The sequence below is a fragment of the Fistularia commersonii genome, chromosome 31 (assembly GCF_037954325.1).
Source record: "Fistularia commersonii isolate RoL2024-O1a breed Wild chromosome 31, RoL_Fcom_v1.0, whole genome shotgun sequence".
In the NCBI taxonomy this organism is placed as follows: Eukaryota; Metazoa; Chordata; class Actinopteri; order Syngnathiformes; family Fistulariidae; genus Fistularia; species Fistularia commersonii.
In genome coordinates, this window is record NC_141314.1 from 3,440,631 (window position 1) to 3,512,719 (window position 72,089).

At 40.7% G+C, this 72,089-nt stretch overlaps 1 protein-coding gene across 3 annotated transcripts; it reads right to left on the reverse strand.

Moving 5' to 3' along the window:
- Positions 1-7,419: 7,419 nt before the first annotated feature.
- Positions 7,420-34,830, reverse strand: slc7a11 (solute carrier family 7 member 11). 3 transcript variants are annotated; one of them, XR_015109243.1, is made up of 13 exons: positions 34,704-34,830; positions 34,178-34,552; positions 30,915-31,041; positions 24,530-24,645; positions 24,083-24,208; positions 22,270-22,369; positions 20,640-20,684; positions 18,658-18,781; positions 11,223-11,326; positions 9,450-9,546; positions 9,068-9,217; positions 8,787-8,894; positions 7,420-7,858 (listed from the first exon to the last, which is right to left on the reverse strand). XR_015109243.1 is itself a non-coding variant. In XM_086178883.1 (13 exons), exons 1-13 carry the CDS (start codon positions 34,744-34,746, stop codon positions 7,803-7,805), a joined length of 1,641 nt encoding a protein of 546 aa, XP_086035009.1. In that variant the 5' UTR covers positions 34,747-34,826; the 3' UTR covers positions 7,428-7,802. The 3 variants fall into 3 exon arrangements, 2 of the variants coding, with proteins under 2 accessions (XP_086035010.1, XP_086035009.1); XM_086178883.1 differs by having other exon boundaries at positions 7,428-7,858; positions 8,787-8,964; positions 34,704-34,826; XM_086178884.1 differs by lacking the exon at positions 24,083-24,208 and having other exon boundaries at positions 7,426-7,858; positions 8,787-8,964; positions 34,704-34,827.
- Positions 34,831-72,089: the final 37,259 nt, after the last annotated feature.

Below are 72,089 nucleotides of genomic sequence, written 5' to 3' on the forward strand. Positions count from 1 at the left end.
ATAAGAATCAAATATATGAAATACATCAAAAATCCCCTAGTCAGTCCACTGTAAACAAGTAAAATACACAAAAATTCAAATAAGCCCCTTTGGTGGCATTTCATGAAAAGACCACGTTTGGATGTGATATTTTTCCATATCTTTTTTTTTTGTTGTTGTTGTAAATGCATGACGGCAGCCCGCCTGCCCTTCACAATTCCTCGCAGCGCGATCATATTATAATATGTCTATGTGCTATTTTCAAATATACCGTGAGGCCAGGCTGTATTTGCAGACGTGTTTTCTCTCTCGCATCAACCGAGCCTTGGCTTTCACTCCGGCGGCACTGCCTGACTGCGTGATGAAGCACTTCAGCAGCCCCATGTGGCTCCTCTGAGAACGACATTGCCGTGAAGCGGAGTATGCCTGGATGCCTGGCGTGTATGCACTCCTTGTTACTGTCGTCGGAGAGTTAAAGGTCAGACGGGAAGTCCTGAGACTGGAGGAAAATACTGATTCGATGAGGAGGAGGAGGAAACAACAGGAGGAAGACAGGCGGAGAGAGCGGTCGTAAACGATCGTGCACATCGGCTGGTTTAGAAATGAGTCATAAACAGACACTGAGTCAACGTTGGTGCCCAGTATTCGCTAATCTGATGATATGTTTGGATACCTGGCGGGCTTTTCGGGCCAGATCCCGGCCGGTTCGGAGGGATTCGTCCCACTTTTGGATTGTCATGGCTTCGGATCGATGGCAAAGTTGGACGAGTTTCCGGACGACAGCAGCTCCACCCAGAGTCTGAACCGGGAGACTGAGAGCTGCACGTTTATATTTGCTTCCAAAACACTCGTGCACCAAATGCGCCAACATTAATATGAAAAAAAAAAGGAATAAAAATTAAAATCGCCACCGCAGCAACTGAAAGAAAAAATAGCAGAAAAAATAAATGTGACCTTTGGAGCGCTGTGTTTGTGAACGGTTTAATAACAGACCACGGTATTGATCGAACCCGCCTGACTGAAAACTGTGAAGCGAAGCCGCGTCTTTTTTCGACTCCGGTTTATTGCACAGCCCCGAACCTAAACTCAACTATGTGATATCCTCATGCTTACCCTCTTGCATCCATACTCTGATAATGATTTTATCTGTTTTAACAACTAGACTTGATGCAGACTCTTAGAAGCAAGGCAGGGGTTCAAAGTCCAATTCAGCTAAGTTGTCAATTTCTCCGTATTTACTGGAGATACAGAGAAATCAAGAGGACGTTTCTCTAATGATAATAATAGAGTGCAAATTAACGGTAAAATGCACTGTTACTTTAAAACAGTAAACATTAAACTGTGACGTATAAACTATAAAGTGCACACAGACACAGATTATTTGATGGCATGAGAGTTGCATTAGAGGCTTTTTTTTTTTGTGTGTGTGTGTGTGCAGTTTAGTGCAAACGTCAGTAAGTAGTGCCATAATGGTATATAGTGCAATGATGGCTTTTTCAGTAGCAATAGTAGAGTTGGTGATTTTTAATGTTCTCACGGATGTTGATGGCTACAGCCCGGGCGCTGCTCGCCTCCATGTTGGACTTCGATCAGTGTATACTGTTCATAAACCCGCCCACCGTTTTAATCATACACCCCACTTTCTCCAGGCGCACAATTATCCATCCACTCACAGACACTTGCTTTATCAGACCATTTTTTTTAACAACGTCATTATAGTATGATTCACCGGAAGACAAATATTCAAACATTAGATGTCTGTCAGATGATGTTGTGGCTAGATTTGAGTATATGATTTCATCTTTCCTAAATTTATGCCTTGATAGAACAGGGTGACCTATGTGCCAGATCTAGTTGCTCCTGTATCGAACACTTGGTTGATAGTGCAATAGGTGAACTTTGATGTTATGTTGGATTCTATCAACGCTCCATGGTTCAACTAGGAAACCCCCAAAATGAAGTGTACAACCAAAAAAAAAAAAGAGGGCGGAATTGTTTACCAATTGCTCTCCCCTATTGGTGGAGTATCTTTTAAAAGTCTGGCAAGATAACCTACAAGCATGCAGGAAAGCCCTTTGCAACTCTTGCTCAGCCAACTCCACAGAATCGATTGAGAAGAACAACCCCAGGGTTCTCTACGGCCCTGTAACCAGGCAACCAGGAAGTCAGAACTCCAATTTGCCTTATAAGAAATTACTCTATGGGCTTTAAGCAATAGAATTTTAATATATTGTTGCCAAACTTAATCAAATGCAACCAACACAAGAATATAAGGAACTCCCGCAAAACCCCTAACACCCATGTATACTAGACAGATATCTGGAATGGTTCATTCTTGTTGAACTCAAAAAAGTATCTTCAACAATCTCTTGAGTTAGACTGACTGCAGAATCTTGGGCCCTGTCCAACTACTCATCTCAGTTTTTTTTTTGTCCTTTGGTAGTGTTTTTATCGTGGATATAATAGATTAGTCTCTGCTAACATGCTTTTCACCATAGTAATTTAAGTTTGCCGTAATTAAATGTCTCCTTTTAAAAGCCCACCTCTTGATCCAGAGGTTTTAGCTTATTATACACCTGTTTCTAACCTTCTATTTGTCTCAGAGATTTTTGAGTAAGAGGTAGAAAATTATACAACAATGGGCAATGGGCTACTCCAATGTGTCCAATCAAGCTTTAGAATGCATCTTAGCACTGAGAACGCTTTTGCCAATGTTACAAATAACCGTTGGATCGCATCAGATCCAGACTTATCGCTGTCCTTTTTAGATCTCAGTGCGCATTTGATATATTGGATCCTCACATCTCAGTGAAATAAATGGAATATTTGATGGGCAAATGTATTTTTTTATCCAGAAGATATAGGTTATGTGCTTAGACCACTACTTTTTACGGTACACACTGTATGCTTCCCTTAGGTAAACTACATGAAATTTAATTTCTATGCAGACGACACCCAATTTTACTTTTCATTAAAGACAGATAACAGCAATGGGTTTGCTAAACTCGAGGCGTGTTCTCTTGCAACTCGGGCTGCCCGTCTCGCAGGAATGATAAGTGACGTCTCGACTTGGCCGTCAAATCGGAGTAGCGAAAGTCGTATGCCTCAAGGGGTCATCCTAGACCAGGGGTCGTCTCCAGAGCCGCCTGCAGCTCTTGGATCCCTATGGAGATCTTGTAACATTTAAATAAAACATGCAACACCCTGAATGCAATTTCTTGAACTTTTCGACCCCCAGGTAGGCCAGCTATGGAGAATTCTAAGAAAAGAAAAGTGTCTGAAGAAAACAGAACTTTCAATGTCACATGAGCAGATTCATTTGCTTTCACTGCAAACGATACTGGTTTACCAGTTAAGCTAGCAAACAACAAAAAGTCAAATGTCGAAAGACATTTCCAGAATAAACACACAGCTTTTACTCAAAAGTATCCAGATTTAGAGGAGAAAAAAAAAGCTGATTCGGAACTGATGCGGAAGGTCGATCTGAACAAAAATCACTTCCAGAAGCGGATGAAGTCGGCAAATTCAACTAATCTACTAGTTCTATTGATGTCCAGGGAATGGTCAGGCACGGGAAGCTGGTCACAGACAGAGAATATACTGTATAAAGGAATCTTTCATTGAGATTTCAGAATAACCATCTATTCACAAATTTCAAAATCAAAAGTGAAATTGTGCAGGAAACCCGGGATATGCCCCTCTTTACAAAGATTCTCAAAGACAGAACCAAAAAAATGGCAGAAGACGTCACAAGACTGCAACTTAAAGACATCAATTCAGCCTGTGGTGGATCTAAAGACCAAGGTAATACTGAACAAGTAGCGCTGTTCTGCAGGATGTAAACTCCGCTGGGCCACAAGTAGAACCGATTGAGGTGATACCTCTAAAAGGCCAAAGAGGAAGCAATGAAGTAATGGATGCTGTCATTCAGATTGTCAATAAAATAATGGCAAAAGGTTTAAATCACCGTCAGTTCTGTTTGTTACTGGATGAGCTGGAAAGTACGTATTCTGATCTCCTGCTGCACAACAAAGTCCGGCGGCTGTCCAGAGGCGAGATGCTGAAACGCTGGAAGCGGAAACTAACATTTCCAGAGATGGAACAGCCAGAGAAGCTGGAAAAGCTACACTTCATGGTAAACATGACGGCACACCTGAAAACGCTAAAACGCAGCTCTTCAGAGGAATGCAAGCACAGCCCTGCGCATGTCGGAGGAGGTTTCGGCAATCAATCGCAAGTTGACAGTGCTTGCCGGAGATTTACAGAGAGGTACACCGTAAAACTTCCCCGATTTGAGAGTTCCGAGAAGCTCACATGATAAATTCGGAGGATTTCCGCAATCATCACGATGCCAACGTCATTTGCGAATCGATTCTGTCAGTTCAGAAAGGAAAAAAAAAAACACATTATCCTTCACCGCTGAATATGGCAGAGTTTCCAGGTTGGGTTCACCTGATCTTGAGATGGAACTGGCCGACAAAGACATATGGGTGTCCGAGTTTAAGCGCTTGACAGCAGGCCTTGAAGATGTTTCACATCGGAAGGTCATTCTTGCCCAGAATCACAAACGGCGTGATAGTAAAACCTCCCCAAACTGGACGAACTTCCCGACGTCTATTTGAACTTGAAAAAGTGTGTACATCCACGTATTGATGTGCGCAGATGTTCTCCCACATGAACTTTATTAAAAGCAAACATCGTGCACGCCTCACAAACAACACCCTTCAATCCTGTGTGATGAAGATGCCGACAGACAGCCTCGATATGCAGACACCGTGTACTGAGGTTCAGGAGCAGAAATCGCATTAACCAAGTATGATAAATATTTAAATTCCCTATTATTTAGCATTTATTCATATTTTTATTGTTCAGTAAAATAGACCTTTTATTATTCAGGTTTACAGCTGTCTACAAGTACCAGTAAGAGGATGATCTCACACAGAAAAAGGACGGCATATGGATAATTTAAGTTCTTTATAAATACAGGGAATCAAATAGACATTGATTTTTTTGCTTAAAATAACCTTCAATCCAATGCCTTTTTTTTCGGACTTTTTCGGACTTTTTTTTTCTTTTTTGTCAAATACAACAAATATTTTGTTTAAACAGAGCATAAAGGCAAAAAAAAAAACTTACATGCTGCGTTAAATCATTTCAAATTAAGGGTTGAGCGGCTCCTGGTGTTTTCTTTACCGTGAGGAAACGGGTCCAAACGGCTCTTGGAGCGGTGAAGGTTGGCGACCCAGTCCGAAACTTTCTTTATCCAGCGGCGGGACACGGTCAAGGTGACTGGAGATGGTTGGGGATGCGGTGAAAAGTCACTTGAAAGTTCTTCAGGTGATTATTTTTGTAATTTCACTTCTAAACGCTGGGAATGTCATTTAAAATCTCTCCTAGCATGTTGAAAGGAGCGGTATGTGTCTCGGGATGTGAAAGTAACTTGCTTCAGAAGTTTCAGCCGTGCAGATACATACGCGTCTGGGTGCCTGCAGTGCGGCCACGACTGGGTTTCCTCTCACAAAGGCTTATGCTGGTTGAGTTGAAGCCAGCTTTTTTTATGGCTCAGCGCTAAAATGAAAGCTCCCGGGCATTTTGTCTCCATTTTGCCATCCTCTCATCAGCAGTAAAAGCCCTCCATTTATAGGGCAGAGAGCTGAGAGCGAATGCAGTGTGCCACAGGGCAGTGGTTACATAGACAGATTACCTGCAAATCCCACCCAGAGGGGATGGAGAGGAGCCACATCAGCAGACCACGCATATCACACACACACACACACACACACACGCAGATACGCATATACACTCTCACACACACACATTCACACCCAGTTGAGTACACCTATAACCACAATGGGCCGAGACACTTTACTCCGGATGCAGGCAAGGGAGAGTGATGGAATCTGATTGGCTAATATCTGATTGGCTTATATGAGCACTGAGTGGCCAATCAGGGATGTCAATATAAATCTGCAGAGATGAAAAGATGTTGTACTAATGACTGAAAAAAAATCAAAAAACTAGAAAGTTGTCAAATGTAGTCTTATCAGGGGGAATAGCAGTTTGGAGGCTGAAATAATGTTTCTGAGGGTGAAAATATCAATATATGCCCAGGAATTATAATGTAGGAACATGGAAAAGTATTTCCTAAATACAGTGTTTGTGCATTATTGTATAAAAAAACAATACATTTAATAATCTCAAAGTCAAACCCCCACAAAACTGTTAACAACCATCTATGTTATGGAAAATATTATTAGATCCAAGATTATATTATTATATTATTATTATATTAGATTTTTTATATTATTATATTAGATTTTTTATATTATTATATTATATTTTTTATATTATTATATTATATTATATTATATTATATTATATTATATTATATTATATTATAACCAATACATTTAATAATCTCAAAGTCAAAACCCCCCAAAACTGTTAACAACTGTCTATGTTATGGAAAATAAGGATTGGGCCAAATCAACTTAATTTAACCTCATTTTCATCGTTTGTATTATGCCATTATGGTAAAATATATATATATATTATCATTATTAATATTTATGTGAACAACCTCAGGCTACCGGCAAGCAAAGTTTATTGTCATTTCTATCATATCTAATAATTACTGGGGGGTCGGCGCAGCACAGGAAGTCGAGCAATCAGCTTGGGAACCGAACGTATCTGGTTGGATTCCCGCTTCCTCCTAGTGTGTCGAAGTGAGCAGGACACTGAACCCCTGACTGCTCCCCTGGCCGCTACTGCTCATGGTTCATCCATGACGGCTTCATTGTAGAGAACCGATTTCCCCATGGGGATTAGTTAAGGATTAATTATAAAATATATATTGTATTACTGATACAAAAGTGTTCTGTTCAACAGGTGAGACATGAATAAAGAACAGACCCCATCAACTTTTAATTCAAATGCTCAGATATTTATGGTAACGCAAGTAGCAATTATTTTACTAAGCAAGGTTGATTATTCAGTAACGTCAATCCATTTATTAGATTAAATAAATTGCAAGATAAATGCAAAAAAATATTTAATTACATTACATTACATTTGGCAGACGCTTGCCTCCGAAGCAACTTACAATGGAGGAAAATAGCTGAATAGCAGCTTTAAAAAACAATATCTTCCCTTGTCCCATTTTCTCTTGTGTTTGTAATATTTTAATTAGAAACTAATTCATTTATTAATTTTATCATCATTATTGTAATTTTAATTGTTTTTTATATAAAAAATAAAATATTCAAGTTTTTGCTTCATTCTCTTTCATATTCCAAAATATTTAAAATACTAGAAATTAAATGAAATATTTTAGGTGTGTAGTGACGGCAGCAAACGGAGCATTGTGGAGGTTCGATTCTTGATTAGCTAGACAGTTGAATATGTGTATTTTCACAAGGAAATGAGAAACAAAGCCAAAACACAAATAAAAACATTTACTTTTTATTAATAAAGTATACAGGTTCGTCCATAACCTCCAATGTTAGCCTCTAGTTCAAAAGCTATATTGGTAAAAAAGGAACTGTACTATACAATAAGTCTCAGACTCACTAACTTCAGCACAATACTAGAAAATATAACAATAAAATGACTCAAATGCAACGTGTTTGTCAAGACAGTTTTCGTTTCCACCGGCTCCAGCAGAGGTGCAAAGTTTGGCTGGCTCAGTTGAGGGAGGAACGTAAATCTTCTGACGCGCGAAGAAGAACGGCGACATCGTCTGAAATTCAGCGGTATCGACCTTACGAAATCCATCGTAGGCGTAGCTCATCCGAAGGCCAGCGCCCGACCCAGCCTGTGCGTATTTACTGATCGGGTGGGACCACCTCCATGATGATCTGCAAGGTTCTGTTGAAGGAGTCTGGAGGTAAAGAGAGAGAAAACTGATGATATTGTTTTCCTCCAGGTCTCCCGCCTCTTTTGCCGTGAGAACCCGTCTTCCTCACTCCTCCATGAGAACCTCCACATCTTCATGAATCAAATGTAGCATTCTGATTTTGACCCCTTCTCCACTTTTTTATGACATATAAATTTTTAATGTTATTGTTATTATTATTTGACTTAAATCAGAAGGTGCATTTGTTTCCACTGTTGATGAGTTTTGTTGTAATATCTTTTTTGTGCGATTTTAATTTACATTTTTTTAACATGCATTTTTCAAATGTAGTTTTCAGTCAAACAGCACTTATTTGGACCCCTCCTTCCCTTTTTTTTGATTACATATATATTGTGATATTATTAATATTATTATTACATTTCTTTTATTCTTTTACTTCTACAGACATTATGATAAAACAGAAGATGCATTTGTTTCCACTGTCAATCATTTTGTTGTAATATTTTTTTTATGCTATTTTTAATTTCATTTTCTTCAAATGCCGTGTATTTTCATGGTTAATTTTGACTGTGTGACAAAGACACATGTGTGCCTTTGCGTTTTTTTCAACAGTGACACTACACAACCCGTGTAGGATTTTTTTTTTTCTTTTCACCAATAGCCCTTTCCTTTTCTTTTAAAGTGAAGACATATACAGTATGTATCTCCACATATGTTGGCAAGAAGAAGAAATTAACTCTTTTGTCAATCATTCTGTTGTAATTACTTTTTGGGGAGCTTTTTAAATTCTTTTTTTTTTTTTTTTTTTTAATAATGTGCATCTGTCTGGCTATTTTTGACTGGATGAGGAAGGCACATATCTAAATATATAACTCTTTTTTTTTTTTGTACATATTTTCCAGTGAAACTACACAGCCCATGTAAAAATTTTTTTCTTTTTTTTTGTATTTACCAATAGCCCTTTGGAGCCACTTCGGTCTGTTGTTGAAGTGAATGAAGATGTAGTAAGCAGGGATGCCAGTTAGGGAAATGGCAAATCCGATCCCAGTGTTGATTGGGTCTGAGTACAAAGACCAGAAGACCATGAAGAAACTTGTTAGGCAGAACACCACTGGGATAAAGATGGGTACCTGTTGGCAAGTCAGAGGGGAATGAGTGTTATTATCTACAACAAGAGATTGAAATGAGAAAAAAAAGGAAGATATTCAGTTTGGCTGGTGTGACAAAAGTGACCTTAAAAGGGCGTGGGAGATCGGGTTTGGTGTGTCGGAGGTAGATCAAACCCAGAACTACGATGCCGATGTACAGCCACCGCAGGAAACTCATGAAGTTCAACAGACTGTAGATGTCTCCGACAAACAGCTGCAACATGGTCATTGGGTACTGGACGTGCACACACACACACACACACACACACACACAAGGTCAGTTGTTGGGATGTTCAGTTCACCATTCACATTTTAAAATTAGACATTTTGACGTTTTTCCAATGCCCATGTCTATTTTTAAGTCAAACTGCATTTGAGCCCGATTTCTTTTTTTCTTTTTTTCTTTTATATATTTTTTGTTTGTTTATAAATTTATATATTTATTCATTTATTTAAAATAAACTGACCAGCAGGAGAACAGCAGCCATTGGCGTGTGTCTTCGCACATGGATCATGGAGAATACCTCAGGGAGTTGTCCTTCCCGAGAGGCCACTAAAAACATTCTGTGAAAAACAAAATAAAATAGATTAAAATAAAAAAGATGACAATAATATCCTGTTTCCACTTTCCATTTAACATTTTTTAAATTTATTTATTTTTTTAACCACTGCTAATTTCTTATTTCTTATTAATTGTCTTATTTCACTGTATAGGTAACCGTATCAGAAATATTTTCTACTTTTTTTTCCTCAAATAAAAATAAAATAAAATAGAAAAATATTAATGAATAAAAAAACCTATTTAGAATATATATATATATAATGTAATTGAAATGATCAGAATGAATTTCATCTGAAGAATAATGAGGCATCAGTGATTCACTTTTGTGACTCACTTCAGAAATGTGTAAAATGCATCCAACGTGATACAAGAAAAGAAAATACCTTAATCTTCTGTTGCTGACAACCTATTTGGGACGTAGGAAATGTCTCTTTTTGGGGCAGGGGATTTCAGTTTTCATTGAGATCAGTGGGAGGTAAAAAAAAAAAAACATTGCCATGTCCTTAACAATTGTTGGCAGATTGAAGAAAAGTATTAATCATTGTCTCAATGTCTTTGACAGGCTAATAACTTTTTACCCAATTTCTGTCTGGTCTGGTCCACCACATCAGCGTGGACATTCATCGGATCTCGGGTTTGGCTAAGTGTCGCCTGTTCCAGTGAGTGACATCTGCTCGTCGCCACTTTCCGACTGCTCACCGGTTCTATTTGACATTTTGTTTCCCAATTTATTATGCTCGGGTAAACAAACAAGGACCCGACATATCAGCCCCAATGCCTTGGAAGTTTCAAATTTTGGGCTGCCGGGTGCAATAAAATCTGTTTTTACTCACTGTGTGTTGCCTCACTGAGAAATTGGACAGTCCACCAAAGGGTTGCCTTGGTTCTTTGGCCCTCGCAAAACAAACCAAAGCAAAAAAAAAACTATACGGCCGTAAAAGAAAGCCGTGCTCCTTGGCTGAGGATTTAGTTACCCTTGGGAGGAACCGTAGAAAATTTTAGCCTTGCTTCATGCTCGGATGTCTTTATCAAGCTTGGAGAGACAGATTCAATGGTTGTCACGAGTTAGAATTTATCTGTATTCATTTTCTCATCCGCCTTCTCAGCCTTTAATACTGTAAATTGGTGTGTTTTATTTCAAGTATTTTGAATCATAGACCAAGTTATAGGTACATTGTAGATTTTCTAGCATAACATGGCAGAGTTAAATAATAATGCCATAATGTAGAACTGCCTCCTATACTCATCAATAAAATAAATTAATGGGTGGCGAGCAGGAGTATGGGTTCATGGCTAGAAAGAGTTCTCCTGATTCAGTTTTTGCTTTAAGAATGCTGATAGAGATGTACAGATAAAGTCAGAGAGAGCTGCATTGTCCCTTTGTAGACCAAGAAAGACATACAACAGGGCACAGAGAGAGGAGCCATGGTACTGTATGAGGAAGGCCGGAGTGAGAAGTGTTACACAGGTGCAGGACATGTATGCTGGATGTGAGAAAGTGGCGAAGTGTGGGTGTGACACTGGGAGGAAAACTGGAGAGCTCAGAGGGAACGATAGAAGACGAGCCCGAAAGGTAGTAGCTGACAGGAAAAAAAAAGAGGAAGAATGAAGCGGTAATGGCTGATCGGGCCATGTGAGATGAGTACAGGCAGGGCCATCCCAGTGGAGACGCCTTTACCTGGACAGGGCGAAGAGGCAGCCATTCATGGGGCCGTAGCAGGACAGGGCCACGCATACCGGCACCGCCAGGGAAAACTTCCCCATCAGTTTCTCGGCAAAGGTCTGCGGACACAAAAAAAAAAAAGTTACTGGTCAGGAAAGTAACATAGAAAAAGTACTTGTTTTAGTCCTTTTTTCTTTTCAGAATAAGATCCACCCAAACTAAAATGACAAGGGAAACAAAATTAGCCAACTTAAGACTGTCATGTCAAATGACAGTCTTGTCAAAATCATCCTGTTGTGGCAATTTGAATTTCTTCACTTGAAGACGTTTCACCCTTTCATCCAAGAGGCTTCTTCAGTTCAAACGGCCTGTGGAGAGTTTCCGACTACAACCACCAGGGTTGGGATTTTAAGACGATGTCATGGTTTCCTTCATAGAGAACAAATATCTAAATCAGTAATATAGGCCAATGCCAGGGGCCCCATGGCCTCCGGGGTGCGCGACAAAATTGGAAAAAAAATGCACCTTCGATATAATTGCACTAAAACTAGTAATTACTATTAACTCTTAAAATGGAAACGCTCAGAATGATTCAAATGTCAAGCAATCCCAACTTATGAAACTTCAAATGATAACACCAAATAAGGTGTTTCCCTGCTCTGGGACTCTCCGAAGCCCCTTGTCGCGCTCCATAGAAGCGGTGAAATATTAGTCGGCGGGTTAAATATCCGCGTCGATTTATCTTGCGTGAAAAAAAATCCTTCACATGATCAGAAGAGTCACAGCAAACATCATTTTCCTCTCACAAATGTTTCTGTTTGGTGTTTTTGCGTAGACACTAAATCTTCGGTGTTTGGATGCTGTGTGTTTTCAGCATCTGGCAAAAGTCACCCATGACGAACAACTCAGCCTTGAGCAATCCTTCCATAAGAGATATAAAACACTCCACGCCGAAAAATAATCGTAATAGTCGCAGCTTTTTGCGGCTCTAAAACTATTTTAGGAACCACACATTAAAACTGTGACACTCTTTTCACATCCATCAATCATTACTTCGATAGTAGAGTTTTGTGGCTGGGATCCGTTATGATAGATGTTGTTTAAGGTTGTAAAAGCAAAAAAAAGGTTTCAAAAAGTGTAAAATCCAAGATATTTCAAACTGTAAACTTAACCAGTGTGTTTTGGTCGATCATGTCGAAGACCTCTGAGGGAAACAGATATTTTTCTGAGATGATGAGTCTCTCTCCAGGTTATTATATTATTATTATATTATTATTATATCATATAGTTGTTATAGTTATATTATATAGTTATTATATTATTTTCTAATGTTTGAAGAAAATATTAATACATTGAAATATATTAAAATATTAAAATATATTAAAATATAAATATATATTTTAATGTATATTTATATTTATAAATATATATTTTAAGATAATAGAATATTAATATATTAAAATATTAAGCATTAATAATGCTTTCGTAAATTCAAATTATGAACCTGTTTGTATCCATAGTCTTTATTTTCACCAAGAATTAAAGATGGTATGTTTGCACAGAGATGGATTCTATTCATTGGCTACTATGTCTTATTCATGTGTTATTTTGCTGCGTGTATAAAAGGACGAATCTTCTACCACTTCAGGGAATTCAACCCGCGAGCGCTGCTTACGGTTCGGAGCAAACATTGTCGACAGTCGGACACCCAAAGTGATGCTGCGAAGGTTCCAGCTGCAATAACACGTGCATGAAAACCCATCCTGGAATAAGAAATTAAAATTAATGATCTTAATATCCGATGTGGGCATGTACCTGTTATGGGTCCTCGAAATTACAACCGGTAATTAAAGCGGATCATAAAATACCACCGATTAAATACAGTTACCTTTGTGCATATGAATGGAACTTAGAAAGGACAGGCAGGTTTTCTGCGATAGGAAAAATATACGCGAGGATGCATCCCATCCTCCGTTCTTGGAAATATTAGATTTTTTTTAGTTTTTTTTCCAGTCCACAAATCTGTTATGCACCAACAGTGACAAGCTCTTTTCATCCTGGCCCCCAATATGAAATGCTTATATATCAATGCATTTCTTTTTTTTCTTTTTTTCTCCCAAAACTGTGACAACTGTGACAGATTTTCATAAAAATACATCTGGAAGGGCGAAAAACCGAACTGATGATAGGTTATGAAAGAAAGATCAAGGAACCACATAGTTGTGACATGACTATGATCTGTGAAACCTTCTGAACTGAACCCATTTCGCCCCAAAAATAAATGAGCCACATTATCAAATGCCTTCGATGTACCCGAAAGTCAAACACAGAAAAAAAAAATGTCCTGCTCTACTGCTGATACTAATTCTAATATCAGTTTTGATAAAAAATACTATTTGATTTATAATAAGATGTATATTATTGCAACAATTTGCTAATCATAATCATAATAATCAGTAATGATAACAGTAAGCATTATATTGAATCCAGATAAGTGGGGGAAGATGGATGGATGGATGGATGGATGGATGGATGGATGGATGGATGGATGGATGGATGGATGGATGGATGGATGGATGGATGGATATATTACCAAGACACTAATTCATAAACAAGTAAGTTCTCTTTTTTTCACTTATATCAGAGGGGGATTTATTAATTTATCATCTATTCTCCTTGTCATGCCAACGGGGTCAAGATGGTGCTGATAAGGACAGTGCCCGACATCTTGACTCTCAGTCAAAGTTCTACATTCACGATTTACTCACTCATTATCACCAAAAATAAACGTAACATCTCTTAATCCTTTTCCTTCATTCAAATCAATATGAATAATAATGTGAATTTATTGGTGGTGTGTTGAGCCGCATTTTGTAATAAACTGCCCCAACGCATTTTGTAATAAATTTTGCCGCATTATGTAATAAGTTATTACATTTTGAGAAGATTATTACAAAATGCACTTGCGGCTTTTTTATTCTCTAGGAAATGTAATAACATGGAATTTATAGAATATTCTCTGTTAATGCAACCTTTGAATAGTGTACTGATAGTAATTGCTAAGTACTGCCACTAGGCTAATACAGTGATACTAATAATAGGCCTAGCTTTTACAAATACTTTTAAGTAAAATAAAATGCAATTAACAAACTTATGCTTCAGAATTGTTATGACATAATGCACCATGTTATTACATTTCCTAGAAAATAAAAAAGGTGCAAGTGCATTTTGTAATAATCTTCTCAATATGTAATAACTTATTATATAATGCTGCAAAATTTATTACAAAATGCGTTGGGGCAGTTTATTACAAAATGCGGCTTTATTACAAAATGAAATGAAAAAGTTATTACATTTTGGACGTTTATTACAAAATGCACTGTTATTACAAAATCCGGCTCAACATGGTGTTTGCATGCAAGAATCTACATTCTAGCTTCGTGGAACTGGAAAAATACAAAATATCATGCATTACATGTCAACATGTGATGAAATATCATAAAATTGGCTCCTCTCATAGAAGAATGTAGATATAGCCGTTATGTTTTGGGGCTCAGGTGGTGTGTCGTCTCAGCAAGAACAGCATTTGAAATTTTGTTGACAATAATGGTCATAAAAATAAGTGAATAAAGTGAGGGGAGAAAACAGCGACAGCCTTCCTGAGAATGTTCGGCTGTGGGTTTTTATTTTAAAAGGGAATCCATCAGATTCTGAAATGCTGTTTCTTATTGCATCTCAAGGTCAAGTTTTGAGACACAAAGTTTGAGGTTTACAATGGAGATTGGGATGTAAAACTTTGTTCTTTGTCTGCGAGGAGGGAAGTGTAAATGTTCTATCACTGCCAGACAAATGCACTTAATACCTCTCTTAAGGCGTTCGGTGGGCAGGCCAATAAAACTAACCCCATTAGACGAGACCGGGGATCTTTCAAAGAACGAGCCCTCCACGCCCACAGGCCTGCACCCATGACAGCAGTCCTTAGTCTAACAGGCACCCGTGTTTTGTTATTAAGGAATGTCCGTGATGTGATAAGCCCCCAACATGGGCGAGCTGAAACGATCCCATCGATAGTTGCTGGAAGCCAAGAGATCGAAATGACACGTTAAGTGCAGTAAGACCTGGAACTCCATCCGAGCCATGGAGCAAGAGGAGCAAATGTATCCGTGTAATTCAGTTAGGGAGGAATTGGAGTTCTGTTTGATTTAACCCACTTATAGATGAAACCTTTGGGTTGTTCGAGGGAGTGGTTCTCATTTGACATCCTGTCAAATTAGCTAGCCGCTCATATTTAGTGGGGCTATGAATCATTGCTCCTTTTCATACCGTAAATTCAAATCCCTCCATTTCCATTGGACAATGGAAATTGAGAGCCCCCAAAATCTTCAATTCCATTCACAATTCTTTCCTTTTTAATTCTTGACAATGACATGGTTTGAAAAACCGGTGGCAAGGTAGGGCAGTTTTAATCGCCTGCACACCAAAAAACGACACAAGTTCATTCCTTGCAAGGACTTTTTCTGCATGGATATTTCCCAAACCTCCCCGTGTCTGAATGGGTTTTCACCATGTAACCCTGTTTGTTCCCGCACTCCATTCTGAATGATTCAGTCGATACGGAGGTTCGCAGGCCCAGTCGTACAACTGTGGGGTCGACGATTCATCTTTGACCAAAGGTACTCTGGTACCATTTGCACTTGTGTTTTTTTTTTTACTGAAGTGCAATATCAAGCCACCATTAGGGTATAGATGTTGCAACCAGAAAGAAACATAGGTTGCTCATGTTAGCATTGAAGTCTCCCGGCAGGACTAATGGTCACTCACTCACTCACAAGGAGGGGACCCCCTAGTTGAGTATGGGAAAACACTGGTGTTCAGCCAGGGTTTGTGAGTATCCCCTCACTGGCCTGGTAAATTTCACCTTTAGCAACTCCTGAGAAGCAGATAGGCCAACTGACCGGCTCCAGATCTAATGCTCTGGGTTGAGGAGAGTCCAACCACAGAGGTTACCATTCTTAAAGCTAGTTTACCGCTGGCTGGCAACAAGCCCACACGACTCCACGTTGCCTGAGCGAGCCCAAGAGGCCAAGGTGCAGCCACTGTGACCTGGCCAACAAGCTCTTACCTGGTTCCAAAAGGTAGCCCCGGTCTAATCCAGGCTGGGTACCTTGTTACCTCCTTCTGTTGTCCATCATTAGGGTTTTTCCCTAATCTTTTTTGGCCTGGAGCCTCGCCTCGCACCACTTTGCCTTGGGAGACCCTACCCAGAGTGGATGCCTGGACGACAGAGCTAGCAAGATCACGGGACAGATCCGCTATTTGTTGTCTAATTGTGGGATGTAGCTGTTTCCAAAGCTGATGACCGAGCTACTTGTTGACTGTGATTAATATAAAAAATATGATGCCAGCACATTATTTATGAGAAAGATAAGATGAGGTGGGAGCTTGTGAGGTGTTTGTAGGCGAAGAAAATTAGGAGTCCATACAAAGTGAGATATACTGTAAGTTCATAAGAGAATTATCAATGCATGAGATACTCTGAAACTTTCTTGATGTCATTTTTGTTTGGTCAGAACTTGATGGCAAATTCTGCCACAGATGCAGCTGTGAATTTCTTATCTTCACCTACACAAAAGCTGGCTCCCCGTCGCTTCCCAGAAAAGTCAGCGCTCTGACAGAGGGAAGCTTCGCAAACGCAATTGTTCGTCGCGATCACAAACTGAAATGTGTAATGTAAGTCGTGTCAAAACAGCGGCGGAGTGAGAAATACATCTTTGCTCTCTTCTCCGCCTACGTCTGCGCATTGTGTGGAGGAATAATAGAGGACGGCTGTCTCCCATAATGTAATATACCCTCTTCGGAAGGTTTTTTTTTAATCATCTCATTTTGTGACAGTGCGTCTTGTTCAACATTTGCGACTCCTCGCTCGCTCTTGGAAAACAACAAATCAGAGATTTTCAAGGTAGGGTAATCGACGTGGTCATTTGGTGAACGCTTTAAAACGGTAGCTTGTTGAAGTCACAGTCGAGTCGCACTCCGATTCAAGCGCTTGCAGCCAAAAACCAGGATTTCGCAAAACTCAAACTGTGCACGCTTAAATAGTAACCCAACCGCGCCGACCAATCAAATGATTCTGGTGCACCACTGCAAGCTGCTCATTGGGTGAACCTCAGAAGAGAAAAATATAACATCATATTTTAAATTGTCGGTATTAGCACGGTTCTATAGCGTCAGCCGTTAGCGTAGCAGAGCTGCATCCATGGGTGAGGTAAGAGCTACTATACAGGACTGTCTCAGAAAATTAGAATACTGTGATAAAGTTCTTTATCTTCTGTAATGCAATTACAAAAACAAAAACGTCATAAATTCTGGATTCATTACAAATCAACTGAAATATTGCAAGCCTTTCATTATTTTAATATTGCTGATTATGGCTTACGTCTTCAGAAGACTCAATACTCCCGTCGCAAAATATTAGAATATCATTAAAAAGTCATTTTTGTTTTTTTTAATTGCATTACAGAAGACAAAGATCACAATTTTCTAATTTTCCGAGAAAGTCCTGTACCCCGAAGGATTCACAATAAAAATTGCATCAGCCGCATGTCTGAGTCGGAGTTTCAGGACATTATGCATGTCACATCTTTGTGGACATTACAAGAGGGATTCGAAAGCAAAAAAAACAGGGTTGCATTTTCGCCAGAAGACAACGAGTTTCACTTTGTCAGACATGACTTCTTTTATTTTGCTGTCTTAGAAAGTTTGTAAATTAGCACAGAGGACAGATGCATTGAAAGCAAAGTGTACAGAAAAGCCCTTAGTCACTCTCGCTATCCCTTGAAACACAAGCCAGTTCATCAGATCAGCAACACCAGGCTCTCAGGACTACCAAAGCGCATTAAAGAGACGAGAACGAATACCCTCACCGCTCCGAATGGCCCCTTAAAGCTCAGAGCTCCTCGCGGTGGATCTGCGTGTGAAGGGTATTGCGATGTTGAAAGAATCCCACGACGGTGACAGATTTGGAAGAAACTCACAAGGATGTGTAACAAGATCTCTAAGGTCTGTAAAAGAACTAGTATGCATTGCATGTCGGGGAAATGAAGATAGAATTTGACAGGAAAGAAACTGGAGGAATTCATGGAAAATGTATATATTTTTAAACCTCAAATGCTGCAGCAGTAGCACCATATTAACAATTCAATACTAAGTACTACAATACTAACTCATACTAATTTTAAAAAAATCAAATCATTTTGTCCTCATTTAAAGTAGACGAGTGAATAACGTTGCCATGTCCATAAAAAGTTACCCTGTTTTGGCTCTATTTTTTCACAAAGATAAAACCTTGTCATAATTTTTAACTTTTACAAAAAAGACCAATAGCTATGTATGCCCATCCTATCCCCGTGTTTCCAAAACTGTTGTTTTTGAGAAAATAACCTGTACTTACCACAGCGACCGCCTCTGAGGCCAGGAGTTCCTCGGCGGACATCACTGCGAAGTACGCCACATTGGTGAGCACGTAGCACAACGTCACAATCGCCATGGAGATACAGATAGCCAAGGGCAACGTCCTGGTGAACAACAGCACAGATGCAATTGTCAGTTTTCAAATATGTATTTTTTTTTCTCTTTTTTTCGCTGACGTTAGCTGTAAAGCCAGAGCATTGTCTGGAGTTAGTGTTCTTGACGGTGTCATGAAGATACGTCCTGCACTTTGCATGCTAAGTAAACAAAACATTGTTGCAGTTACCATATTGTTGCCCCTGGATATGCATTTATTTTATTTCTGAAATGGGCAAGCTGCAACATCAAATCAGCTTTTTGTTCCAGACAACATTTGGCAAAATAACATCACATGGTTGTTTAAGCTAAATTGAACGATGTCAAGTTCAGTATTGTTAACTTTTTTTTAGCTGTATTCTGTTAAAGAAAAAAAAAAAAAAAAAAAAAAGATGTCTCTCAGTTCATATATTTGGTACATTCAGGGAATTCCAATAGTTGCTTGTTAAAAAAATAAAAAAAACTTGACTTACATCTGGATCAGCTAAAACATTAATAATGAAAGTCAGATAATTTTAGTTTACTTGATAGTTCTCCTGTTTTCATAGGACATAGGGCTCTGGAGGTATGTATTTGGTCTCTCAGTCCATCTCTCACCACTTCATTTGTTCTGTAAATGTACATTTTTAAAACGCATTGCTGAGTGATTTCCCTTTCTTTCAGGGTAATCTATTACATCTATATGTACTTTTAAGACAGCGGTGGGCAAACTACGGCCCACTGTCCACATCAGGCCCCCAGCAAGGAATGATGTCAATGACAATCCGCTGAGACATCCTTTTTAGGAGTTCACTTTCTCCTGCAATAGTAAATTAATACCACCAGATGGTGCAGATTTTCTTGACCTGAACTCACATGCCGTCCTCCACAACAAAATGAGCAGACTAAATAGCGGAAAAATCTAGCATGAACAGAACCATTTCTACCTGAATAAAAACCCTGTGCGTCTCAAATATCAGGAAAGCATCGCACTAAAGAAGGATAGCATGCTAACTATGCTGGTAACTTGTCATCTGAAGAAAGGGACACTAGTCCTGCAAGGTTAGCTGCTAAATCATGGACTCAACAAACTTTTTTTTTTTTCCTCAGTCACCCACTGTTCAAGACTTAAGCGAAAAAAGCAAGTTGTCTACTGTTATAAGAAATATTTGGCAAACAGATCCTTTTGCGCGTTCCCAAATTCGAGCAACGCTAGAAGAAACACCTCAACATGTCAGGGAATCGGGTGACCTGCTGTGCGAGCTGCACGGAGTTAATCTCTGGTGGATTCTCTGATTTGCTAAATGTGTGTGATGTGACTCCAGCTGGTGTCATATCCTCCATTAGACAAGGCTGCAGAAGCTCCGCAGGAATCGCAACTGATCAGTCTCCAGTCTGGTTCTGTCCCAAAGGAGCAGTTGAACTACTTCAAACTGGATGAGTCCCTGAACAAGAAAACATCTCCAATCTCCGAAAGCTGCCAGGAAGATGCCGGAGTTATCTGCTTCTACCTGTTTGAGAATGTCGACTGGAAGGAACTTGTATGCAAGACGCCACAGAGCCCTGCTCACCGATGACCACTTGAACCGTGCTGAGAAAAGTCGACAATAAAACCACCCGGCAGATTTTGCTACACCAGCGATAGAAGGCTGGTAGCAACACTGTTCCCCCCAAATCCATCAATGGATAGCCCTAAGATACATTTTGTACTTTATGGTTGCTAGTTTTGCACCTCTTGCGCAGCGCAAAACTTCGCCCATCTGTGTTGCAAGATGTCACAAACACATAACTTGCATAGATCTTCATTTTTTGCTTCTCCCTAAACATGTTTTTATTCTTCAAACCGAATCAACAAAGCAACTTACTTGCAGAGAAGTGAACAACACTCACCTTTCAGGATTCTCGATCTCCTCTGTAACAAAGTTGAGGTAGAACCTGAAAAAAAGGGAACGTTTGGATAACTTGTAATACATGTGAACCAATCACCTCTGGTATTTCATAGCCAGTAATGAAAAATATTCTGATGATAAAACATCATCCTTCCAGAGACACTTAGGTGGCGATAGTTTCAGACAGTGGCATTGAGGGAAAGACAGTAGGCAGAATCAGAGGTAGCAGAGATGACAATGTTGAGGTTCTCTTTGGAGGTGACAAGGATGGATAGGATCAGGAATGAGTCTATCGGAGGAACAGCACATGTTAGATGTTTTGGAGATGAAGTCAGAGAGGCCAGATGGGTAGAAGGATGCTGAGGTTGGAACTACCAGCCAGGAGGCCGGGGGAAACCAGAGGATGGGGTTAGATGAAGGGTCGGCTGTGGGGACCCTTGAAGGGAGCAGCCAAGAAGAAAAAGCAAAAAAGCTGTTCATGCGCACGATGAACTTGATAACCCGCACATTACTGGTGTAAAGAACGAAGTATGTTGGGGAGCCAGATGTGGTTTATCTCGAACCCACTGCCCACCTGTGTCTCTTCGATGTATTTTTAGTTATTGTTCGGGTCTTTTCTAAAATAGGAACTGAGGTCACTGACTCTCGTGTGGCAGAGATCACATGTCAATGTATGCTGCTGTAGGCTACCATGCGGCACCATCGTTCTGTAAAGGGCATCATCGGTAAGACATATTGCTTTGCAGCTTCAAGTCGACCAATAAATAATTATTTGGTGCAGAAAATGTAATTTCATTGAGGACTTGTTATTTATTTGAATTATCATCATCCTAGCCTTCGGAGTTTGGTTGAGGAAGCATTTGGTTGGTATAGCTGAGTGTACGTCTGAAAGGGTACTTAGATGCAACAATTTTTACAAATCCACATCAAAAATATAGCACAACACACACGAGTCATCATGGTTCTATTATTATTTTGGATAAAAGTCAGAACCTCCTGTTCAGAGGATATGGTTCTTTCGCAGAAATTGGTAGATTGCCCCCTCTGCCTTGGAAAAATTGCCTCAAGCCGTGCTTTACGTGCAGGTATTGTTCGCAAGTGAGAGTAGAACGGGACATGACAAGGAAAGGCAGATCAGCACGAAAGCTGCATCGACAAGTTTTAGGGAAGTAGGAGCCGAGCTGGCAGGCAAAGCTCGCAATTTGCCATTCCGTCCACATCCCAGCTCCCACCCATGGCCACGACCAAAAGAATGAGGTCTCCGGAGCTGCTGAAACAACTTTCCTCCCTCGGCCGGAGGGGGTCGGATTAGAGCCCACGCTCCTTCGTGTTGAAAGAGGACGCCTCCCAGATGCCTCCTGTTAGAAGTGCTCAGCAGTGCGGGCACAGACACCTGGCAACAGGCACACTGGTCAACCCGGCACAGAATGAAGGGATTATATATTCCAACTGGGCACGGGAATAACTTCAGGGTGCCCTGGGGAAAGCTACTGTCAAGTTGGAGGTGACGAAATGGAGATGAGGTTGAAGATACTTTCACATGGTTTGGCCCCGGCTAGCGTGTGTGTGTTTGTGTTGGTGTTTGTGTGTGTGTGAGAGAGAGAGAGAGAGAGAGAGAGGACCATACCTACCAGCCAGCATAAGCATACATCCCAGAATAGAAGGCGAGTGGCATACCGGACAAGTCAACATTTTGAATTTCGAAGGCATTCTCAAAGTTGTGCGTCTCTCCTGCAATCACACACACACACATTTCCTAAGTATCTTCTTCGATAACACGGGGACTGAAGTTCCGTATCTTTCTTTGCAATATTGTGATCAGTCTCAAACGTAAAAAGCAAACGCTTTTGATGATGTACACAACAATGCGGTGAATTTTCATTGTTCTGATTAAATATACCACAATGCAGATGTATTACAGGTGCAGTCATTAGCTCCAGACTTGAGTACAATTTATATTCTGAGATGATTTTGCACATTGGTCTGATTTAGCCTCTGAAAAACCCTGGTTTTCCAGGCAAAAAGGGAATTTTTAAAGGGGCAAAACAACAACCCAAAAGCATGTTAACATTATATGGTAGGGATGGTCTGGTGTAAAGTATTCAGCTGAGATTTAGAACAGGAGATGTTCTAGAAAGACTGCCCTATCTTGCTATTCCTCAGGCCATGCATTAAGTCATAAGATTGCAATGATCAATATATTTTGAACATTGTTAAGAATAAGAATAAGAATGAGAATAAGAACAACTTTATTTATCCTGAAGGAAATTGTTGTGCCAGTTACAAGAAAAATATGGCAGTAATAAATAATAGTAGAAAAATTGTATAAACAGTAAAAAATAAGAGAAAAAGGGAGAAATAAACTATAAAGTAAACTATAAAGTGTCTTAAGTAACAAGTGAAAGATAAGGAGTGCACAAGAGTATGAAAAATATTTTACATGTAGCTGTTATGAAATATTGCACAGTTATGAACATATATACAGATGAATTATTACAGTTGAAATTATTACAATTTACAGTAAGTGGGTGAGGTTTTTTTTTTTTTTTTTTTTTTTGTTTGTTTTTTTGTTTTTATAGCTTTCTGGGTTTGAACTGAGTTGCTACGAGTTGAGTTCATCTTAATTTTTCCATCCCTTATCCTGGTGCGTGGGTTCACTTCCGACCAAAGAAAGGAGATGGTTCAGAAATATGCAATGTGTGCTTTGTGACTTTAACGTGGCGTTAAAGTTATTTTTTCGGTCCAGCTGAGATTTATTGTTAGATTATCAGATCGGTCTCAAAATGTTTGGATTCACATTAGTACACCAATCAACACGACGATAACTAAACGAAATAAATATATAAATTCCTCATCGTGATGTTTTCATATGATATATGAAATTGAGTTTAATTTGATGGTCAAGGATCACATATGATGAATGGACTGTTGACCAAGTCATGATCTCATAGAACTTTGATTTACTTTTAAAAGAATAATTTGCAGTAATGTCCCATAAAAAAAAACTATTCACATTGTTTTCTCATAAAAAAATTGTACCATTAAAATAAATAATTAGCATTGTTGTCCCATTTTCCATTGTAGTGTTGGAAAATAAATGACCGTCATCTTCAGTATTGTTTTTATTCCCTTCAGCTGGGTTACAAGCAAATGTAATGCAATTATGAGAGGACACGGACATGTGTTCTCTGGGAAAAACATTTTTTGGAATCCAGAATCTGCGACAAACTCAACATTGCAAAACATCCATCATCACACTGGGAACACCTGGCATGTCACATGACACCGCGTGTTGTTGCGAGAGAGCGCGAATCAAGCAAAGGGTACTTGTGAAAATGTAAACGTCTGCTCTGACGAAACGACTAACGTACTCCGGATCGTGTCTGAGACTATTTAATGATAACTGTGTCTGTTTTTGCTTGGTTGGGAGTCTGAGAGTTTTACCTTTGAGGAGCTGGAACATTCCTGGGACGATTATGATGCCGATGGTGAGCAGCTTGCTTAAAGTGAGAAAAGTTTGAATCCTGGCCGACCACGTCACGCTCATGCTGTTCAGGTACATGATAGAAGCTAAAAAAAAAAAAAAAAAAAAAAAAACATACTTTTTTGGGTTTTTTTTTTTTTGGACTTTGTTGTCCCTCACACTGTATAGCATCACATTTTATATTCTATGTATTTTCAGTCATTAAATCATATGTGGTCTCGTAAGGGTGTACCCTGCAGTTATATTACAGAATCAATGTATCCAACTGAGTTTCTTGGCAACTGTGTTCAACTCCGAGATTTGGTTCATTTTATTCCACAAAACCGTGTCTGACTGTCCTGCAATGCAGTTTACAAAAGTCAGTTATCATCCTTGTGTATTTTTGAAGCGATGGCCGAGGTACGTACTGATGCCCATGGAGGTGGCCAGTTTGACGGCCATGGGGGGGATATTGCACGGCATGAACAGAGGCTCCAGGATGTACCGACCAAAGGCCAGGGAAATGACCGCCAGCGCTGCAGGCCTGGGGGTTCAAACACAAAAACAAAGTCATCGCTAGTATACAAAGAATTGTCCATCGTGAAGGTCATAAAATCTGAAACTACATTTTTCTGAAGAAAATAAATGTTGTTGTGAAATAAAAATGGTAAATTTGATCCAGATGGAAACCCAAGAAGACTTAAACTTAAGGTCAAAACAACAACAACAACAATAATAATGAAAGTAACGAAATAATAAAAATGATAATGATAATTATTATAATGTATTTTCTTGGTGTTATTATTTGTATCAGTATTATTAGAATTATTGCTGTTGTTATTGTACATTTATTATAATTAACAATACTGATAATAATGAAACTAATAAAATAACAAAGGTAGTAATAATACCCATCTTAATTGTATTAGTAGCATTATTATTGATATTTTAACAACAATATTTTAACTCCCAATAATATGGGAGTTATGTAACACATTTTACAAGGAACTCCAAGGAAAAACAGTCACAGAATATGCTATTGTGTCACATATCACTCAGAAATAGGTGTTTTTTTTTAGAATAAAAGACTAATAAAACGGTTTTCTTTTCCGTCTCGGCATCAGGATGCAATAATGTCTGTTAGATTGAGTGTTGGTGATTCACTGTGTCGCCGACGGTCCCCTTGAACACCGCGGACGCAGTGAGTGCGGTGAGTGAGGATTTATCCCGAATTGCTTTTGTTTCACCAACCTAAGGGATCAAATCATATACCACGAGACTTAAAATAAATAAATAGCTATAATCTCTCCTGTGCACACAAAGCAAGAAAAAATGCACTTGAGCATGTACTTTGAATGTACCTGATAATTCACAAACTCATCTTTCTAGAGGTAGATCTTTAAGTAACAGTCACCCGGTCAGCCTGTTAGCATTAGCGCACATCAGTTGTGAAAATTGTTCCCATTTAAGTGTGTGTTTTGTATTTACACAGCGGCAGTGTCAGATTGGCGTCAAAGCCTGCGGCTCTTCCTCGGGGCCCGGGTAATACAAGTATATTTGTACGTGTGTGTTTGTGCTCGTGTGTGGAATTTTAGCCATCCGAGATAAAACCGTTTCGTAATTGCACCCTCCGTGCCAGATAGTGGCAGCTTTCTATAGGCTTGACTTCATTAAGATCAAATAAGGCTGGCTGGTCCCACAGCCTCATCTTATGGCTCATCACTATTTCGTTGCTCATTTCCCACACCGGCCACTAAGCCACGGCGGCCGGGGAAATCTCTCTTTGTCTCACTCGTTCTTGTTTTCATTCTCGGCCGCCATCTCTTTTCATTTCCCATGGTTTCCATTGGGTCCTGCTAGCCTCGGGCCAGCGGAAAAAAAAATGGGCAGCTCAGGGTAGTCACTGGACTGTTTATACAGCTTTGCCGTGGCTGTGCACACAGCTGCACACTGAGTATTTTTTCACCTCGCTGCTCTGAACTGCGATCGGTATAGCGCCCGACAAGGTCACCGCCAACAGGACCTTTACTATTCTGTTGGGTTTATGCGACACATCGAACAGAGAACTGTGAATCATAAACAAATCTATGGGGGTGAGTTTTACATACTGACCTGCATCTACTAACAAGGGTTGAACCAGATTTCTGAACTGTTTATGCACTAAGGCAGGGGTCGGCAGCCCTTAACACCCAAAGAGCCATTTGGACCCGGTTTCCTCGGAAAAGAAAACACCGGGAGCCGCAATTACTTTTTGACGTCTAAAATAAAGGTACCACTGTATATATCGCTTTTTATTACCTTTACACGTTGTATAAACAAGTGTGAAGTGTGTTTCTTCAGAAATTCACAAAGCATTACAGAGAAAATTGAATTTTATTTATGTAATGAACTCATTTTGAGATTTGGGCTTTCAGAGCGTGTAGCGGAGCCTTGACCTGAATTTTAAAAATAAATCGGGAAAAAAAATCACTGTGTCAGTAAACAATAAAAAATAAATATTTGCAAAATGTCTTCATAAATATTTATTTTACCTGGTTTAAGGGACTTCTGCTCCTGAACTTCTGCGCACAGCATCTGCAAATCGGGACTTTACCGGCTGGCGGGTATACCGGCTTCCGCGAGTGTGACGTTATTTTGAGCGTTGAAAAATAATAAATATTATTTTATTTAACATTTCAAGATCACAATAATCTTCCAACTTAGAACTAAAAGTTAAAGAAAGGAATTAACTCAAATGAAATACACTTCAATTAAATATTTATAATTTATTTTCCCAAGCCACTCGGAGCCACGCGTTGCCGACCCCTGCACTAAGTGGTCATGCAAGGCTCTGGAATCCACAAAAAAAAACAAAAATAATAATAATTCCAATTCAAAATTTTACACTGTTCAACTAAATAGCTGGTGAGATAGATGGTGCAAAGACATTTTGGAGCTTACTTCACAGACCGAGGAAGTTATCTGCTGAACTGACAGTCACTGCGCTCTGTCAGTGAAGAGGTAAAGCATTTTTCAGTGACCGAAGGGTCAAAGGTGGCTGTTTTCCCTTCACTTTCATGAGCCAGGGTGTGACGCCAGCTTGCGGCTGGATCCCGTCCACACCGCTGTGCCCACGGTCGATGTATCCAGGGTTGTTATCCTCAGATCTCTGACTCGACAGGTGATCTGAGGACTCTCTTTTAACAGAGTCCAGAGTATCTGATATCACGTCGGTATCACTTTGCCTGCAGTACTCCTGTAGGAAGCGGACTGCCATCGACCTCTAATCTTTCCTAGTAACAGTTTCCAGAATGCTAAATCCTGAACAGCTGTTGCTGAATGGATCACACCGAATTATATTCAAATGCTGTTATTTAACAACAAATTACCATTGTGCAGTTAAAGTGATGTTAATAACCAACAAAGGGCAATGACCAACAACGGATGTTCAAGGAATCAGGCCAATTCAAATATTCATTGAAGGATAACGGGTGAGATAACGCGGAGAGACCCTAAATTGCCCAGAAGACTGAATTGTTGTCTCTATAACATGGCTCTGGCAACCGGTCAGAGATTTACTCGCCTCCGGCCTAATGGACCCCAACAAGCAGTGGGCGACATCCCATGCACCTAGTGACCAACAACAAGCACCCATATTTTTTGCTTCATCGGTGCAATGCTCATTTTGTGTTCTTAATATTGACTGAGAGGGGCTTCCAGAATTGGACATACACATAAGGGGAACAGCAGCTCGTGCATCATTTAGGTGGTTTTAGGATATAATGCAATGCAAAAATGTGCGATTCCTGTTCGTTTTTAGCAGTTGTCTAATGGATACGTATCATCATTGCATTCCTTTTTTTCCACTGATGTGGTTGATTTGAGATGTTTTATGCAAATTCAGGGGAAACAAGATGTTTTCAATGGGATTTGTTTTGAATGCATAACACTCTCAAAAGAGATAACGTGTATATATTGTAAAAGAATATAAAAAAAGGAAGAAAAACAAGTGGGGTCGGGAAGTTTTTTATAAATTTTCTGTTTCAATAAAACTGGGAGTCAAACAGCAATACGCCTGCAGGTATGGCAGATTACATTTACAAATCATCCGTAAGATTGTACTTAAAATCCCATGGGAATTGATTTGAAAGAAATTAGATTAAAATGTCCTTCTTTCTCCCCTTAAGACTGTATTAGTAAAGTTGAAAAAAAAAATCTTTTGGACTCTTATAGCAAAGCTGATATAGTTGCCTGGTAAAGCTAAAGCAAATAGTATAATCAGATAAGGTATGTGGGGGCGAGGAAAGTAGAACTTACTTTACAGTCAAACTGTTTGAGGGCCAAATAACCATTTTGCTTTGGGACAGATAAGAGAGTGAAATGTATTTACATACAGTGGCTTCATAGAAAGGTAGAATCTTGACCTAAATTTGCAAATACAACAGTGAACTGTGTTCCCCAAGCTATTATATTAGAAATTCCTTGAGGGTCGTGTTAGCATTGTGTCATAATGTAGTGAGGGGTCAGAGGTTACAGGTAATTAATCGATCTTCTGACACTTATCCGGGGTGAGGTCATAGCCTAAGGACACAGCCCCAGACTTGTATCTCCCAGGTCACTTCCTTCAGCTTTTCTGGGAGGCATACATGTCTTGGGTCAGCCCAGGGACCCTGACTGGTTTTGTTGTGCCCAGGAAACCACAGCAGCGGGCGTCCAGGAGGCCTCCTGAGCAGACGATCTGAGCCATGTCATCCAGTTCCGCTCAATTTGGAAGAACAGCGGCTCTGCTCTGAGCCCTTACCAGATGACTGAGCACCTCCTTTATCTCTAAAGGAAACGTGGACACCCTGCGAAGGACACTCATTTCGGCCACTTGTATCGGTACTGCTGTTCTTTCAGTCAGCTTGTGACCATAGGTGAGCGTAGGGATGTAGATCGCCCAGTAAACTGAGAACTTGGCCTTTCAGTTCAGCTCCTTGTTCCCCATAACCGACCAATGCTGCTTCACTGCTGATGCCTCACCAATCCGCCTGCCGTCTCCAGCTCCATTTTTCCCTCACTGATGAGTACTCTGAGATACCCCGAGCAATTGGGGAAGTATTATCACCTCCTGAGGCTACTCCGCCTCTTTTTCTGGCTGAGGACCACGGTCTCAAATTTGGAGAGGTACTGATTCTCATCCCAGCTGCTTCACACTCTGCTCCGAGATCTTGCTGATGAAGTCGACAGAACCACATAATCTTATAAAAGCAAAGACCCCACCCACGCCCATAACCCCCTGGCTGCACTAAGAAATTTGGTCCGTAAGGGTTCTAACCAGAAAAGGTGATAAAGGCAAGCCTGGCAGAGGCCAATTCTCACTGGTAATTCATCCAATTAACTACCGGCTAAGCAGACCAAGTTCCAACACCGGTCTTGAAGGAACTGAATGGCCCATATCAGGGGTCTGGTACCCCATATTCCCCCAAACGAGGGACACGGCCCAGTGCCTTTTCCAAGTCCGCACAACACGGACTGGTTTGGCCAACTCCGATGGGTCCATCCGGACCCTGCTGATGGTGTGGAGCTGGTCCACTGTTTCATGACCAGGACACAAACAGCACTGCTGTGACTTCCCACTATCAGACAGACCCCTGGACCCCTGAATATAATAAGAATTTTTACTCTATCCCTTATGGGGAACGGTTCTCTGCAATTAACCCATCATGGATGAACCATGAGCAGTTGGTTGCTGTCCATCAGCACCAGAGCAGTTAGGGCTTCAGTGTCTCGCTAGACAACACTTCGACACGCCAGGAGGAGCCGGGAATCGAACCAGGGACGATCGCTCTACCTCCTGCACCACAGCACCCCCGTAGAATAGAGCCAACCAGACGTCACATTTTTTGACCCAGTTCTTGCACACAGTGACTTTCCAGATTCCTTATGGAATGTAGACATTTGAAATAGTTTCAGGTCTCTATTTCAAAAGTTACCGTCAGAGTTGAGCTTTTAGACTTTTTTGCCTCCCAGTGTTTAACTGACTGTGGACTCACCCTGTCCTTTCTTTTGAATGTGGTTATGGAGGAGTCACTGGCATTCACATCTATTAAATTAGATTTGTTCCAGCAATTAACAGATATAATTTCTTCCAAGTTAACATTCTTTGCTAGTTCTGCCTCAGCTTTTTGGAAATGTGTTGCTGCTGGTGGTTAGATCACTCTTATGTAGGAGAGACAGCAGGAAGGAGACAGAATTCTTCAGAAGGACTCAACTTGAATGTCAACACACTTCACGACAACCTTACTTCCTTATTTCTGACCACATGTCCATGGACTGACCAATCAGAAGACTAAGAACGTCCACCAAGGGAAATAAGTATAAAAATCATGAAGGCATGTTCCCCAAATGATTTCAACTGTTTTCTGACTCTGCTGTAAAAATTTTAAAATAAAAACATATGAATAATAATTTACAACATGAATATGCCATGAGTAAACTGTATAACCATTGTAAATTGTTTTATTACCAGATGAATTAAGATAAATGAATTCAATTAAATTCATAAATCTCACATAGGGAAAAAAAACACTTTGTTGACAAGGCCATGTTTTAATGTATTGTCTTTGCACTTTGTATTTCAGGTGAACTAAATGTCTTCTTAACTGAAAAGATTAGCCCTGTGTCAAATTATGTTTATTGTCAACATTAATTAAATATTCTTGGTTATTGTTAGTTTCATTGCGCTTGAATTATCTTGAAAGATTTAGAATTGCAGCAGCGGTGAGCGCTATTTGCATTGCCGAGCAACAAAGTTACGAAAAAGTAAATTATACTCATAAAAGTAAATGTTACCTTATAGCGATGAGATCAACCCACAGCCTCATGAAAGCCACTTTAGGTCCAAAGGACTCCATTAAATAGGTGTAATGTCCACCAGACTTCTTGATACAGGTCCCCAGCTCCGCATAGGACAGGGCTCCTGCAGATCAGAGGTTACAGTTCAGGTCCAGCCCAATGCAGATGTAGTCAGAAAACGTTTTTTCCCTTAATTTTCTGAAATGCACAAAGGCAAAATGGCAACCTGCATGTCACAGCAAATTCAAAAGCCTCAATTCTGCTATTTATTACCGCGCTCCGGCAAGAAGTGCAACGATATCTAGCATAGAGTGAAAAAATGATAAATTAAAGAAAAATGTGAGAGCCCTATATCCTGCTATCTATGTTGCAGGTTTCTTTTGGGGTAGAAGGCCCTCGCAAAAAAGGAGCATACAACTCCCTATATACCGTATTCAGTGAAGCTAGGATCATAACATTGACACATCGACCTGTATATTTGGCAATTTTGGCTTATTCTTTTAATATCTACTTTTCTTGATTTATTTTTCAGTTGAAACCCTTCATATCTGTTGATATTTTCTCCATGGCTACATGTTGAGGTACACATTGCTGTTGTTTGGCCCCTCTGTTTCATGAGGACTTGAAATTAGCTAACTTCTGTTATAAACTACATTTTTGACAGAAAAAGATTACATGAACGCTTCCAGTTCTGTTTTTTCCATCCAGTCCATCTTCTGGGGATTTGTCCATGCAGCTGCCTCCGCAGCAAGGCCAAGAGTTCCTTCTCCTCGGCCACTTCATCCACCTCTTCCTGTGGAACCCAGAGGCGTTCCTAGGCCATCAGTGAGACATATTCCGTAGTCCCATAGTATGGGGCGTTCCCAAAATACCTCATCGAAGAGGCAACCAGGCGCATCCTGACTGGAGTCCCAAGCCACCTCATCTGACTCCTTTTGAGCTCATCTTCAGCCATGTGTATCCCTGACATCCTTTCAGCTCATAACCCTAGGTGAGGGTAGGAATGTAGATCGGCTGACCGAGCATCTTAAAAAAAGAAGTATGAATCCCAGTTTTTTTGGACCATTTGCACAGACTACTATTTGAGCACATTTTCCACCTCATCAACCAGATAAAGCCATGATCAACCAATGATCTGTGAAAATTGTAAATACTCAAAATACTAGAGGTTGCTCCAAGATGATGGACGTTTGTACAGCAAATCCACAGGTTTTAGTCCTGTGCATGGAGTGAATGAGTCCTGTCTTTAGCTTTATAAATGATGATCCGTTCATTCATTCATTGTCTACACGGCTTATCCTGCAGTCGGGGTCGCAGGCGGAGGTAGAGCCCGTCCCAGCTGACTGCTACTACTCTTGCCAAAACCATTTTTCATTCATTCTAGGCATCAATAGCAAGCACATCAATGCAGCGAGGCAGACCAAAAAGCCAGTCTTGCATCCCAGAAGTGGAAAGCATCATATCTGGCTTAATGTCAGAGCTGCTTCTTTCATTATCAATACCGCTTATCCTGCAATCCGGGTCGCCGTGGTGCTGGAGCCTATCCCAGCTGTCATTGGGCGAGAGGCGAGATGACTGGTCGCCAGGCGATCTCACATAGAAATAAGCAAAATTTACAAATCCTATAGAAATACACGACCTTTCTCTACGTCATTCACACTTCTGGACAATTTTGGGTCCTCAATGAACCCTCTGCATGTGTTCGTACTGTGAAGGGAGCCAGAGAACCCAGAGGAAACCCAACATGCAGAACCCGACTTAGAAAAGCCCCACCCCCGTTGGAATTGAACCAGGAAGCGTCAATTGAAAAACATATAACACACTTAAGCATGACTTGGACCGGACGCTCATCATGACATGTCATCCATATAACCTGCCTCGCTCTGCTGTGTTTTCTGTCTCTCTGGAGCGTTTAAATGAGTCGGGCAGAATTTGACAGCTGTACCAATGATAATAATTAATTCAGTTTTCTGTCTGAAGCCCAGCCGGCTGATTGACATCGTTTTTTTTTTACATACATTTCTTTCTTTTTATGATGAACCAACTCTGAACTTTACACTCATTCATGCCTTTTGGTCCTCATGAGTCACGACTTGGGGATTTTCAAATGAGCTAATTGTTCTTGGAAATCTCCGTTGCAGTAAGTAAACATTTTTTTCCCGTCGCCTGTCCATCTCAACGGGATTAAGCACATTATTCTTCATTCTCGCTTTATCTGAGCGAAAATAATGACACGTTTGTCGGACACAGCTGCAGTTGCATTTGGAGAATCATTTCATACACGAACATCCGTTTTTTTTCATTTATGTATTTGTTTAATATATAACTTGTAATGTTAGATATGGGATGGTCGCGCAGTGGTTAGTGCCTCCATCTCCCAGCAAGGATTCAATTCCTTTCTGCTTGGAGTTTGCATGGAGTTCCTACCACAATCCCCCAAAACATACAGTCGCTTCTTTAGAGACCCACACAAGTGAATAAAAAAGTAAATGGTTAAAACATAGGCAACAATCTCTGGCCCACGGGCCAAATTTGGCCCGCACTGTGATAATATTTGGCCCGCAAAGCCATACCAAATGACTCTTGGCTGGCCCGCCTGTGTAGTCTGCGGTGCATGTATCGCTAATTCTACAAATCCCAGAATTTTCTGGTGTTGTTTTGGCACGAAAATCACAACAGGACCCATAAACACCCTCTCTGTGTACAGTAGTCATAGCAACTTTATGCTAATACTGGCACCCTGCTACTTAGGCAGAAAACAGGATTTTGCAAGTGTGCAATACTAAGTTATATATTAAGCAAAACTTGTTTGGGTCCATATGAAAAGCTTAATTATTTTATCTGTAGGAAGATTTTTTTGAATAAATATCGATTTTGTCCCAGATTTGAATTTTGGCCCACTATGCATTTGAGTTTGACACCCCTGGGTTAAAAGATGATAACAAGTGAATCAGAAATTGAATGGTTGTGTCTCTATAATGTAAATGAGAGGGTGAATTTTTTTTTTATGCCATCATATGACTAGTGAACGTCTCTACACGTGGCCCCGTGATCGATCCAGGGTGAACCCGGCCTCTCACCCAATGACTGCTGGCAAAGGCTCCATCAGAGGTATTGATGAATGTTAAACTCCCAAAAGGACGGGGACGTTGACGCAAATTTTCCCATCGTTTTCGTTTTCTTGTTGAATCACTCCTCCTCCCGCACTCGCCTTTATTTATTTAACAGAGGGTAAAAGTATTCGGGCGGATACCACTCACCGAGTAGAGACAGCACACCACAGGCGACCCAAACCACCAGAGACATCCCAACGCTGCCCGAGTGCTTCAGGACTCCCTTCGGCGAGATGAAGATCCCGGCACCTATGATGGTCCCGATGATGATGGAGACCCCGCGGAGCAGGGTCACCTTCCTCCCCAGCTCCACTTTCTTCTCGCCCCGTGATAGGAGTTTGCCGCCGGGGGTCGGCTGGGTCCCGTTTTCGGCGACGTCAAAATGCCCGTTTACCGTGGCAGTTCCACCTTTGGGGGGCGACGAGGTCCTCTTTGACATCTCTGCGGTCGGAGAAGCACAAATGCGCCTTCGGTCGTCGGGCTCAAAGCGTCTGTCTCTCGGCTCCGGCCGGGACACACCGTCTGTGTGTCGAGGGGGGAAAAACAAAGTTACAAGTTGTAAAACCAAAATCTACAGGGGTTCTCTATCTCTGTCACTCCCCCTCTCACTCCCTCACACACACACACCTACTCACACACACCGACATGCACTATGCTGACTATGCACACATACAAAGACAAACATCCCCTCCTCTTTCCCTCGTTTGAATTTCCATCCCGCCTTTGGCCTCCCTCTCTCTTTCTCTCTCACTCTCTCTCTCTCCGTCCAGCCATGTAGGGCTTTCTACACGTGTGTTTTCTAAAAAAGCCTCCCCGCGTTGCGCGACGGAGACGATTTCAACTGAATTTCGCAAGCGCTCCTCTGTGTGGAGTTTTTTCTGTTGCACCCGTGCCTGTGTGGGTCCATCCTGGCCCCTGCGGTTTCCGACCACCGTCCAAAAACATGCCGAGTAGCTTCAATGAAGACTCTAAATCAGGGGTGTCAAACATACGTCCAGCACGGAGGTTCGATCAGGCCCGCAGGATAATTTGAAAGTGGAAAAAAATGCATAAAAGACAAGGATTTAACTTTTTTTATTAAATGCAATTCAAGAAATTTTCGCCAGGGGCGCACTATTTAGAAGACAAGCCGCATCACTGAGACGGACCAATCAGCAGACGCTATCAATGCGCCATTTGCTGCTTGATACGTTGTTTCTACCATATTCTCTACCTTCCTGCTACTCCCTCATTAGCCAAAATGTCGTTATCAAAACAGAGATAAGTAGATAAAGAGTTTAGAATTTCCAAAGAAAAATGGATTACGTCCTAGTTACCAGCTTCACTACGAAAGAGTACGATAGAATTCTACTGTTCATGCAACTCCATACATGTATTGTATGTGTATGCATGTTTCACAGATGAAGTTTACACATTTACAGGACAGGTGAATACTTTCTACCTTACATATTTAATAGCACTCTCTTTAATTTGTAAGGTGTAGGAAGGGATTCAATTTAGATTTCATATGCGCATGTGTAACTGGTTCAAAAAATCCCTTTCTTTATAAGTTCTTCATAAGTAAAGTGCATTACTATATTTTTTAATACCAATTACCAATGTGAAAGTTTGTGCCTTTGTACGATCAGCGGGATCAGTTGCAAACCATACATGTGAATGATGAAAGTAAATTAAAGTTTGTCTAAGGAAATACGAGGTGTTTCATGAAATATTTTGTAAAAGGATTGTTCTTTAAATTCCAAGATTTTCCTAATGTCCTTCTTTACAGCAAAACAGAGGAAAGACATGATATTTTGGTTATTTATTATTGAATATGCTATCATTTTAATGGACATCTACCTGGGCCGTATGTGGTCCATGATGAGAAATGAGTTTGATACCCCTGCTCTAAATTGTCTGCGGAGTCAGTAGTTGGATTCTTGCCTCTCTCTTAGACACACACACACACACACACACACACTCGCGTCTGTAAGGTTTCAATATGAGGATCTACACAATTAACTAGCCTGCAGACAAATTCACATTGAAGAGAATCAGAGACACGATGACAGACGCTTTGTGTCTGCGGTTCATGCCAATGCTATGAAAGTAAAAAAAAAAAAGTCAAAAGTCAAACTCAGCTTTATTGTCAATTTATCCGCATGAACATACTTGGGAATCGAGAAGATGTTTCTCAAAATCCTGCTGGGACATGAAATTAACAAAATAAAATAATAATAATAATTAACAGTAAAGTGCACTGTTGCACTCTTTGCACTCGACTGTACAAAAAAAAAAAAAAAAGTACAGGAAGTAATACCATAATGGTATTTGGTACAATATATTTGTACATTTGTGTATTTGTTTTGGTATAAAACACCGCTTACCCTGCTCTCAGGGCTGCAGGGCAATGGATCCCATCCCGGCTGTCAACAGGCGAGAAAGTTGGGGTTCATCCTGTCACTCGTCGGTCGATTACCAGGCCACATATGTAAGTACAACCTTTCGTTCTTTCATTCACATGTTATAGAGACATACAGCGATTCCCTTGTCCATCCATAAGTATATGAGACATACAACTAGTCAGTCTTTCACTCTTTTGATTCATGTTAGAACAGGGTTATTATCTAGAACCTGAGGTTATAATTCTTGATTTTTGATGGTTCTCATCAGGAAGCTGTTCGGCAACTATGGGCCTAACATCGCGGACACCTCCGTTCAAAGACGGTCACGTCTGAACTTGAAGGACGATACAGAGTTCTTCCATGTGATCTCCCTTCCTGAGGCGAGCTGAGAATGGGGCGGTAGCTACATCTACATCTACATCTTGATTTTACATCTCATCAGCTAATGCAGTGACAAGTTGTGCTTTAAAAATATGAGCCTATGCTAAACTTGTGTAAAGCGATATCTCTTTTGTGCCTTTTTTCCCGTCTCAGCTGTCCATTCCACTTTTTGAGTCTAAGTTACAAACGTCTGTATCGAAATTTGATTGTCTGAGAACTGAATGCCCCATGATTGGGGTCAGATGAGTGAGTATTCACCTTTTAACCGCACTGGCTACAGATATTTGATTTCAGAAAAGTGATTCACCCCTGCAACCACCCAAATTGTACATTTAGAAAAACTGGTCACTCCTTTTTTGCCAAAGTGACTGATCCCTTTTTTATGGGTTCAGTCTTTCGGTCAAGATAATACTTGAAAATAAACACCTACGTCCACGCTCAGATCAGCTCTTAAACATACATTTACTCGTTCATACATTATTTATACCGCTCATCCTGCACTAAGGTCAGCGAGAAGGCAGGGGAAGGGCTCCAAGCACATGTGAAATGTGATGTAATGAAATGTAGAAACACAACTATTCACACACCTGAGCAATTTTAGGAACATCGGGAAAACCCACGGGGAGGTCATGGACACTCCACACAGAAAGCCATTCTTCTTGCAAATTTTTTTAATTAATTTATTTTTAATTAGGAATTTATTTTATTTTTTAATTTCATTAATTCCTTGGGAGAAATTCCTCTCTGTATTTAACCCATCATGGATCAACCATGACCGGCTGGCAGCCATCTAGCAGCGAGGGGTACAGTTAGCGGTTCAGTGTGTTGCTCAACAACACTTTGAAACGCTAGCAGGAGCCGGGAATCCAACCATGAATATTCGGTTCGTGCTACTCCAACTACTCCATGAGTCTGTTGGCATCTTGGGTTCAAACCTCAAACAAGAATCAGCTCAGATCAGCTCTTTAACATCCATCAAATCATTCATTCTTTAGCCATCCCTCCTGTCATTGGTCAAGAGGTGCGGTTCACAACGGAGCGACTGGTGTTGGTCACAAGGACACACACCGTATAGAGACGTGCAACCATTCATTTAGGGAATTTTGGGTCTCCAATGAGCATCCTGCATTGTTTTTGGGCCGCGGGAGGAAACTTAAAGTCGAAAGAACCCCACAGAGACGCAAAAAGAACATAGAGACTCTTAGCCCTTAGCAGGAAGCGCTAACTACAACTTGAGTGGATGTTGAGAAGGATTTTTCTTCACCATGTAAATGATTGTGCGGTCATCCACCTCTGTTGTCTTCCTTTTTGGGTTCCCAAGCTCACTAGTGCACTTTTTTTCTCAGTATGTATCAAACTGTCAATTTGGCCACTCCTAACATTTCTGCAATCCCTCCAATGGATTTCTTCCTTTTTTCATCCTCAGGACTGTCTGCTTCACCTCCTTTGACCGCATGTAGTTTGTTCACAGCAACACCTTCCAAATGCAAATACCACACCTGGAATCAACTCCAGATCTTTTAACTGCTTCATTGATGACAGATTACCGAGGGAAGAGCCAGTGCAGTCTTGTTATTTTTCTGCAGCCTTCTGAATCAATTGTCCGATTACTTTTGGTCCCTTGAAAAAGAGGCGTTGGCGTATTAAATAGCTGTCATTCCTAAACCCTTGTTCCAATTTGGATGTGAATACTCTCAAATTACAGCTTAGAGTCTGTACTTAAAGCTCACATTGATTATATAATTGTATCCTGGATATGTTTTTGTAAACAACTAAAATAACAAAAATTGTGTCTGTGTCCAAATATTTCTGGGCCTCACTGTACATATATACGTATATATATATACACACACACAACAATATATGTATATACACATGTGTATATAAATATATATATATGTGTGTGTGTGTGTGTGTGTGTATGTGTGTGTGTGTGTGTGTGTGTGAAAAACAGATGCTATATCATATATATGTATATATATACACGCATATATATGTATATATATGTATATATATATATATATGTGTGTGTGTGTGTGTATAAATATATATATATATATATATATATATATATATATATATATATATATATATATATATATATATATATACGCATGTGTGTGTACAGATATATATAACTATATATAGTTGCCAGGCCCAGTGATTTCAGAGGAAGACCATAAGGCTCCACCCTTGTTAGTCGTGAGTTAGTTGTGATTTAGGTTGTATGAAAGAGAATCACGTGCATGGTTTTCTTCTGCCGCTCAGCTGAGGCAGCACCGTCAAATATGTGACGCCCTGCTGCAAACCAAGATTTAAAGAGAAAAAAAAAAGAACTGGCAGGAATCCACAGCAAAAGTCATAAATCTTCATGTTGGGACACACTGGAGACTCCAGGAAACGGTGCTAAATGTCGAGATGGTTGCACAACAGTTTACACTTTCTCCCAAAATGATGCAACTGTGGAGCGTTGAGGGTTTTTTTTATGCAATATATCCGCATAACGTCTTATTATTCTTCACATTTATTGCAAGATGTTCTACCCGCCACATGCTGTACCCACTGAGAGGCGACTTAGGTTTGATTAGATCAGATTGGATGAAGCTGAAAAGGTATTTCTTTCAGTCATTCAACCAACGGAGGCAGAAGACCGTCCGCATTGAGCTGGTATCCATCCCGTATAAAACAAGTTTTAACCCGCCAAGTACTTGTTCATGGGGGAAATGTGTTTGTGCATGTTCCAGACCTGCTTTATATGCGAAGCGTCAGCAGACGAGCGTGTTATTATTTGATCATATGAATCGATGAAGAAATTGTGAAATCCGAGTATTTTACATGTTTCTGTCTTTCTTAAAACCCCTATAGAGGTCTGGCAGTTGGATTGTTTCCAACAGTAAAATGGCCTTCATACAATTATGTACCTTTTTTTCATCAGAAGGTAGTATGTGCATATAGACAATAATGAGTACAATGCTGGATGTTATGCTAGCAGATGTGTGTGTGGAGAGTAAATCTATGAGTCAAGATTAGAATGTCGTAACATTCTGCTGCAAAACACAAATCCAAACCCAGGGCACGAAAGTGTTCTGATTTGATCCAGTGTTGTTTAGATGCTCATTGGCATCTCCGATCACGGCTTATTAAAAGTATTTAAAATACCTGAAAGTATCTTTTGTAATCATTCAGTATGACTAACTTCATCCGTGGATGAGGATCTCAAAATCTTAACCGCAAACCAAATCTTTCATCTCCAGAATCTAAATAATCAGGTGATATAGGAGGATAGGATGCAGCATAATTATGTTGCATACCATAAGCATATTGAATGAATGAATGAATGAATGAATGAATGAATGAATGAATGAATGAATGAATGAATGAATGAATGAATGTTGCATTTAATTTCCATGGGACATTTAAGTCGGGTTGGCCAATCGCACCGTTTTTTGGCAATGATATGATAGTTATTGAAAAAAATGACCGCCTCACTGCAGTTTATATTCATAAAACCTCCAATATTACATTCTAACAAGTTTGAATGTCGGTGGAAATTTCGGAACTCACCGAATTTCTAAGTTTCTTGGAATATGTCTGAAAATACACAAAGAGATTTCACAGTACAAGTCATGAGACCAGTCACATTGTCGTTCATAAATTTTGCTGAAATGTCAGTTTAATAAAAGTATTGCCAGGCAACAAGTAAACTGGTATTGGACCACACTTGCCAAGTACTAAACCAGGAAGCTGTAAATAAATAGCCTCAGTGTGACCGCAAGGATCGAGAGTGATGAAATGCATATAAATATTATTTTATTGGGAATAAACTGTGAACAATCCATCAATTCCAACATTCTTTATGTACGCTCGTATAATCATGAGGGCATCTGTAGTCTATCCCATCATACATCAGACAGGGGTAGCGGCTGTCAGCATTGGTTGCTTGATGAATTAATAGCAACAAGCCCCGAATGCTACATTTAATTAACAAAAGGAAAAGTGATGGCTCGAACCGCTGGCAATAAGCAATTAAGAACAACATTTACAACGTTATTTATTGATTACAGGACTGGGCTTTTCTGTCGCAAGCTATTTGCCACATAGTTTCGCTCCCACAGTGTGTGCTTTCCAGTTTAAAACCTGAAATGAGAGCGATATTATTATTATTATTATTATTATTATTATTATTATTATTATTATTATTATTGTTGTTGTTGTTGTTGTTGTTGTTATTATTACTATTATCATTATTATTATTATCATTATCATTATTATTATTATTATTATTATTATTATTATTATTATTATTATTATTATTATTATTATTATTATCATTGTTGTTGTTGTTGTTATGATACGTACAGTATATATGTACAGGACTGTCTCAGAAAATTAGAATATTGTGATAAAGTTCTTTATCTTCGGTAATGCAATTACAAAAACAAAAAGGTCATGCATTCTGGATTCATAACAAATCAACTGAAATATTGCAATCCTTTTGTTATTTTAATATTGCTGATTATGGCGTACATCTTAAGAAAACTCAAAAATCCTATCTCGAAATATTAGAATATCATGAAAAAGTATTTTTTGTTTTTTTAATTGCATTACAGAAGATAAAGAACTTTATCACAATATTCTAATTTTCTGAGCCCACCTGTATATGTATATGTATATGTATATGTATTTGTATATGTATATGTATATACAGTATATATTATTAGATATACTGTAGCACTTCTGGCTCATTGTAAGATCGGCCTTTCTGTGCGAAAATTGCATGAACTCCCATGTCTGGTTGGGTTTCCTGCCAAAGTCAAAAAACATGCTGGACGTTCCTTGGAGACCCTGACGCTCCCCCAAGTGAATGTTTGTATGTCTCTATATGTGGCCCTGTGATTGACTTGCAACTGGTCTCTCCTTGAAAAAAAAACGGTACAAATTTTAAAAATGCGACTCACATCACATTGCAAAAGTGCTTCAAATTGCGCAATGTGCATATCTGCTTTTCGCTCATGTACCGTAATTGAAGAAATGGCTAGTTCCTCCTCATGTACCCTCCTCCTAAGGATTTGAAACGTGAACTTCCTTCTCGCCGATCCAGTCGGTCAGTCGCTATGCACAGGAGATAAAAGTCCCATCTGTGTTTTCTGTGTTTTTGCCATATTTTGAGGCCTGCCAAAAACATCATTTCGGTGTGAAGTGCGGCTGTACGCGCTTTGCCATTTTTCAAGGTGCACTCGATATAGATGTCTCTCCCACTCGTCGTCTGAAGCGACAAAGGAGAGCAACCCAATTAGCTGAGGGCCTCTCCACGAACCAACCATGCCATTGTCAAAGTGCGCAAAGCACAATCCCAAAATGTGTTTTATGGGACCAAGGAATGTCGAATACAGAAAACCGCGAAGCAGCATGGGATCGATGCAGAGCCCAAGACGAGCCCTCAAAGCTGTTTTTTTTCCCGTAGATCCATTAACACTGAAAAAAACCCTTCTTTTTCGCAAGAGTGAGTGCCCTGCAGGGCCAGCGGAGAGGCACAATTGTACCCCGGTCACAAAAGCGACCTCCAGCCCGGTGTTTGAATGAAGAAGGAGCAGCAACCGAAGGAACCGGTGATGGTGATCCTGAGTGAAACTCTGTTGGTGCAGTGGTGTGATGATTTCAATTCTTTACTTCTGCTCCTCTCACAAACTCCGCTGCTTTTGCAAGGGTGCGCTGCAGATCAGAGAGCTGGTCAGAGTCAGGAACAAACTTTCCCACGCCCTCGTCGATATCTCCGTCGGGCGGAAAAATTTGAAATGTTTCAGAACGGCATCCAGCCGTTCATTTACCGAATCAATCATTAACTTGCCTTCTCGTGTGAGATGTGGGGAATGCGACTTTTCAAGGCAGCAACAAATATAAAACACATTTAGGAAGTTGCACATTAACAGCCAAGCAAGAGGAAAATAGGGTTGTGAGTTGTTGTTGAATTGTCCTTTTTTAATATAACTCAATGAAATAAACACTTTCTGGTCTTTCTGCAACATATTTCATGCAGAGGGGGCAATTTTTTTTGTTCCAATTCAATTCAAGCACGGAAAAGAAAGCAACAAATGTTCTTGAAAGTTTGCAGTAATTTAGGTATACCCTTATAAATGAAGGTATACCATTGACTCTGAATGGTAAGGCAAAACTCGCAATTGTGTGTTGACTCTTTTGGATTGGAAACTAACCTCATGAACCATGGTGAATGCTGTCAATCACTGGGATACAATGAGCAAAAGCATTCATGTACAATAGATCTCCAAAATCCAACACATACAAAAAAAAGCTGCAAAGAAAAAGAAACACAACCTATTACGGAAATAGAAAAACGATTTTAGTTTCTCGACATCAGTCGAGACCGGTATTTTTCGTGTGAACCACCTCTAAAACAATTCCCCCCAAGAGTGGACACTGACCCTATTATTTTATGTCCTGGAATTAGAAAACAACATCAGCTTAGTCTTGTCTCCATGGAGAACAAGTTTCGGGTTAACTGACGAGTGCCGGACAGGAACCGATGCTTTCTGCAGGAATCCAAGTGGTGACCCATGGCTGTAAATAACTGTGTCATCTGCATAAAAATGCAAATTAGCATCTGACACATACTGACACGCATCCTAGTCATTATTTCAAGTGTCATTGTCTTTTCTGAGGTGTCCTTCACTTTAATAACAGCTTGAATAGCAAAAAGATGTGCACTGCAGATGTACCTCATAGTCCCACAACCTCCACTACATCGAAGCCGAAATTGCTGCCCAGTAACTTTGCTAAAATCTCTGTTTACAATGTGTTTTTCCCTAAAATGGATTACCCGCAGTCATATATCCTCAACGACGAGACTGCGTGAACTGCTCAAACAAAATCCTCTTTGCGTATGACAAAAAAGACTCGAATTACTCCATGCACAAACTAGTCCTACAAAAAATTAGCACAGTTGTCACATCAGCAAAAAGAAAAAAAAGACTATTTTTCCAAATGTAGTATCTAAATATTAATTCTAGGTAATTTACAACATAGAGTTCACCTGTCTGTCAAGTCAACCTATGCCATCTTCAGGTAATGAGCAAAACTTGAAAAGATAAAAAAGTTGCATTTGATTCAATGGTTCTTTTAGCATGATTCTATAAATAATTGGCTTCTTTTGAAGAAGCAACTCCTGAGTTAAACCCCCCTTCCTCTCAAACCCAAATATCCCCCGGCCACGTTGTGCAGACATTTCGACGACCGTGCCGAACCAGCTGTTATCTATATTGCCTTTTTATAGGTATCATTAGAGATGTCGATATTCATTTACACAACTCCCCTTGCTGACGCATGCACACGTGAATGTACGATGTGCATAGAGTGAATGTTTTCTTTATGACCTGTGAATCTCTATATGTGGCCCTGCGATCAGTTCATGGTGAACCCCATTTTTGCCCCAATGACAGTTTGGAAGAGCTCCGTGCAGGATGGACGGTACTGATAATCCGTGAATGAACGCATGGATATTGCTATGCAATCCAAAGGGATCGGTGTAGCCGTGCAAAATTTGTCAAATGTAATGTTGACGCCACAGAAACCAGCATGTCGGGGCGTAGCAATCCAATCAATCATATATCAACGTATCAATAAATAAACATACTGTAAGTCATCTGGCAATTTAACACACTTTGTTGTGCTAATGTTGTGGAACTGGGCTTTTTTCACTGCAAGGTCCTTCGAGGAAGTCACATTGGTCAGTTTAGAGTGATTCACTCTGGAAAAAAGTCTCCGGTCCTCTCACTTTCCCATGCAGTTAACAGCCACAATCAGTGGGGTGTCATCATCTATTAATCTTGATTTCTCAAAGAAAAGAACAGTAGCGAGGGAAAAATGTGATAAAGGTTGAGGTTCCAGCTATTTGGCAAACAGATTCGCTCTCCATTTGTGTGTTATTAGCTATTAATCCCAATTTCCCTGTCAAGTATGCCGGGCAATATAGTCATGGGGTGAGATGTTCTGGCACGAGCAACAATTGGACCTTTTCAGCAAGAAGGCTGATGAAGTAGGCCTGGCTTTAGGGGAGGCATGTCCAATAAGCAATAACAACAATGAAAATAATGATAATAACAATGATAGAAATAAATAAATGTCTGTTTGTGCGGGTTCCCTCCTGGTTCTCCACTTTCTTCCCACAGTCCAAAAACATACACTAGGTCAAGCGAAGACCATAAATTGCCGTTTCAGCTAAAATTAGTTCGCAGATTTGCTTGCTGAAAAGCCCCTCCGACTGAGACCGAAGTGCAGAGGTGAGGCGCAGGTTGCGCAGAGTTTTTTCATCAAATTGCTGTGCAAATGAGGTGAAATAAGAATAAGACACCACGAGATTAAAAAAAAAGAAATAATTAGTTGTCTGTTCCACTTATCACGTAGTCAGGGAACAAGGGGTTACAGGTTTCCAATTTACCAACTGCGTTTTTTTTATACAGAATCAGCCGACTATCTCAATCGTAAATGGAAGCAGAGTGGAGATGGTTTGATGTTTATTTGAAAGGATCATTATGATGCCATTTTGATTGCATCAGTCACTATTTTCTAAAAAAAAAAAAAAAAAAGGAAAAAAATGATTAGACGTTGTTTAATGTTTTCTTCATACAAAAAAGGGTCGATACCGTCCAATCCACTGTCACGTGAGGTGGCAGGATACGGATCCAAAAACCAACCCGACAAGCCCCTGAAAAAACAATTTATTGACAAAGAACAATAATACCAGATTATCCCCACATGCATCTCTCTGAGGGCATTTGTGTGGCTATTTCTTTTATAATTGACAAAAATATCTTGTGATTTATTATTACATGCTGAACATGATCTGGTATACCTTTATCTGGATGGACCTTCCCAGTATGCTTTATGTTTATTAACCAATAACTGCGTTTTGGTTAAGTTAAACTGCATTTAATTTGGTTCTGATCAATTAATAGTCATAGCTGTGGTGTTTTCATACCTGGTTGGTTGGATTACTGCTACATGTGTGATTAGGGGATATCGTCCAATGACCCCAAAGATCGTCCAATGACCCCAAAGATCGCCCAACACCGTTGCTTGCCTCTACCTCTGCCCGCCAGAATACGCTGTGACTATGCAGAAATCTCCCAAATTCCGTGAAAGTGCAAGAAGCAAACATCGTCTTCCTCGATGCATATGACAGGGCAGACTTTGGCTTAGCTGAGCTGATAAAAAAACACGATGAGCAGAACGGGACATTTTTGCCCAAATGGGAAGCCAGTCTCGCACGCTTTGCCAAACTTCACAGATATGGCGACGTAAAACAAGCTGCGCTCCCGCCAATGTGAATGTTTGGATCCAACTGCGATTCAGACATAATGGTAAAAAACTTCACAACTTCAACCCAGATGACTCCAAACATTGATCACAGATCGGTTTTTGTTTGTTTTTTTTTCCCCAGGACATCATAGTGGAGTAATTACATATGTTTTTTTTTTTCCTTAGCCAATAATGATCTTATTTATCTGCTCTATCGCAGGTCACTTTCTTCTGTTCCCACATTCGTCGTTGCCTTGGAAAAAGCCCCCGGGGCGCCAGAGAATTTGCCAGTGACGGTGCTGTGCGTCTCGTGATAAGCAACTTTTGCACGCGGGAGTCCAAGACTTCTCTGAAATACGGCAAGAAAAACTACAATCGCTTTTATTGACTCCGCTTCCCTGGACAGAGATGAAGTGAAGTTTTACCCCAAACAAAACTCGGACAAAACAGCGCATACGGTGCAGCTGATTTGCTACTTTGTCATAATCAAGGTCTTTGGGACTTCTGAAGCAAACAGAAAAAGACCCCAAAGATATTATGTTCAGATATTGGTAATCGAGACAAAGAAAATTAATGAACGATGACTGTTTTGGTTATTTATTAACCCTCGGATGTGTGTTAGTGCACCGGAGACTTGTGTTCCCTAAAGACAACAGGAAAAAAACATATTATTCATTGATTCATTACCTACGCTGAGCCTATTCCAGCTGGGAGGCGGGACCCACGAGTCTATCACAGGGCCACATGTAGAGAAACACAATCGGCCTCTTTGCTGCGAAATATTCAAACCCAACCTGTTTGTCATCTTTGCTGCAAAGATATTGAACTTTTACCTGTGAGACCCTGATAACTTATTGATATTGATTTTTTTTGTCTTCAGTCCAAGGCAGAAAAGCTCTCCAGGACTTGGCATAAACTAGCAATATCTGCTCTGGTGCCTGACTGTTCAAGACATATCTAACATTTGCTTGATTTTTTTTTTTTTTTTGTGTGTTTTTACGGTATTATCTCTATAAATATTAAAATATCATTTAAATATTTTCTTTATTATTTATTACATCTTGCAATGTGTTTTAATGATAAAGTTCATTAACCTATGACTATTGCAAGTTCGGGACTGTATTTTTCCACATAATTTGGCATCTCATTCCGCTAATGCTTTGGCAGTTTTGTAAAAACATTGCTCACCGAGCCTTTCCAGATTGCAGCCTTCAGATTATAACAGATAAAAAAAAATTAGGATACTTTCTCACCCTGGCCTGGAACATCTTGAAATTCTCATGATCAGGGATCAGCCAAATAACAATTCGATAACGAGCCATCAAATATGCTAAAATATGAGATTACGTTGTTTAAGAATATACAAACCCTTTTTATTTGGTTAAAACTTCTGGTTAAATGAGCTCAAAGCAAAGTCTAGCCTCGGTGATATATTGGATCAGCTGTTTTAAACCCGTTCGACACAATTCAGTTGGTTACAGAAAGTCCATGATACTTTTGTGTCCTCAGTTATTGGCTTTATTAAAATCAAACGGGATCTGCAAAAAAATAAATAAATAAATTTCATTAAACGCACAAATAAAGCTCAGGAAAAAACATTGTGCGAATAAAATCCCGCAGTCACATGACTTGGATGGATGGACTGCAGAGAAGATACATGTCCAAACCATCATGCCATACAGTTACAAGGTCATGGGTGTAAATTTTAATTTATATTTCAGCCTTAAAAAGAGGTCAAGTCAGGACAATGTCCCTTTTTATCTCCCACACTCTTAACTTCCCTAAATAATGATTTTTGGTTTGTTTATTTCTCCAAACCAAGAGGGTCTGTTTCAACATGCATTAACATCACATAAAAAAAAAGCACAAAAATAAATGTGCATTTTTCATTTCTGCCGTTGTCTAGTTGTTGTTCATTTTTGTTTATGTACTACGTGCTGTGCACAGGGAGCGGCTGGATGCCATCAAATTTAAGAAATAGGGGGTGGGGGCGTCACAAAAAAATAACAATTTAGGTTTTCGTAACTAGTGATCTCAACAGTTGGGGAGAAAATGTGAACGTGATGCTGTGAGCGGATTTGCGGCGGTAGAAGAGACAGAATAAGGAAGTTACTGACCTTATTCCTGGCGAGGAGCCATGGAAATGGAGCCACTTCCCATTTGTCGCAGTTAACTTTTCTATTATCCGTCAGTTTTTGGCAGTTTTTACTTAAAGTTTTGGTCTTATTACACCCAAGGAAACATGAACTCCAAACCCCTGGCCTGCTGCTTTATATTAGATTAAAATAAGATTTTATTGATCCAGTGACAGGGAAGTGAAATTGTCACAGCAGCATTTAGAATAGCAAAAATAGTAGTAGTAAAGAAAAATATAAACAGAAAAAGCAAAATATGAATAAAAAGGAACATTTATCCATTTTTATTTTTCAAAAATCACACTTGATGAATGATCACATCATCACGGGCAAATTAGGAAATTAGTAAATTCAGCCATTCCTTTTTAACGTATTGAAAGTTAAAACTTTTAACCGCACCTTTGACAACGTTCTTTACCACTCGGAAATGAATTGAATTGATCATCACGGGATGAAAAGCGGCAAAGCCGAGGAAGACAAGATAGTCCCGCTTTTGATACTCCAATCGAGGACTTGCCTGGATTTCACCACCGCAGAATAATAATTCTGTAATCAGAGCTGAGGAAAGCTGGAATTGTGGATTCTACGGACCCATCATTCTTTCTGACCCCTGGCTTACCTCTGGGAGCCACCAAGACACGCATGAATTATGATGAGATACACACACACACACACACACACAGCAGCTGTGTCACATGGAATATAGGTGAAGACATGAACTTATATAAAGACAAAACACTATTTTTCAATATGGCTGCCTGCAGAGGGATCCAGTGAACACTAGCAGCATCCACATTCGCTTATAAATAGCGAATCATTGTCGGAAGGTTTGGTCATATACCGGTATCTCGGTCACGGTAGGACCATGCATCTTCCTGCTGCAACTTATGATAAAGGCAAGCCTTGCAAAGTGGTGTGTGTGTGTGTGCATGTGTGTGTGAGAGAGAGAGAGAAAGAGAGAGAGTTTGCAAACAGAAGATACTGGCTTAAAAACAGTTAGAATTAACAAAATGCAATATTATATGCGCACTCACAGCTTCCACCTGGGTTTATTAATTGAATTAAATTAAATTTAATTAAATTAAAAAAAAACTGAAAGTATAAAAATATTATCCAAAAATGTCAATACATTTGGTGGTTACACATTGGTTACAATTGGTTACATATAGATTGAACTTTGAACATATCAAATAAAGCTGTGGACTTTTTCTTATTTATTTTCTTTTGTTTTTGATGTTTAAGTGTTTTTTTGTGTATGTTTTTTTTTTTTTTTTCCTTTTGGGAAGTCAGGATAAGCTCATCATTAACGCTTGAGCTGTAAACTCAGATGGACTTGAGAGAAAACCAGGATATCGTTTTTCTAGAACTCTAAATCTGGTATTTGTTGATTAAATGTAATTACTTTATCATACGACACAGAGATAAAAATACGCTTCTGGCAGCTGAAAAAACGTTCTTCATCCGCGTAACTTTGAACAAAATATATTTGAGACTCTACAGACCCACATAAGCCGGCGCAGTAAGGCAAAGACATTAAAAAACAAAATAGACACTTTTCTAGAAACCTTAGATTTTTCCTTCCGTTACACAAGACCAAAATAAAGTCTTGATTCCTGAGATCTTTGAACCGGCCGAGGCAAGATTTTATGTGGGGGTTTTATATGATTTACATACACTTACATAAGGAATCATGTAAAGAATCATAAGGAATACATAAGGAATCATATCACCTCATTTTTACCACCACCTTATTCAAGATTCAAAGCGTTTATTGTCACATGTACAGAATAGAAATGTGTTTCCCAGTACAATGAAATTCCTTTTTTGCTTTCTACAGTGCATGTGCTGGTAGAAGAGGGTAAACATTGTTATAAATCTGATTATAGATATGAATTTAAACATAGCGATAGAACAGTGAGTAGAATACGGTGCTATAAGACATCTGAGTGCAGCTTGGTGTTCAAGTCACAAAGTGCAGGTGCAAAGATGAGTGCAATTTGAGTGCAAATGAAGCAGCAGCAGACTTTACATGTGCAGGGAGAAGAATGAGAGTCAGCTGTTTAAGTGTCTGATGGCAGTCGGGCAGAACGAGCTCTTTATTTGTGTCGTTATATTCATAAGATGGCGTGTCGACTTATTTTACATGCTCAACAAATTACAAAAAAAAAATCCCCCAAAAATCTGGAATACAATATAAATCCCCTTAAGACAGAACAAAATTCCTGTAAATAAGTGAATAAATAATGATGATAATAGTAATAAATTATAATTTGCCCTTCCCATTCAGAGAGCTCGTAGAGCAAAGGACAGGGGTTGAAAAAAAAAAAATTATCATAATATTAGTTGGGCATTGCTTTCCATTTGAATCAATGTGAGCTTTTAAATTTTTTTTTACCAATTTTTTGGCACCCTCTGGAGGCTTCGCCCCACATAGCATTAGCACACATTGCCTAACCGACCAGCCATCTCTGCAAACCCTGACGAACTTACTGCTGAATGCTACAAATCTTTCAATGAACCAGTTATTCCGAAACTCATCTATTTATTTGAACAGTCTAGAGTGGGAAAGATCCTCCTCTTTTGCATTTCTGTAACACCAAAAGAGGGTAAAGATAAATGAGATTGTAAACATGATCTACCAATATAAGTATTAGATGTAATTACAAAGTGTTTGAGTCAATATTAGCCAGAAGGATGAGAAAGATTTTACTATCTCATCATTTGGACCAGACAGGATATACCCAACGAAGGCAAAATACAGACAGATTAAGAAGGACACTCCATACGATACGGCATATACATAAAAATAAGACAAATTTTGGTTTCTGTGAAACCCTAATTAAAGCCGTCCAAGAAAATTAACATCAATCCACAAGCAAAGATAAGGATAAATTGCAATTTCTCAAACTAATTTACATGAAAGTGCTCATGTAGGCAGGGTCCCCCCCTCTTCTTTGCTTCTCTTTACCCCTCAGCAAATATGTCAGGCCAAAGAAAGAGATCAGAAGCATAAACTTCACAGGGAAGGATCATAAAATATCTCTTTTTGCAGATGATACTTTCATATTCTTAGCCAGATCTTCAACATCTCCACCAACAGCATCCTGGGGGAAACTTGGTCGGTTATCATGGTGTAAGTTAAAGATTTAAAAAAAAAGATCACGTTTTACCTTCCAATATCTGTTGACAAAATATTCCTTGAAATGCAACCAGACATTAATCTCAGTCTGGATGTTACCGAACCACTTGAAGCTGATTACGCTCGTCCAAACTCTTAAATTAAGTCTGATATTTCTTGACTGAACAACATCCCATTCCTAATTCTCACATCAAGTATTCCTTCCATTCCAAACCAGTTGAAATAACTGACCGGCAATTTGTTCAGAGGGACAGGCTAATTCCCCGATATGTCTGGACGGGTAGAAAGCCAAGAATACAGTTTAAAGAATCACAAAAACTCAAAGAGAAAGGCAGCATGGTGTCGCCAAATCTAAAATCCAATGATTGCACCGCGACCTCGATCTGAAATTTCAGGCAACGTGGACAGAAATGGAGGGGGGGGAGAATATAACTCACCCTGTTAGCGGACTGCTAACTTGAGGCTAACAATATACCGTATATTCCGCACTATAAGGCGCACCGTATTATAAGGCGCACCTTCAATGAAAGGCCTATTTTAAAAAAAATTCAGGTGCATGGGATAGAAGCTACAGTAGTGGCTGAGGTTGCGTTATGCCAGTGTTTCCCAACCTTTTTTGAGCCACGGCACATATTTTACATTAGAAAAATCACACGGCACACCACCAAATAAATATGTCAAAACATTTTTTAACTAATTAGAATGAAACCGTAGTCTCAATTTACTTAGTGTGAAATCTAATATATCTAATATCTGTAGATTCGTCGAGTTGCAATGCAAATTTCCCACTGATGTGCAAATTTTCCAGAACACTTTTTTCAATATCTGACGACATGTCATCAATACGTCTGAAATGGTATTATTTTCTTCTACAATGTTTTTCCCGGCAGGTAGTATTAATGTTTCACTACGGTATGTGGCTGTTTGGATTTAGAGATGAGTTCAGCAACTTTGTAGCAAGCTTTCACTGCTTTCTCACTCGTCTTAGTAGTTTTCAACAATGCTGCCTGTTTGTTTACGCAGATACAAGTACTTTTTATTTTAAAAAAGTATCAAGCAAAGCGTCACTAATCACTCTGATACACAGTCGCACAGGTTAATTCACTACCCGTTGCCATCGAATGGGCACGCTGCCCACATACACATAGGAACACACATTATTTGCATTGGATAAATAATTTTCGGACCAATCAGGAGAAAGTGGGCAATTTTCCATGGCACACTTGATGATCTGTCACGGCACACTAATGTGCCGCAGCACAGTGGTTGGGAAACACTGTGTTATGCATCCACTAAATGGAGCTGCGCTAAAGGCAATGTCAACAAAAGGTAAACCACATTCTGACAACTACATTCACTCCCAAAACAAGTCAGTGCATTCACAATACAGTACCGTACCTACCGGTAGCTCTTAACGGTATTTGCGCCGCCTTCGTCGAAAACAATGTGTTTCCAACTCCATTTGTCACAATTTAAAGCTTTTCATAAAACGAAAGTACCAAGAAGGATCGCCTCTAAATTCATTGATGTTCATGTCACTAGCTAGCGCTGTTTCCTTCATTCGAAAGTGACCGTAGAGACGCTTCTACTTGCTGCTCTCTGTTCAACAACCCACTGTTCAAGTTTGTCCTCTAACTGTAGCCATCTCGCTTTGTTTCCACGGAAACTCTGTTTAGTCTTTTTTACTCTGGGTCATCTTGTTGTTTCTTCCACTTCCGCACCATTGATTCGTTAATGTTGAATTCTCTCGCTTCTGTTCTATTCCTGTGTTTTACTGCGTGACTGATTGCTTTGAGTTTAAACTCTGCGTCGTAAGCGTGTCTCTTCAAAGGAGCCGCTTTGGGCTCTTTACACACACACACACTCACACACACACAAATGGAAACAAAAATGCACGCTTCATGCAGTCATATATCCCAGCATGCACCGCATGCTACTTCTTCTACGGGAGAAAATGGAGTCGGCGGCTGCTTCCCGTAGTTGCGAGACCTCTTGCAGCTCAAAATTGATCCATATATAAGGTTTATCAGATTATAAGGCGCACTGTCGGTTTTTGAGAAGATTAAATGCTTTTAGGTGCGCCTTATAGTGCGGAAAATACGGTACCTTGAGTAATGCATTGAGAAATTCTTCAAAAATAAAGAGAGAAGCATGATTTCTTTCGATTTCTACAAGCGAGGCATCGGAAACAGGAATTACATCTGCGGGTCACAGACAGGAATCTGATAAATGTTTTCATGGGAACTGGGAAATCCGGTAGTCGATTTGGGTTTTCGGCGCTCCCCGAACATAAACACCGTGTTGTGTGGGCGTTCTTGCACGCGAGAGCACAATTTGTTTGGCGTGCTGACTGCAGAACTGGGCAGACGGCGTGAAGGTGCTTAGCGTTTTTTATTCTTCCTCGCCATTGACGGGTCCCTTAGGTGGGAAAAGGGTGCCGTCAAGGAAAATCGGGCCGGTCTAAACGTGCCGGCCGTCACGGGGGATGACGGAGACGGCCCTGATCAAGCCGCCCTGTTAAATCCCTTTTATACATCATTGAAATGTGTCGAATTCTAATATCCTCGGTGGCGGGCTGCTGTTTATGTATTATTGAAATGTGCATTTAATACTTTTATGTAGCTGTTTGTGTTCGTCGATTGTGCGTTCCCCTTTTGTGTTGGAATGCAGCCGATGTCCAGGCGTCGAGGATGGAGATGGTGTGTTTTGATTTTTGTGCACTGCGTTTGTCCTTGCTTGCCACTATTTGTTCTCTGCTTTTATTAGATACTGAGCAAGTTATTTTTGAGTCTGGTATTTGATTTTGTCCGCTGTGTTTACCCTTGCTGCATAGTTGTTCTCTCTTCATATCAGAGAATTTGCAAGTTTTGTTTTTGGGATATGGTGACAGTTTGACCTGAGTTGCTGGTAACCAAACATTTTCCAGGAAATCTCTGCTTCTGCATTTTCGGCCTGATCCACCATCGCCTGGCGGTGTGGATTTGGGTTTTCGGCGCTCCCTAAACGTAAACACCCAACGCGGTTAGAAAATAGGGGAAAGAGAAAAAGGGCTTGTAACATCTGTAAATGAAAGGGATAATATTTTAGAAATTGGAGTGGGAAAAATGGCATCACATTTTTCTTTAATCCCCCTGTCCGTTTATTGGTATATTTAAAATGTAATAGGTTTTATCTATCATGCAGTTTTTTTTATAAATTGGACTGCTGTAATATGGAATAATGAAGATAATAGATTAAGAAGGATGACTTATTTAGAAAAAAAAATCTGATAGAAATAAGGGTACTTCCTTCTGTTTATACTGGATTTATTTGTGCTTCCTTTATTTTATGGGAAAAAAAAATGACCAGCTGCTTCGCAGCTGCTTCCCTTATAAGGATCTTCTGGCGGGAAAAAAATCTTCCCTTGACCCGTCGGCTGCGTTCCTCAGACCCGAAAAGGCTGTGGATATTTTATTCATCAATCAGAAATCAGAAATGAATCGAATCAAAATCCCGGGGTCAAGAGACAGAGACCGAATGTTTGTCGGTATCAAGCGGTCGCTGACGGACGTGACAAGCGAAGGCGGCGATTAACGGCCGGTAAAGAAAATGATAAGATAAAAGGATGGCTAGAAAAGTTAGCCGCTGAGAAGCAGAGTGAACGAAAGAGAGGATACTCGCAGCCGAATCGGAGAGGAGGACGGGGAATGAATAAAACATCTCGGCTGATTGACACCCGGGCCGGAGAGAGAACGGCTTCCATACAAAGTCTCTCTGTGAGATTCTCATGCCCCTCCATCCCTTCCTCTTATATACATCTATTACGGCCGGCTGCACAGCCATTTAGCGGCAAATCAAAGTGGGCTGCCTCACACAAACCGACAGCCACATTTGTATAAATAAATAATTACCGTGCCGACATGACCGATCTGTTTACCGCCGCCGCGCCAGCTCTTTTGTCACATCGTGAGTGAAACGTGCCGGGCGGGGAAAATACGCTTTATCCAAAGCGGAAAAAAAAAAAAACATCTCGTGAAAATGTGAATATCGTCCACCGTTCTGCCCCCGCTCGGATTCATCACCCGGCTGCCGCGACGTGATTCAAACTCGCCTTTTCAAAGCTGATACTTGGAGATGGTTAACAAACTTGATTTTGCCGCAAAGGAAGGATGGGGAGTGATTCAACTTTTCAACCCGACCTGTTTTGAGACGCATGGGGTTCACGGTTGCTCCGACAACTTCTTCTTTAACCTTTCGGCCGCTCCCTCCATCATCTTCCACCATCTAACCCTCACCTCCGCATCCTCTTTTCCTCCATCCATTGTTTTCCCCCCCCGGTCCACCATCTCCAAAAACATCTAACGTGCCGTCCCGCTACAGGACTGGACCCCAGATCCAACCCACCCTCCTCACTCCAAAAGTGAACCTCAGCATCTTCACCCCTGCTGTCATAAATCTAGTAAATTTCATATTTTAAAGACTTTCATGCTGGAAAACTCATAAGATCGGAAATGCCCTCGCAGATCCAAACGTCCAAAACGGTATGGACGCAGTCCAAGAATACACGTGCAGCTTATTCCGTGTCCCTGCAGGGACTGTGACACTTTGTTTCTAGCTTGTCCAATATCTTGCCCAGGATTACTGTTGACAGGTGGAGGGCAGGCTTGAGCAGCCTGCGTAAAATACATATACGCGTCTGTGTGTGTGTGTGTGTGCGTCTGTGTGTGTGTGTGTGTTTTTCCATCACAGTTTAAGGGTATCGATTTTAGTGCAGGTGCTGCCCGGTTAAAAGCGCCGGTCTTTACTCGACATCTCAAAACCCATTGCGTACCGCAGGCTGACAGCGGCTTTTTTATTTGTTTATGCCAAAAACTATTGCAGCTCTTATCCTTCTGCAGGCTTTTCCACACAGATCAATACCGCCGCGTCAATTGGATTTTGGTTTAGCCCAACAACAAACGCTTTTTTTTTTTTTTTCATTTTTCAAACAAACACACCTACGTGTGGCTTAAACTGTTCTTCTTTTTTTTTTTTTTTCTCAAAGTTTGCCATCCTTAAAGGGTGACATGTTTATCATTTGGGTATTGGCTTTTTTTTTTTTTTTTTTTGCCATGAACTGCCATATACCCCCGGCCATCACACATTATTTAAAGCAGTCCAATTGAGACAGTGGAAAAATCCCGAAAAGCGCCCGCGAGCACGAGAGTGCTTATCAGGTATAAACATTTATACCCAGCTATACAAACAAATCAAGTTTTATTCAAACAGAAACAGACACGCAAAATTACACTCACCGGATGACTGAAACTGGAAAAGGCAGCACACCGATGGAAATCTCGGATCGTGCACCTTTAAAGAGAGAGGAGAAAAACACAGCAGCGTTTTTTGAGGAAACACCAGAAAGCCGCAAAACAACGAGCTGACAGCAACTGCCAAAACCAAGAGGGCCGCGCGTTATCGTTTCTCATTCTTCCTGGACTCGTCTTTCTGTGGAAAGTGTTTTTTTGGTTTTTGTTTTATTTTTTTTGAGGGGGCAACAATTTATAGCAGGGATGACAAACTCATTTTGGCCCACATACAGCCTAATTTGATGTCAAGGGGGCCGGACCAGTAAAATCATTACCTAGAAGTAACACTAAGTCCAATTTTTTCCTTTGTTTTAGTGTAAAGAAGGTAAACAGGTAAATCATAAAAATCTTGATATGTAATGAACTGTTCATGTAAAAAAAATACATGACGGATTAACATTAAAAAAATGAATATTAAAAAAGAATTGATGAAATTACACCCTCAAAATATTGTTGCGTTTAAAGAGAAAATCTTGGAAATTTGCCACTAGAATTTATGAGAAAATTAATTTGTAGCACGGAGAGAAGGTTTCATGTTTACAATGCTAATGGTGGCTATTCTGGTTTTAAATCAATAATTAAAATGTTGCTCTTTTTTTTTTGCCATCGCTTTTGTGTTTTTATAGAAATAAGAAAGAATAGCTTGTTTAACAATGTCACTAGATGTTTTTGTTGATCAAAAAATCATTTTGTTTTCAAATTTTGAAGCAAAAAATACATTGCGAAGTTACTTTCATTTTTTCCTTGCCCGTGTTTTTTTTTTTTTAAGCCCACTGTATAAAAACCGCACAAACACAAAGATTTGATTCCAGGCAGGGGGACACAAAAATATTTCTCCAAGGGCCACGATTGGCCCATGGGACGTGAGTCTGAGCCCCCTGATTTATAGTTTACCGTTAAGGTTAGCAAAAAGCAAGGCATACTGCAATAAACGTCACGCTATCAGTGTACTATACATTTGTTAAAAAATACATTAGCATAAATATAAAAATGTAAAATTAATTTAAAAAATACAGCTTTAAATGTCATTATAGTTTATATCCATTCATTCCTGCTCTCACATGGAGCGCTGAAGTTCATCCCAGCGGTCACTGGCCGAGTCCGTCGCAGGGCCAAATATGGAGACATATTTGACATATTCTCTTATCTGGGCAATTTTGACTGGGAGAGTCATAGAAGCCGAATATTTCTAAATGTATTTCACATTTAATGTATAATAAATTAAATGTGTCTTACCGTATTTTCACAACTATAAGGCGCCCATAAAAGTCTTAGATTTTCTTCAAAATGTGCAGCGCGCCCTATAGTGCAGTGCACCCTGTGTGTGTTGATGTTGTTGTTAGGCGAATGTAGTAGAGAACACCATGAGAACGTTAAAGGGGGAAGTGTGGAGGTTGATTGTATATAGCAGAACGTGTATGTGCATTATGTAAAACATCGTTGTTTTAACAACCCTGAAAATGGCAAAGAGACACGCTTATGAAGCACAGTTTAAACCGAAGGCCGTCAGTTACGCGAGGAACATGAGAATCGACCAGTCGCGAGAGAATTTAAGACTAATGAATCGATGGCTCGCAAGTGGAGGAAGCTGGAAAACGAGCTCCGACGGGTCGAGAAGACACAGCTGAGTTTTGCAAGACATAAGGCGAGGTGGAGGAAAGACTCGAGCGGCGGATCATCAAGCAAAGAACGAGTGGGAGAAGCGGTTCGACGGTCACTATTCGATCAAAAGCAGTAACGCCGGCAGAAGAAATTAAAATTGAACATTTCCAAGGAGGTCCGTCTTGGTGTTTTCGCTTCATGAAACGGTGCCATTTTTCCATCTGGACCAGGACGACGGTAGCGCAGAAACTTCCATTGGATTGTAATTTCCGTGGATTGTATATAAAACCTGCGCCCTATAATCAGGTGCGCCTTATGTGTGTGTTAAATACAGTAATGGCACACATAACTGAGATTGTGCCTTTTAGCGCGGTGCACCTTATGGTCGTGAAAATATGGTACTTTTAATGCGACCTCTGGTGCTGCATGGATTTGTTCAATGTGCCGCTTCATATTTGACCATTTCATCGATGCAATTTTATCATAGCACATTAGACATACCGCAGATCAGCCTGGGTTATCATTGTCTTTTTTTTCTTTTTGCCATCTTTTCCATTATGCGGATACACTAGTTGGCTATCTAGTTAATTAATTTCTTCACCTTTACGATGATCAGGAAGCCAATATTTCCCGACCCGACCGACGGGCGACCAGCGAAATTATCTTCAAAACTAATTTCTGTTTACTATAAAATGACACGGGATTATGAAGAATTATCACGAGTATTTTACGATCAGTTCCAAACTGATTTTTTCTTTTTCAACTCAAAATGCCGCCACCGGAAGAGCCGTTTGAACCCTCCTTCAGGACACTGAGCCCTAAGCTAATCCCAACGGTCCTGTTCGTGCTTCCGCCATCGGTATGAACGAGTGAATGCAATGTGGTGGAAAGCCATTTAAACGGAGACCGTTTACTGTGTAATTGCTTTTTAAACTCGTATGCCTTCATTTCACAGCAGAGACGGGACTTCTTTGAGATATTTGGTCGTCATCCCGGGCATCACCCACTCTCTTGCTCCGGCACCAAAAATGAGCTTTCAGTTTGCGTGGCCCCAAACATGGGTTCTTCTGGCGATCAGCCTCTATCGATTGTATCCAGGTGCTGCCCGGTTTAACACTTTTATTTTGCACTACCTCTCTACTTACCTGTGCAATATTTATAATTATACTATATATATATATATATATATATACTTACTCATTCGCATTTATTTTTTTACAACTCACATCCCTGTCTGTGCACCTGCTTTCTATGAATATTCTCTGCACAGGGCATTTCTTTTCTTTTATATTTTGTTTTTTATCTTGTTTATATTATTCATATCCTTGTTCATTTGTATCCAACTTGCATTTTTTTTTTTTTTCAATTATTACTTTTTGCACATTGATTCAAACCTGTTATGCTGCTGTGACAACAGCATCTATCTCATCTTGTTAGCAAAAATCTGAAAAAGCGTGTTACAGTAATGCAGCATGCTTCATGTTGAAAGACAAAAGCTTGTGAACAGTGGACCGAACTTCTTTGCTTTATTAACATATATATATATATCTGACCCCCAAACCCTTCTGCACGGCTTCTCTGCCGTGGCAATTGAAGATGATGCAGGACACACGGCAGCGGCAGAGGATACGGTGGACTGTCGGAAGCCTCCTGGTTGCCGGTCTTGGAGTGCCTCTCAGTGGTGGAAATGATGCCTGCATGTGTCTCACAGCAGCGCAAAGACCGCTACACTTCCCCTTAATCTTTTAACTTGCACTCACACACACACACACACACACACACACACTACACACTGCTGCAGAGGTATATCACTACATCCTGTCATGCCTGTCAACACAAACACATGTGCATCACTTAAACGCGTGTAGTACAGTACTAGCATGCAAGAACACAAACACACACATGCACACACACACACTTGCGCATACTACTTTGCAATATGCTGCACATCAGCATCTTTTAACGGGGTGTGTGTGTGTGGGGGGGGGGGGGGGGGTTATAAATACTCCCAGCATTAGGAGCCCGTATCTCATACTGCTACTTTCAATCCCCTTGTCTCATTGCGATGTGTGTATGTGGTGCGTGCGTGTGTGTGTGTGTGTATCCTTTCACACAACCCAAGAGCATTTAACAAGGACGATCGTTTGAGGGGATCCAACAGTATTTCAAGCTCAAATTAATAATCATCCCTGTTGAAGCAGCTGCAAGAAAATGGTGAATGGGGCAGCAGACAGGATGAAAGAATGACTGCTAAATTACTGCTAGCTCTCTCTCTCTCTCTCTCTCTCTCTCTCTCTCTCTCTCTCTCTCTGGTGATACCAGTGTGTTTGACATTTTACATCGCGCAGTGATTGGGCTCCGAGCTGCTTTCTTGGCATTTGCTTTGCGTGTGAGAATTCGTGTCCTGTCGACAAACATGCTCACATGCAAATGTCAAATGTTGCCGTTGCAGTGCAACTCCTTTGACATTACGCTGTGAGACATCGAATGTTGTCTGAAAAAGCAGAGGCACCCGTAGCGAGGAAAAGCACACTTAGACGAAAATAAAGTCGCTACCTGCTTTGAGCGGCGCCGATATTTCCTTTCAGTCATTTGCAGGGATGCGAACGTCGGAATAGAGATGTTTGGATGTGCCCAAACTACAGGGCAAAGGCTAATTGTGGTCTATTCTGAATCAAAACATGGCACCTTATAAATGTATATCAGAATATTCCCCCGCACTTGAAACTTACATATTCAGTACTATACAGTATTGTACTTCTTAATTTTAACACTGGCGGGAACTACCGTCTTGAAAAGGCAGCTTTAGACACGGTTTGGAAAATGGATACGTGTTCTGGTAGTCAAGGAGAGTTGCGTCTCTTCGAACGGAGGTGAAAGTGCTGCGGCGGTGGAAGGGTTTAACATAAGACGACACCACGGAGCCAAACATCGCACCTGCAAGTCCTTTTGCCAACTCCAAGCAGGAACAAAACGTTAAGAAAATGGTAGCTGGCGCTAGCAAAACAGGAGAAAGTGCCAGGATAGCCCGCTAAGAGGTTGCTAACTCCTCGCCTGACGTGGGAAACCTTCCCCTGAGGGTAAATTCATAGAAACGGCCTGATTTGGAAAAATGTGCCTGGAAAAAAAAACACAAATTCAACAACGTTAGGCTAGCATAAAACTTGCACTTTTGATTTTTATCCGATTGCAAGGGACAAGCTTCTGACAATAACTTTTGTGCTTCTGAAGAGCTGTTTTATCTTGCGCTGGGGGTCTAAAAACGGGGACAACAACGGGTGTTGACATTTTGTGAAGCCGTGTCAGATGCAATTGACGTGGTGGGAAAAGCCAAAAAGCCGAGTTAAAGCAGATGGGACTCCGGGTATGAGGGGGGGAGCGCCAAGGTATGGCTCCTGCGTTGTGTGCCAAGGTGAGATAGAATGGACGGGAGGCCGTTAAAATCCACCGTATCATCCACAAAAAAAGCCACCTGTGCCCCGTTGGTGAGAAAACTGCCCATATAATTTGAAGACAAGGGCTCTACCACTGAGTTTCAAGCTTTCCCGTCCACGGTTGACGCTGAACTCGGGCACCTGCTCTACTTTTCTGAAGTGCACTGGCCAAGTCGCAGCTCCATGTTGCGGTGGTTTTATTCCCAGAGATCAGAAAATTGACCAGCTTTTAAAGAGAAAGACCGGCCTCCGCATGAGCCCGACCTACTGAGGTCAGCAGAACTGTTTTTTCTTTAGTTCGTCTCACAGATCATCATAACATACAGAACAAAAGCCTACGAGGCAGAGAACGGCTTGTACCGCAACCTTTCATGCTCATGAAACCGCCGTGGGTCAAGCTCTGCCATTTTGAGACACAGGTGCGCAACTCCAAAGCGTAAAACCGGGAAATATGTTCCTGTGATCGCATCTCTGACTGCAGAATCCAGTCGGAACTTCCATTATTTTTCTTTTTCTTCGTGGAAGAAATCAAGCTTTTCTCGACCCGCGTCGGAAGAAGAATATGGTCTGCAATTTGAACTTATTGAAATGCAGTGTGATGATTCCCTCCGGCTTCTCTCCCTACCTGTCCCACGTCTACCGGAGCTACTGGAAAGGGCCGGCTTCCTCTGATGAAAAACATCTTCTCCCGAGGAGTTCAAGTATCTCGGGGTTCATGTTCACGAGCGAGCGAAAATGGAGTGCTAGATCAATAAGTGGATCAGCAGGGATGCCGACTCTGCATCGGTCTGTTTTGGTAAAGATTTACCAGTTGATTTATGTTCCTATTCCCACCTTTGGTCACGAGTGGTTGGTGGTAGCTGAGGACCCCGTTCACACGACAAAATCTGGGTGAAAACGCAAAATTTTAGTTGCATTTTGGCCACCCATCTACAAAAAAAATGGCATTTGCGGTGCCTGAAAATGTAACATCATGGAAACAGCCACCAAATGGAAAGATTTGAGCTACAGAGCTCCATAGCCCATAAAGCTAACATAATCCTAAAGTCATACGTGTATGTCAAGAAATACCACGCGGCTTCAATTCGAAATTAATCTTTTAAAATTTTTTAAAGGATTGCTGCCGGTGGCGGTCGTATCGGGAATTATTTCAGGACCCAAACAACAACACAACGGACCCCAGAGACCTTCTACAGCGCCTTTTACCGAGAGGACACAAGCAGAAAGGTTTGGATGAAACCGTCGAGGAGTTTGCTAAAAGGCGAATTAACACTTCAAATGGACAAACTGACAAGAAAGGGCAAGGTGAGCGCCAGGATATGAAGAAATAAAAACTAGTAAGTCTTCCCGCTTCGAACTTCCACTTCAGTCGTTTTTCTGCAACAAGAATAGCGTTAGCGGCGCAAGATAACGAGGAAAATACAACCCTTCAAAAATGGGAGACCATAACCACAACGGCAGATCCAGATTCAACGGTTGGCGGCTTGGACGCCGCTATCTGTAGAATCTTCCGATGCTTCTTATGCGGTGCGGATTTACTGCGTTGTGGTTCAGGATCACTTTTTTTAATCCGTTAATATGCAAATGGACTAATTCCAACCCGTTCGGTCCAAACAAAGACTCAATAGTTTGCCTCTGTTGATGTTGACACTCGTTTTAGTGCTCATGACGGCTTCCGTCATGTAAACAGGACCCGAAAGGACAAGATCACGGATACGGGCTGCCGAAATTAGTTTCCACCGCGTGGTGTCTGGGCTCTCCTTGTGGGAAAGCACCAGAAGCCCAGTGAACCGGTTGGGCACGAAGTCGAGAAGCTACCTCTGCCCCGTCGAGAGGAGCCAGAAGATGTGTTTCGGGTGTCTGGTCAGGGTGCCTTCGGGCCTCCAACCCTGCTGAGGTTGTTTCAGAGACGTACCGCCCGACCCCGGTGCAGATGCGGGACACGCCGGAGGGTCGTGTCTCTTGTCTGGCCTCGGGAAGTGCCAGACGAAAACTAAACCGGTCACAATCATAATATCAGACTTCGTGTCAATCCACAGACAAATGTCATCTATTTCTCATCTCCCGGATACCTTTCTTACTCGGATTTGACAGCGTTCGCTCCGTGCTTTTGTGTTTAGACGTCATAAAACTGTGACCGGCTTGCCACTGAGACAATATGTCGCAACTGCACTGGTGACGTTGCTTCCCAGCATGACAAAGCGAGACTCGTATGACTAAAAACCCGGCGCCGCTGAAGTGTAAAGCTGGGTCTGCGTGACAAAATCCGCCTTTAGCCAATAAAGCCGGCCCCATACCGGCCAAATCACAGCCTACACACAGCTGTTTTTCATTATGATTAAAATCCACAAAGTCAAGGACATCAGAAATAAGGGTTGTTATCTGGCTCCAAAATTAGCCTTGAGTAATTAAGTACAGAGCAGGATGTTATCAAACTCAACCTATAGCAGCATGAAAAGCTGCGTTGTCATTTTTAAAATTTTACTTATAATTGAATTAGCTAAACGCACCATGCTGCATATTATATGCTAATCAAATAAGTAAAGTAAGAATATCCGATAGGGTGGCATAGTGATGCAGTGGTTAGCGCTTTAGCTTTTTTTTGTGGGTGGAGTTTGCTGTTTTCGGGTTTTTCCCCCCTACAATCAAAAAACCCGAAATTGGTCAATTGATGAATAGATAAAACAAAACAGCCCAACTAATTGTGCTGAAATGAGCTTTGTAATCCAAAAGCGGTATGCTTCTCGCTGTTGTCATTTTGTCTTTGAAAAAAAATCAGATGAAACAAAATGAAACACCCGACGTGTGAAAATTCCAATTTGATTCAAAACTTCAAATGATCTCCAAACGAGTGACAAATGTGTTTCAAATCATATTTCCTGTGTTTTGTTTAGTTCTCTACAATCGGGAATCTCGAAAATCAGTCAAGATATGATCTGAAAGACACAGCTAAAGAAGATACAGATTTTTGTTTGCAAAGCTGAATGGGAAACTACACATTTGCAGTCGCCTTCGGGCGCTTGTTGGTCCATCCCATTTACCTCACGGCAAAAAATATCCCATTTTATTAACACTTATGCATTACGAGGTGTCGGGGATCCTCCAGGTGTCAAGTTGGCGTCAGGACTCTTATTGAAGCTTGTATCTGGGAATATGCAATACGTTCCTGCGGGTCGGGTCGATGGAGATGCGCACCGGAGGCATGAACGAGGGATTGATCGAGAGCGTTTTCATCATCGAGATTTCCACTGCGTCGCCACGCGGGGAGCGCCGGCATATTCTTTTCTCACTCTCTAACACGGCAGCCATCCACCGGTTTGCACCCGGGTCAATAAAAATATATCTTCGGCTTTCACTTGATCAGGCACAGCGGTGACTCCGCTGTCACAGGTCCCTTTTCCCCTAAATATTGCTTGAAGGTCTCTCGGACAGAACGCCAGCGCTCCGCTTGGCAATTATCCCCAGCCGAGATCTGACTGCGAGTTGTTTTTTATAAGATAATCTGGAGATACTTGAGAAAACATGTTCAAACTGTTTTCAGATGTTTTGTGTTATACGAATGGCCACTAGGATACCATAGGCTACCCATGTTTTACACTAAAATATCACAACACGTAGTATCCTCTCCAATTTTTGGACAACACAAGCTCTGCATGACAAAAGGCAGTCGTCCTCAACCGGAAGCTGTGATTTTATTTGAGAGATACGCAGCTTTCTGAGCGCTTTTCAGCAGAATTCCCGCTTCTCCCGCATCCAGTCTTATCTCGCTCAAACAGATAGCGTTTAGGAGCACGTTTGCCCGCCGATCACTCGGACAATCTAGAAATTAGTTGCAATATCCTCCGTCGGCCGATGATAGAGTCCACTGTTTTTTCCAACATGGAGTTCATGTTTCCGGGGGAAAGAGATGAAGGCAGCATTCACGTACACACACACACGCACAAACACACACACACATGCGCGCAAATAAAACAACACCCACGCAGGGGTATCTAATTGTGTTGGGGGGATGACTGACAGACTCCATCATCAGCATGATTGGCCCTGACAGCATGTCAGACGCAGCTGAAACGACCCACCCGGGGAAAATGATAATGTGCTAATAATAGCCTCGGAAAATAAGAGGCAATTAAAGGGTCAAAACGCGTTTCCAGAGACAAGCGGAGTATGTTCTCATTTTTTTCTAGCTCGCTGCATTTGATATCAAATCTGGAATACTGAGACATCTAAAATAGGGGCAGATGTGTTAACTCATTAGTGGCCGTTTTACGGGTGATCTCCGGTTACCGATTTCCACTTGAAGATACGACGCAAAGCGTACGAAATGTTGGTTTTTTTTTTAGAGCCGCAAGAGACCCGGGTTACTTTTCTCAAAAGTTTTCAGTGCAAGTTCTGAGCATAATCATGGGAGGAGACGCACAAAGACAGCGATGGCTGTTCAACTTTAGTTTGGATGGTAATCAATCTAATAATACTGACTTGGAGTCCTTGATTGCAAAGAAGAGAATCGCAGATAATGGCACCGGTTTACTAATTATCGGGTTGTTAACGTGTTCGAGATTTATTTTTTCTCTCTTCCCACCTTCTCTTTTTTTCATTTCTTATAGTTGCTGGAGTGGAGACCGGGCCCTTTTGTTATTTGTTGTGTTATTTATTTGTCCATGCCAGACCCGCTAATCACTTCTGAATTCTTATTCTAAATTGGTCCTGTTGCCTTTGCGACTGACTGTTGGCTCGAGTAAAAGATCAACAATACCCAATAATGCACTTGCCGGCGCTATTTAAATTCATTTGTAAAAGCAGCTCAAATTGCATCATTTCTTTTTTCATTTATTTGGTCAGCTCGCCTGCCCATGTTTCAAATGTGATTTGCTGCCAAGTATTGCATTATGTGACTCCCGTGTTGAAATTACATGCGAATACTTTGCTTGTTTACACACATTTCTGGATTCTAGATTTGTAAAATGGGCATTCATGGATATACATATATATATATATATATATATATATATATATATATATAAAACTATATTTATTTGTTTCACTGTATGATATTTATATATTCAGGAACTAACAGAAATTAGCTTACAGATGGAAATGAGCTAAATCTGATACAAAACCTCTCTTCCCCATATGTGGCATTCATGTTTATGTATGGGGTCCCTTTGAAATCAAAATGAAATGAAATGGAAAATAAAATAAAAGATATATATACATTCTCCAAATATTTCCAACTATATATCTATATAAGTTGTGTGTGTATATAGGCATACATATATATATTTTGTCTATATTTATGTATGTGTATGTATATATGTGTGCATTTTATTTGTCTATATATATATATATATATATATATATATATATATATATATATATATATATATATCTTTTTTGGCTTTTTTTATTTTATTTTTTACATATGTATGTATGCATATATAATGGATAGATTGATAAAGTTTTTATCCTCACAGTTTTGTTGAAACATACATACCATATATATAAATGGTAAAGCTTTTCCTATGTTTAAATATATATATATAACATACAATACAGCTTGCAAGGGTAACTGGAGGACCCTCAGTGTCCTCTGATGACCCCAGGTCAGCTCTTTGAGAGGCCCCTGTGTCACCGCCTTCTGTTCGACCACACGGGGACAAGCAATTGAGAAACAAGATAGGAAGGAGGGGGAAAACTAGATAACAAAAATCTTTAGAATAGAAAAAGAAAAATAGAAACTGAGGAGGCTTTATCACCCGAAAGGCACAATCTCAAGATTAGACGCAGAGAACAAGCAGCGAGTCCCAGAGGCCCGATGGGAAGAAATCAGCATAAAAAGATAATTACAGTGTGGCAGTGAATGGCTCAACCGCCCGGCCTGTTAATTTACCTGATAGCAGGAGTGGAGAGAGCGGCCGAGACGCAGGTAGAAACAGAAGGTACAAAATGTTCCTGAGAAAATAGAGGCCATGAAGGTTGTCGTAGTGACGGAGAAGCAGAGCGGCTACATCGGAGTTCGGTTTGAGCTCCACACTATTCATTCACTCATTCATTATCTACCTCTTATCCTGCAGGATGCGAGAAGCAGGGTTCAAACAATTCACTCGCTCATTCACACCTCTGGGCTGTTTAGGATCTCCATTACATTAAATTACATTAGCGTCATTTGGCAGACGCTTTAATCCAAAGCAAAAAGTGCAATTTAGTCACCGAAGATCCGAAGTACCAGGAGTCGGAAGTCAGAAGTGACCACTCTACTAAACAGCCATCTCAAAACCATATACATACATACATTCCTTTCTTCATTAGTAGGGTAGTGCTTGGTGAAGAGGTATGTTTTCAGCTTTGGGCGAAAGATGGGCAGCGACCCTGCTGTTCGGACCTTTTTCAGGAGTTCCTTCCACCACTGAGGAGCCTAGACCGGGAAGAGCCGAGGTCGGTTGGATCGGCAGCCGGGGGCTCTGAGCGATGGGGTGGACGGTCGCCCAGAGGTGGCAAATCGGAGGGGACGAGTAGGGACATGTGGCTTGACTATATCCTGGAGATAAGACGGGGCTTTCCCATTCTGCCCGGTAGGCGAGCACCAGGGAGCCACTTTGGGGGACATAAGAAGGGGAAGTTGTGTGGGAGAATCTGTGTGAACGTATTTTTGGACTGTGGGAGGAAACTGGGGAATCCAGATAAAACCCACGCAGACTAGGAGTAAAACATGCAAACTCCACTCTGAAAGGCCTCCTGTCGGAATCGAACCTTCTCGCGCTGAGACGAGCAGCCGTCGCGCTGCGCTGTCAGCTGATATTCACACAAAATCAAAACAAATTCAAATCTCCCTTATTTTATTGGTATTTTCCCGAAGCCCCTCGGAATCGGAATTGAATCAGAAACCTAACTAGAAACTATCAAATCGACTTGCGCCTCCGAGCAAGGAGGTTAGTGGTTTGACTGTGAGGGGTTTGCAAGTTCCCCCTCGTGTTTTGTAAGTTTCCTCCGGGTTCTCCGGTTTCCTTCCACAGTCCATAAACAGGCAGCGGGTTAACTGGAGACCTAGATGCCTGAATAAGGGAGTTAACGGTTGATTGTCTCTAAATTTTGTCCTATGATTAACTCGCCCCCATTCCAGGATGTACCCCGCCTCTCGCCCAATGATAGCAACCTATGCCGCAGGATAAGCGGTATGGATAACGAATGAATAGATGAATGGATGAATAATTGAATTAATGAATATCCAAGGTAATGCTGATCCTACCACCTATTGTACATGTGCCCAAATAAACAAATCCACTGAAGAAGTCCGCTTCTGACCCAATGATAGCAACCCTGGCTGCAGGATAAGCAGTATGGCGAATTAATGAATGAATTACATTACATTACATTTGGCAGACGCTTTTATCCAAAGCGACTTACAATAGAGGACATAAGGAATGCAAATAACACTTGCAAATACAAGATGCACAGGAAATATACAGAACAGTAAGCTTGGGTTAGTGAGTTGTTTTTTTTTTTTTTTTTGGACAAAGACGTACATAAACGTACACATACACACACACACTGCATAGCCTAACTTGGTGCCTAACCTGATCTGGGGCAGCTCAAGCATCAGCGCAGTAAATAGTCCTGAAAATGAGTGAATAAGTGAATATCCAAAGTATTGCTGCTCCTGTCAGTATTGTACATTAACCCAAACTGAGGAAGTCTTCGACAGGAATGGGGAACTTTGTTTGTTTGTTTGTTCGTGCATCCAGATGAACCGTACTACTGCATGTTATTTGCACCTGTAGATCATGTTTGGACAGGAAAGGTCAGGAGGAAAAAAACATACCATACTTTTTTGAAAAGGTGTTTTTGCTGGAAGCTGTGATGAGAGCATGTCCTGTGTGAACCTGACATGAGCTTTATATCTCACTGTTGCAACACCTTCTGCATCAGCAGCCTTTACACCAACTTTACTCACCTACCCAGACATAGGCGCACACACACAAACACACACACACACACACACACATATGTTCTTAGCATGAAGCCCCTGCCTGGGAATCACAATGAAATGGAGAAATGGAGCAAGTCAGCAGTCAATGTTCCTTATTTTAGTGATGTTTTTATTGGATTTCTGCAAAAAGCAAGACACACGTGCACACGCCACGATCTCCAGCAGTCACATCCGCTCAGGAGAACAAGACATCTGTAAACATGGAATACTTAAAAGAAAACAGAAGAGGAGGGAGTGGCTACTCAACCTGCCTTTATCCATCAATCTATACAATTTATGTAACAATAATGCGTCGAGCAGGAATTAAGAGGGTGGACCTGTGGACTCTAAGCACTAAGGTATGAACAGTAAACTAGCAATGGGAATATGCTGGCGCTTGAGCCAAAAGTAAATCTTTGTTGCTTTAGAGTCTAAAACAACAACGATTTACTGTCAAACTCAACCCCAGGCCAAATTGGGCCCAAGAACAGGTTTAATTTGGCTCGCAAAGCTAAAAGATACCAGGTTTCAGGGGTGAATTGAATAATAGGTACATAACCAGTAGTTGATATGTTGTGATTTTACCCGTTTGACCCACTTGAGTATACATTTTCATCCATGTGGATGTGGCCCCTGAGCTAAAATGAGTTTGAGACCTCTTTTAGACCGGTTACGCGGACACCTATCATGTTTGGTTGGTTGGTTGGTTTTATAAAATAACTGTAGCCATAGACCAGTGATACTTGGGCGCAGGTATCTTGCGTCCCAAATCATACTTAATGTCACATGTTTCAACTCTCAAATGATCCAAATTCCCAATATCTTCAGCATGTGGTATTTACTTGAGTATCAATTTTGTGATTTTCTTAATCATTGCCAACGATTTCCGACTCGCACCTCCTCCAGTTTGTTCCTCGCACACTTTTGTGAGCCTCTTTCTGCAAACTCCAAAAGGTGCTAAATAGCCCATTAGGAGCAACTTAGTGTTGAGTATCTTGCCCAAGGATACTTTGGCATGCCAACAGGAGGAGCAGTGAATCAAACTGCCCCGTACTACGGCAATATACAGGGTATCAGTCAGTGAGGCCGGATTATCCCCAAACAAGGTTTAATCAAAGATAAATTAACAAATAAAAAATGTCTGAACTGATTACAACACATAAAATGCTTTTGCGGTTGCAACAAAGAGACAATGAAGTTGATAAGTTTCCCGGCATATCCATCCGGCCCATGATAATCATTATCTTTACCTCTTATCCTGCACTCAGGGTCGGGCTGGGAGGGCGCGAGGGGGGGCCTATCTCAGCTTGAATTGGACAAGAGGCCGGGTTCACTCTGGACGATCGCAAGTTGATCACAGGACTACGTTCAGGCCTTCTTTCAGGCTATGACTGGCCCATCGAGTGCAGGCCCTCTTTCAGACCTTCTTGGGTTAACTGGCCATCATGAAGCCGCGCAATGACGGTTAAGCACAAGCCTTTCCCATAGGGTCCACCCTTGCACAAATGCCACCAACCCTTCACCCTCTCATTCAAATGTCTGGGGATTTCAGGGTCCCCAGTGAACGTACTGCATGTTTTTTGACCCTGGGAGGAAAACGGAGAACCGGAGGGATCGGACCTTCTTGTCCTTTATATATGAACAGTAAGTTGTACATACACTGGGGATGAATGTGTCCCCAACGTTGCCCAAATAGATTTTTTAATAGACTATGAGAAAACAAATGTGCTCCAGCCATTTATTTACATTCCAAGGCACCAAGACGACTGCAGGACACCTGCAAGAACAGAGTTCATTCTGTGACTAATTTTATAGCGTACCTTACTTTATAGGTAACTTAATTCAACCCAAACAAACTCAATAAGCTTGTTTGCCTTGAATAGAACAAAATACAAAGTGTCCGCTTCTCATGCTTGTGTATCAAAAAACACCACAAGCATTGAATTGAAAACTATCTGGACCCGTTTGTGTCCAATTCCGGCTGTTTTACGGCGCCTGCAGGCACCACGGAGACTCTCGCTACCACAGTATTGGCGTTGGGTTGTACATCCGTAAAAGCAGCAAGAATTTCAGTCTTACTCTTGGTCTTGGTCTCTGAAGAGCAAATTAGCCACTCCTTTACAATCCCATCATTGTTGAGCGGCTCAGGTGCTTCGGTTGCAGTGTGCACCCCTTTCAACAAACTCTGTTTGCCTTCAGTTTGGTGAAGGCTCCTTTATCTTCTTTCCGCATAGACTCTGCTACCTTTGGGAAAGTCCCGTTGCCGTGGACTTCAGCAAAATTCCATTCCACATTATTCTTTTATCCGACCAACGCGCCACTGCTCAAGATCAGACGCATACGCTTGTCGTTTATATTAATTAAACAATACTGTTTCCC

Coding starts and splice junctions, on each gene's coding strand:
- slc7a11 (XM_086178883.1), bottom strand. CDS start 34,746: ATGGAAATTCAAACGAGGGAAAGAGGAGGGGATGTTTGTCTTT. Junction 24,646..30,914: donor GTTGATCTCATCGCTATAAG/GTAACATTTACT, acceptor TTGAACCCCCAG/GCCTGCAGCGCTGGCGGTCA. Junction 9,218..9,449: donor TGGCTGCTGTTCTCCTGCTG/GTCAGTTTATTT, acceptor GTGCACGTCCAG/TACCCAATGACCATGTTGCA.